The following is a 70,932-nucleotide window of genomic DNA, read 5'->3' on the forward strand; positions in this document are numbered from 1 at the left end:
TAGGACCTTTACCTCTGTCCCTTTAAACCCACACCAGCCATTTAAAATGCCCAGGAATTATTTCTAGATATTATACGAACACTTTGAGAACAGTTTTGTATAATACTATATTTTGACTCCTGGGAACTCCACCAGGTGTCGCATACCCCCTCAATGGAGAGAATGGGAATTAAGTGATTTTCCGGATGTTTTATATAATAAAACATTGTAAATACGGTCTGTTTCAGTGTAGCAGCCACTTTATATATTATCGGATTATGTGTTAATTATTTTATGTTCTTCTCTCAGCCGGTCGTGCTCCAACCGTCACGGCCTCATCCGGAAGTATGGCCTCATGATGTGCCGACAGTGCTTCAGGGAGTACTCTGCTGACATTGGCTTCAAGAAGGTGTGTTTCAGTGTTTGAATTATTTTGTGTACCTTTTCGTAGCCTCTTAAATTCAGTACCATAATGTTGGATATGTTGCATTTATATTTATAATTGCTGGAAAATTTTGAAATATTTTGATCATCTGTTTCATAAAAATTTTATGCATGCAAGTTGCCTCTCATTCTTTTTTCCCAATATTCGTGTTATGCACCTACTCTGGTGCCTTGCGCATTATTGAACAGAATCGTAAAAAAATGTCTGTGTGCTGCAGTTGATGCTTTGAGTATATTACAACCTTGAATCCTTTCCCTTACAGCTGGATTAAGGATGACAAAGGCATCTTGCCAGAGAAGTGATCGGGATCCCTGAGCATCAGACCAGTCCACCAAGGTTGCTGTCTCAATGGGAATAAATTTGTGATCTTTACCACATGTTTTAGTTACCCTAATTTTGAGTGAATATGAAGAATTTCATCCTGCGAATAAGATAACTGTGTTGAGAATAACTTATTCAAATATGGAATTTCTCTCTGCCTTTATATATCTGATCTGACTTGCTGTAGTAAGTGGAAAAGAAAGCCTTGATGGTTGCTGCCTTAACCTGATCCAACATTGAAGTGAGATATCAATGATTCTAGAGTAGGTTTAACCCCTTGTTTACAATGGCTTCATGAATTATGAGGTAGTGTTTCAGTCACCTGAGCCAGGGTAAAGTAATAGTGCCTGGTTAAGGGGCTTGATATTATTTCATAGCTCTTAATAACTGCTTCTCTAGGACTTATTTGTGTCACTGAATACATGCATAACCTATGGGTGGGTAACCTTCAGGGCTCAAGGTGCAAGATTTTATTGCCTCTGGTGGTAACCTTTATTGGATGACCATGTCTCTGTAGGAAGTTACTTTTAAGTATGGGAAACCATGGAGTCATAGTTTAAACTCTGTGTTCATCTGTGTAATTCATCAAATTCTATTGTTTGTAATTGGCAAATTAATGGTGTATGGAGATAATGAGTTTGACTAGCTTTGTAGTGCTTTACTGAAAGGCATTTGAGCAGTTTTAGTACTGGTTTGTTCATTCCTAAAGGGTTGGATACTGTTCAAGAAAGCAGGCAGATTGCTTATAATCATAATCGACTGTTGAGCACAGAGCCTTGAGATACACACACACACACACACAAAGATAAAAATGCTCATTTTCTTCCAGTTTGATGTCCAGCCATCTCCAACCACCATCCTTCTCTTGCCTATAAGGAAAGATGTAATCCACGAAATGTGATTGTAATGATGTTGTAGCTTGCTATGAAGGCCTTTCAGATGCCTTTTAGAGTCACAATATGCCACATTAATTATAAATAGGTATTTTCATGTTGAAAGTTACCGGGGTGGGCAAGAATCGCTAATTTTGGACTCGACAAAATCGACTCTGAGCGGGCAGACTCGATTCCGAAAACGATTCTCTTCCCACCAGTGTTCATTCATCACCACTAGTGTGTTTGTTAGTCAGTGGCTCGCTAGGCTGGGTGAAGTCGATCTTCTCTGAGTGCGGCCTGTCGTCATTCCAGACGTGGGGTGCGGCTGCCCTTAGAAGGCTCGTCCGCCCGCTGTTGCCTACCCAGCGGGTTTTCATTTTTCAGCAATTTTTATGGAGAATATAACCTAAATTTTAGTTTCCATGCAATTTAGGCTCAATACACGTATACAGTACACCTTCAAACCCCTTTAATAAATCTTGAAATATATAGATCGAACCACGTACCCACTCACCCCATTATATCACTAAAATGGCATCACTATATATACGCCCATCCTTCAGGCGTTTTAATATATACTGCTCTGAGTCTGAGCATGAGCGAGCCCGGGCTGACCCAAGGCCATGGCTGACCCCAGCCCGACTGCACGTGACCTCATGAGTCATGATCCCTGAGGCCTCGGAAGTCGAGCGGCTGGCGACCGCACCCACCTCGGTCAGTCCCAGCAGTCACCCGAGGCAGAGTCGATTTTCTCTGGATGGGAGTCGAATCCGGGATCGCCAAGATAGACTCGACAAAATCGATTTTGGAATCGTTTACTGCCCACCCCTAATTAGAAAGTTGCAGTAAACTCATGAGTAATCTGTCATGCGCAAAATCTAACCGTCGACAGCTTTAGTTATATAGGCAATAATGTGTTATGTAACCTGAGTTTTGGCAGCTGTATTTGACACATCAACCTTCAACTCCCAAGACTTGACAGCAATCGTCGCGTTGCATAAACAAAAGGTAGTAAGTAATATTGCTATTCTAAAACGAATTTCTCAGTACAGTTGTTTAATTACATGCACAAGAGTTTTTTATGTGCTTATGGGTGGAGTCTCCTTGTTTTGTCTGTTGGGTGGCTTAATGCAGTGGCGGTGTTGTGAGAAATACCTCCTCGCAGAAATAAGTCGCTCTGCTGTCCACCACGTATGCCAACTGGGGAATACACAGCAGAAAACATTAATTTGCCTGGTTTTGTTCTAGTTTCTCCACTTGTAATCTTTGTGATGGCCGATATTGCCAGCAAGACAACAATTCTGGCAGACCAACACCAAACAAACAAGAACAGAGTGAACATCAACGTGGGGTAAATCTATTTAAAATCTGCCCTATTCGTTTGTTATAAAAGCCTTCTCTTGATTAAAAGTGTTGCTCTGATGTTTGTGCCATGTATTGGAGCCGAAACGGGACAAATAGAAGATAGAAATGAGGTAATTACAGAAACAGTTAGCAAGTTGGACCCACGGTTACCAGACTATCGCACTCAGCCTCCCATGTTTGTCAATTTCCGACCCCAAAAACTGCCTCTTCGACTCGAATAACCGCCTTCATATATAGTTATCGTTAAAATGGTTAATTATTTGGACCTCTCAGTGAGCTATTTTGCCCCTGCGAGCTTACAACAGCGGCCCCGTTGGAAGGACGAACAGCTGTTACACAAGGTAAACAAACGTTGCCTGACCCTGCCGAGCCGCCCACCCACACACCCCTGGCGCCGCTGGGGGCCTCGAGAGACAGGTATGGGAGGCGTACAGCTCTGCTCAGGAGACACTAATATTAAGAGTGGCGGAATATTAAGTAAAAATCCGGAATAGCGTTGTTGGTGGTGCAGTGTTGCGTCACCTTCTCGTGCTCCGTGAAAGCCATAGCGGAGGTGAGTGACGTGACGGGCAGGGCGCCGCCGCTACTTCCCCGGGGCCTACTTAACACTCGGGCCACCGGGCGTGTGGAGGGGAGCGGCACGCTTGCTGGATCTAAAGTTTGATGTGCAGCACAGACTTATGCGTTTAATTTTTGGAAAACTAAACGAGCGTATGTATAATATGCCTTTTCACTACCTTTACCACTTTTTCTTTACTTTTAAGTTTTTCCGCCTTCATATCATGGTTAAGAGACGTGTATTTTGTCCCTTAAGTATAATATGGAGGCGTAATATCGTATTTTGGTGGTGCGTAGTGAATCTCCACAATTACCAATAATTGTATGGTAATTATTGTGATGTTCCACTGAAATGACTTTCCAGGATTACAAATTTTACAGGTTTTCAACAGGGAGATAGTCCATAATTAGGGTAAAATGTACTTTCCAGGATTGCAAATTTGACAGGTTTTCAACAAGGAGATAGTCCATAATTAGGGTAAAATGTTATGGGAGAGTGCAGCCACTTTTCCTGAATTCCAAGGGAAAATGGTCTACTTGGGATGAATAAGCTTATCTTAACTATGTCTCATATTTGAACGTGTGCCCTTGAGATGGGGTGGACTTTCTTGCATCGAGTTGAAAAGGTACCTCACAGACAGCAAGTTAAATATATAATTTATAAGTGTAATTTATGACCTGAATCTAGCTTTCATTCCCTACAGGTAACTGATGAGGCTTGTACAGCACATACACAGCTGACAGAAGGATGGAAAGGGTGAGCGCCTCAGCAGCAAGGGCGGTGTGGAGCCGCGCGCGTGTGCTATGCTCCCTCATGCACAGGTGTACACTGCACAGGCCACAGACACACTCACAGGTGAGGAGGAGCTAGGCCAATATTATTTTGAATGGACTTGTTATTTTTTACAAATTTTATATGGGAAAACTTATGTACTTGCTATTTGTACTTATTCTTGTACAATTATGATTGTTTCTAAACTTCGCTTTCTTTTTTCGTTTCTACCTATGGCACCGGTAGGCTTTCTTGGTGGGGTCTGATGGTCTGTTCCAGCCTGTTATGGTGCAGGTAAATGTTTATAGAAGTGCCATCGTGCTTGGCTCATGCTGCTACCCAGAGCTCATTTTTTATCCTCTCTTTAGAGAGAGAATCTAGAGTCCAGTTTGATAGATGGTTTTCAGGTCAGCATGTGGGTAGCCACTTGGCGGTGACTGAAAAATCCCAGCTTGTGGCGGTGGGCAGGATGCAAACCTGCATCCTCCTGGACGCGGCTCCTGCATGCTAACCACTCAGCCACCTCTTCCCCAATTATTATGATAAAGCTTAAAAATCTGTCTTTCATCCTCAGAGAAACATTGCCATTCACTCACCAGTGAGGAAGACTTTCATCCAGCGGTACAGACAGGCGCTGACCTCACCAGCATGGACCAAGATCAACCGGGAGTTTGTTGCTGTCACCAAACTCCTCGAAAGGTATACCAGTTTTTTTTAAAAGGATGCTGATGGAGCTGGTTCAACAAGATCTGTATTGTCCTATAGCAATTTCATAAAGCACCCTGAAAGAAGAGCACACACCCAAGATTAATTATACAAAGAGGAGTAATGCTTCTCAGTTACAATAGTAGGAGTATGATTCAAGAGTATTCAGTATAATGATAAAAGTGTTGGAACTAATGTACTTTTGCCCTCCATAATGCAGGTCTGGAGTATCAGCATCCCAGCAAGGAGAACTGTTGTGGCGCAGTTTCCACACCAGCCCACCTCAGTCCAACCAGCCGGGGCAGGGAGGAATGCCGGGCCCAGGGGGTGGCCAGCCTCAGGGGAGCTCTGGTGGCAATGGAAACAAGGACAATGATGATGAGAAGAAGGGCATGTTGGCCAAGGCTGCACTGTGGATGTTGACGGCCTATATGTTTATTGCCATCATTTCTCTCCTCTTCCCTGGCAGCAACCAACCTGAAGTGAGTTACCACGCCACTTGTAAAGGCTAAGAATGGAGTCTGGTGAGGCCACACATTTTTTTTACAGTAAGGGAGGCAACTCCGGGACAAAAAACAAAAACTAACAAAAAAGGGTGATTGACACCGCTACAACAAAAGAAAAAAGAACAAGAGGCCAGAAGAGAGGTCAATTTTGGGTGGAGAATTGTCTTGATACATGATGCTTACATGTTTTCATTACACTGATTGACAGAGGGATCACATGCGCATGGAAAAGAAAAAAATCTGCATTCTATACTTTGCCAGGTGGCGCGTTATGTATCGTGGAATGAGTTTGTGCACCAGATGTTGGCTCGTGGAGAGGTGGAGGAGCTCATCGTGCGGCCGGACCTGGACATTGTGACCATCATCCTGCAAGAGGGAGCTGTCGTCAAGGGCAAGAAGGTGCTGTTTGCAGACATTGATTTCATGCCGATTCATGTTGACCGTTAAATTTTAGTAATGGGGCTTCTTATTATTGAAATGTGTATGGTTAAATTAACCCGGTAGCAGTGACAAGCCAAATTTGTGGCTTTACCGTGTAGCAGCGAGGGGCCAAATTTGTGCCATGATATAAACCCCCCAAAATAGATGATACATAATCTGATCACAAATGCTTTGATATATATTATGAAATGGTTTGTGTGAGTGATGATTTTTTCTCATTTTTCTCGCTTAGAGGGACCATTAGAAAACGTGATCCCTGCTGCTACCGGGTTAAAGATGCTTTTTCTTGCATGTATACTTAGGCACATCAGCTCTTATATACATTTATGTTCCCTTGGTTAGTTGGCAAAGTAACTGTCAAACATGTTAGTCAAAGAGAGCACAAAATTTAGTTTCCTAATATTTACCTTCACCAAATATGATTTCCTCCACCCACAGATAGACCAGAGGACATTCCACATGAACATAGTGGACCTGCAGCATTTTGAGGAGAGACTAAGGGAGGCAGAGAGTAAGCTGGGGATCAGGACGGACCAGGGCATCCCGGTGGTGTACGAGCGGAGCGGCGACACGGCCAGCCGCCTCTTGGCCTCCATTATCGTGGTGGCCATCATTGTCTCTCTCTTGTCTCGCAACATGAACATCCGAGGTCCACTTGGCATGGAGGGAATGGTGGGTGGCTGAGACCCCCCCCCTCCCCCAAACACATGCACACATACTAGACAAATATGTGATAGGACCCTAAGATATTATGGACATATGTACCACTGTAATATATGTTTTGTTCCTTCCTGAGTGGAGTAAGGATGTGCCATGATTACTTTCAGAGCCAAATGACCCGCGCCAAGTTCACCATCATTGACCCGCTACTGCCGGGCTCGGGGCGAGGAGTCAAGTTCGCTGACGTAGCCGGCGCCAAGGAGGCCAAGCAGGAGGTTATGGAGTTTGTTGACTTCCTCAAGAATCCTGACAAATATAGGACTCTTGGCGCTAAGGTAATGCTGAGCTGAGAAAACCCTTGACTATAGATCAAGCATTTTAGCTGTTATTTTTATAGGAGGTTAGAGGAGTTGTGTTCACTGTGTACTGGGCTGGTTGACTGCAACTTTACTTTGTGCTCTTGATTCAGGTTCCCAAGGGTGCACTTCTTCTGGGCCCCCCTGGCTGTGGCAAGACTTTGCTGGCCAAGGCTGTGGCCACTGAGGGCCACATTCCCTTCCTGGCCATGAATGGTTCAGAATTTACAGAAATGATTGGTGGCCTGGGAGCTGCAAGGGTCAGGTGAGAGAAACAGCATCTAAGTCTTGGTTTACTTATAGGCTGCATCCATTTACCTATACATTGTATCACCTGGGAATGGAATTATTGGAAACCTCCACACACAACTTGACATTTGAAGATTGTATCACAAAAACTGATCAATGGATGGGTAGTTGTGGGTCTTAATAATCTCTGTGAATTTTCTGTGGCTCAGGGACCTGTTCAAAGAGGCAAAGAAGCGAGCGCCGTGTATTGTGTACATCGACGAGCTTGATGCCATTGGCCGTCAGCGTGCCAGTGGACAGTCTGGCTATGACGGAGGGTCAGGAGAGTCTGAACAGACTCTCAACCAACTGCTTGTGGAGATGGATGGCATTGGCTCCAAGGAGGGAGTGGTTCTGCTTGCCTCCACCAATAGGCTTGACATTCTGGACAAGGTTTGTCTGCCCATGGTTGTTGCTTTAAGTAACTGTAGTTGACTGAAATAAGAATGGTGCTTTGTGCCAAGGATTTAGAAAGTGGTGAGGACCATACAGTCAGAATTTACTAAACAAATTGACATGTGAAGCAGGTTTGTAATAGATACTTCATAATTTTGGGGAACAGTGACAAATAATCTGATGGCTCCAATAACCTGGCTTACCATTTTCTCCAGGCACTCTTGAGGCCTGGGAGGTTTGACCGCCACATCATGATGGACCTCCCCAACCAGGAGGAGAGGCGGGAGATCTTTGAACACCACCTTAAGAGCATCGTTTTAGAGAAGCCAGCCAGTTACTACTCTCGGAGGATGTCTTCCCTCACCCTTGGATTCAGTGGTAAGGCTGATAACGTTTCTTTTTTTTTTTTTGTTATGTACATCAGTGGATAACTTGAAAATTTTGAATTATAAAATCAGATGAACCACTCAACAGTGAAGCAGAGGCCTTTTCTACCATAGTTTAATTCCTTATAGTCATTCACTAACTTCTTGACTCACTTCATACCACAAGTTCATAATTAAAAAGTATAATCTGTGTACTTTTTATAGGTATTAGATGCATTTATAATTTGTGAGTCAGTACCTTCCTGCTTTAGTACTGATCACTGGTCTTGTGGGTGCAGGCGCTGACATAGCCAACGTGGTGAATGAGGCGGCCTTGCATGCAGCCCGGTATGGCAAAAAGGTGGTGACAGCCCTTGACCTGGAGTATGCCGTGGAGCGTGTGGTTGGCGGCACAGAAAAGAGATCACAGGTGAGGAATTTTCGTGTGGTGATTCAAAACATTGCAGAGAATATGGAAATGGTGATACTGAATACAAGTCAACATCCTTCCCAAAAGTTAAAAGGCAAAGAACTTTACCATACCGAGAGTTAATTGATGATATAAGGCGGTTACATCCTCTGCCATAGAAGCTTTTCATTGTAAGCATGTTTCCCTACCCACTATATCTTTATATAGCAGACCAAGGCAGACACTGATCAGATATGTTATGACAGGCTCTGTCACCCGAGGAGAGGCGGGTTGTTGCCTACCATGAGTCTGGTCATGCCTTGTTGGGGTGGCTGCTGGAGCACACAGATGCCCTTCTCAAGGTCACCATTGTCCCAAGAACCAACCAGGCTCTTGGCTTTGCCCAGTATGTGCCCAAGGATCAAAAGCTCTTCACCCAACAGGAGGTAAGAAAGACCTCATGTAATGACTTTCAGCTTTTCAACATTCATATTTCCTTATCCAGTGAAAGTCAAGACAGACTTGGTGAAACTTGAGTTTTAGCCTTTCCTACATGAAATTTTCTTCCTGAGGAGGGTAAACATGGGTGAAGGTGATGCAGCTAAATGAGGCATTTACATTTGGGCTCAATCCTGTTGTACCTGGTGCTGAACCCTTCTTGCAATTCACATCTTTCACACACTAACTTATTTTGTCTTTACTGTGGTGTTGTGCTGCATCACAAACATTATTTAGTTTAACTTATTTATATGACTTTACATTGTGACTGACTTTGAAGAGGTGTTAGCTCCTTTAATTTTATGATCAACTTATATTTAGTCATTGTAGTAATAGCAGCACTCTCATCTAATTCACATAGACCTCCCGAGGACAAACTTTGCTTGAAGGCACCACGCAGTAATTGGTGTTAATAGATGAATTAAATACAATTTCCAGACCTATAAAGAAATTTCTTTTCAGCTCTTTGAAAAGATGTGTATGGCCCTGGGGGGCCGTGTTGCCGAATCTCTGGTGTTCAACAGGGTGACCACTGGGGCTCAGAATGACCTGGAGAAAGTCACCAAGATGGCCTATGCAATGGTAACACTATATCCCTAACTTTTGGAAGTAAACAGTTTTGCACAATACTTGATTAAATGGTTCAGCCAATATTCATTTTAATGTTCACTATGAATGACATCTCTTCTGTGTAAGGAGAATAGTCACTGCATTCTTGTCTGTGTTTCAGGTTCGTACTTTTGGGTTCAGTGATGTGGTGGGGTTGGTGTCGTACCCTGACGAGGAGAACAGAGAGTATGGGGTGAGGCCATACTCTGAAAACTTAGATGCTATCATTGACAAGGAGGTCTCTAGTCTCATATTTTCATCTTATAAGAAGACTGAAGAGGTTTTAAAAGCAAATATGGACAAGTTGAAATTGGTAAGTATACACAATAACTATACTTTTCGTTCATTTAGTAAGTTGCAAGAGGGAAGGCCCTTGGCCCTGGCCCTGCCTTTGTTTTGGGGCTGGCTGGGGTGGTGTAGATATGGCACTTGCCTGTAGAACCTTTGGAAGGCTGTGTGGAGGCACTTGGGATTGGCTCGCCTCATGGTATAATGAACTTGCTCAGGTTTAACCCGCCGTCTGCCAGCGCCGTATATATACGGTCTAACCCTATGCCGCGGACAATGCCAGCGCCGTATATATACGGTCTGATATTAAAAAAATCATTATAAATCGAAGTTGAAAGATAAAGCAAAGATATCCCGTAGGCATCACGTTTGAACTTTGGCGGGGCTGCTACCCATGTGAGTCACCCAGCCCCACCTGTGCTTCACTGAGTGACGACTTTTTTTTATACAAAATTCTTATATATATTCTGATCTCATTTATGTGTAAATATGTTATTATGTGGTAGTAGACATGACAGCAACTAAAAAATATATAGTGAAAACACTACAAAAACGTATATCAAGATATATGCTTCTTATTTCAAGGTGTCCTATGGCGCCCCATCACTGTGCCCATGAACAACGCCCACAGGTTCAGTGATCATGGTGGTAAAACTCAGAACAATTGGTTTAGTGTGTGCGGTAACAAATAGTCCAACGAAAACATTCGTTAGTGTTCTGTGTAAAAATAAAGTCAACGGATCCTGCGATACTTTTTTTCACGGCCACGACACAGAGACATAACGCAGAAAATTCATCCGTTCCAGGCTTCGTGAGTACTTATATTGATGTTTTCCATGTTTTTTTTGCATTCTCTGGAACTATAGGTAATTTTTTTGAAAAAAAAAAAATAGCCGGCACTGGGGTTGGCTACAGGTCTTCAAATAGCCGGCAGACGGCGGGTTAACATATAGAGTTGTTGATGCTTGTGCATAAGAACAAAGATTTAGATCATCAAGACTTTGTCACCTTTGCTTTCTGTGAGACAGGGACACCAAAGAGAGGCTTGAAGACTTAAATTGTTGTGGTTATAAGTATTTTCACAGAATCATGAGGTATCACGTTGCTGGAGTGGCTTTATGTCCTATTGGCAACTACTTTGTGAAACTGAACTACCTGCATGTGTAGTCCATGAATGTGAACTCTGGCTATGCGGACATGTGGCACACCATCCAGAAGTCAACCTGCTATTGAGGTTGTTTATGTAAGAGACAATCCTGAGTGGAGGCCAAGGGGGTGCCCACAAAGCTTGTGGCTAGAACAAGTTGATGGATCCTGCTGGGAGGTTCTTAGTATGGGAAAGGTGCTTGCATGGAGACTTGCTTGGAGGAACCACCGTTGTAGGCTTGGTAAGGCAATGTGCCCCCTGGCATATGTCCCCATTGACTGATTGATTTAATGTTTTTACAATACCTTTGTAATGGTTTTGAAATCTGACATTTTTATCATTCCATAGCTGGCTGAGGCACTGCTGCAGAAGGAGACTCTGAACTATGATGACGTAAAGGCCGTGCTGGGACCGATGCCGCACCAGAACAAGGTGGTTGTGGAGCCACTTCAGTTTGAAGGCGAGATCAACACGTGGCGGGAAGCAGGCAAGCAGGGCTGAGCCCCAGCAACATGTACATAGTTGTGTATACTCCTGACAGGATCCTGTATTTAATGCAGATTTGTATAGTTCCTTCCTCAGTTGGTTGGCAGGAAAGTGCCTCAACAACTGGCAACATTCTCTTCTGAAAAAAATAATAAAATAGGTTTTGTATTTACAAAAGGCTGTGATTTTTCAAATGTCTTGCTGGCATGTGCTAGAACTCACTCTGCAACCATAAGCAAGGAAGCAGGATAAGGTAAGATCAGAGTTAATGGTTAAAATATATTTCCATTAAAATGTTTGTAACACTCAGACATAGGAGTGTATTCCACGACTGGTGTGGGTGTCAAGAATTGCCAGTCTCAAGCAGCTCCAGTCTGAGGGCTCTCAGTTGGCTGGTTAGTTGAGGAAGTTGTACATCCTCTCCAAATACAACCTGCAAGAAGGAACGAGGAATTAAAATTGCTACATAATTGGCAATCCTACTATACCTACCTAAACAATAAGTGTTTTCATGGATGAGTTTGCTGAAACAATTGGTGCAATAATTTCATGTATGTAGTACATAAAAACATCTATGCACCAGGCTTTATGCAAGACTTGCATTCTTGAAGTGGCTGCATAAAGTGGATTTCATATATTTGAAACATGTTTTCATGTGATATATGGCAATGTAGGGCTTATAATTCATGGACATGAAAATATGTGCTATTGACTTAATTTCAAGTTTGATTAATCCAATGTTGCATTTAGTTGAAGAATACTGGCCAGTGCACCACATAGTTCAATGTTACAATTGAAATTTTGAAGTAATTAGCACTGCAATTTTGTGATAGTCCTCGATAAGGCTTGGGTAGGTGGACTGCGCTGCACTGTGATCTGTCAAAGGTTTGTCTGCAAGCTCTTCTGCCGTGATCACCAGAGGAATCAGACAAATTCATAGAAGGCCACCATCGTTTTAGTGCTTAGCTGACTGAGTGTTCAATTGGACTGCTTAGTGAGAGGAAAGTGGGCACCCCCTGGTGGCTGCTCTGTGAAGGACCCTCTGCATGAAAATTTTGTTTAGGGGGCCCTGACTTAATCTTACCCTTTAGCTTGTTTGTGCTGATGCTATGAATACACACAGTAAAAAAATAGTGGATTTTTAGGTTTAGGTTGTAATTTTGACTTCTTGAAAATGCGAGGTACTTGTTTATTTCCCTTAGTTCAAGACATAGTGATACAGTGTATTATGATTTTAAAGGTACAACTAAGTTAGCCTTGTCATCTAACACCTCAGCTCTACATAACCAAGTATGAGACCTCTGACAACCAGAAAGGGTAATCAATCGGTGAAACGTCAGATTGAAATATTTTCTGCTTCTCTCTTATAAAGTTCCTAACAGCTGAGCGAGTGAGACCCTTGACTGAGTGGCGGTTTGCTGCCTTTTGATTGGCTGGTACACTTTGGGTAGGCAACTGATTGGCTAGAGAGTCTAATGCTGTCATGAAAACGTCACAAAGGATTTGATCACTCTGCTTGTTTAAAGTGGTTTGTGTGCTGCTGTGTGACATTTTTACCCCCTACAACCAGTGGTGTTTGGGTTGGGGTGCCCTGCTCACTCACTTGCTTATTTGCTAGCCTTGAAACAATCATAACACAAAATACCTATTAACTTTTAAGGTCAGTTATATATAATTCACGTCAATTTAATAATGGTGCTCATTATTTCAACTGAGACAAAATAGTGATAGGAGGGCTTCAAATGGGAGAAACAGGTGAAAGTCCTAGGGTGGCAGCATCAAAAAACTCTATACATAATGACCGTCTTGACCACTAATGAAAAGTCTGATGATTCAACGTCAGGTCAACAAGAAACATCAGCCTCTAACCTCCTTCCGCGAGGTGTCCGGCACTCTGGGGTCCTCGTCATCTGAATCTCCATCCTCCCTCAGCCTCTGCAACAGCCCATCCCCTTCCAGTGTGGGTTTCAGCCAGCTGTAAGGAACAAAGCATCCATGATTCATCTGAAATGGCATGGGAGCCACATGCTGATACTTTCAAATAATTACTTCACATATATGCAGTAACAGAGAAACAAGCAAGTAATTTCTTTCAACACATCGAATAAAAAAATGAAAACTTTAGGAAACACATCAGCAGAAAGGATGGCAAAAAATAAATGAAAAATAATATAAAATACTAATAAAATGTTGTAAATAAGATTTATTCTCACAATCTACTGAACATGCCTTTTCTTATCCACCATTACCAAGAAGCCTCCAAGGATGACAATTACCCCAAGGCATCAGCTTTCACTTGGTAACAAACTACTAATCGCAGTTTCTTAATGGCACCAGAACAAGCTTGTCAATTTGTAAGCATCAGTGCAATCAGTAATCCCACCAGGAAAGGAACAGAAAACTGAGATCAGGCTTAAAAATTATCTTCTTAAAATATATATAGTTTTGCAAATCGAGTTTTGACAAATTAATTTATATATTTAGGCAATATTTACAAAGGCTTTTCCTGATGTGAGTGCTAATTGGAGTACAGGGTATAAATTAGTGAACGTTAGGGTTACTTCTACTACTACTACAACTTTCGACACTACTACTACTACTACCATTGTCAACACCACTACTATTACCATCACCAGTGTCAATAATACCACCACCACTACCACAAACACTGTCGACACTACCCTGTTGGACCCACCTCTGGTCTTGGTACAGGTGACTCTGGGGAAGGGCAGTGTGGCTGGCCAACACCCGGTGCTCCTCCATGGCCCCTCTGTCCCTCAACACCCGGCTACACACATGACACTCACTCTGCGCCGCCTGCCAGGGTGAGCAACAGAGAGGAAGGTGTGAAGGCTGCCAAAGATGGTGAACTAAAGGGGCATGTAGGGAAGGAGGAACAGAGGAGGTTTGAAGGTTGCCACAGAGGTGAACTTATAGGGACATGTGGAGGAGGAAGAACAGGGAGGAAGGTGTGAAAGCTGCCATAAACAAGAGGAGAACTAAAATGGTCATGTGAGGGAGGAGGAACAGAGAGGAAAGCTTGAAGACTGCCACAGAGGTAAACTAACAGGGTCTAGTGGGGAAGGAAGGCTTGAAGGCTGCCACAAATAAGTCCACTAAAAAGGGTTACTTGCCAGTCCAATCTTTGCTTTTGGGGTCTAGCTCAATAAAATATAGATATTACAGAGCATATCCCAGCCATCGTAAGAGCATTTTCCAGGTCAAGAAATAAGCTTGTGATAGTATTTACCTTTCTTCTCATGTAGTTGACGAGCTTCACCTGTGTGTAGAAGGAAAGGCCGCTCACTACCTCGGGAAAGTCAAAGCAGTGCAAGGTACGCATGTGGGAGTACACCTGCAGGTGGGCGCGTTCCCCCGGCACAGTGTAGCAGCAGAACAGACACTTTACCACCAGGTCGTCCTCCTTGTCCTCAGTCCTGGTGATCTCCTCCCGCAGAGAGGAGTCCTGCAGGATGGAGTCATCGTGTGGCTGCAGGTCCTCTGGGTAGATCACCTGCTGAGGAATAGGTACATTGAGTTTTCCAGTGTATACAAACAACCAAAGCATTCTGAACTCTCTCCCTGCACAGCTGAGTGCCAGTGGCTGGGCTCATGATCTGGTAATATTAAATAAAGTGCAGATTGTTACCCTATTATGGATTTGTCAAATTATTTAAATTGCCTACAAAGTGAGGTGTTGGATATTTTTAAGAGGTCAGCAGTTAGAGCAAATGAGGAAGTAGTTACATATAAGGTGCGGCAAGAGGAAAAAGACAGAATGCATGGTGAACATATGTGATTGAAGAGACACATGAGAAAAGAAGTTAGAAAGGTAAAGTTGAAGGCAAGATCTTAACGATGTAACAGGACTTCTTTCTGATTCTGATGAGTAATGGGCAGGGGATAAAGGCTGGTGCATAACACAAATATAAGTGATGAGTGGCTTGGCATTCAAAGTTCACAGAATATACATGCTTCAGTGTCTGTTATAATTAACATACATAGAAAAAAAAGTGAACATGATGCATTTTCTATGGCAGCAATATGAGTCTTAAAATGAAGCACACAGAGAGATACCATCACAGCACAGAAACCTTGCCTGCTCTGCCTCGCTGGCTGGGGTGCCGGGGTCAGCCTCCTGCTCATCCATCTCGTCGTCCTCCATGTGCAGCAGCAGACCGTCATTGTCGAAGACTGGGAAGTGGTACCTGTGGGAGGGGCAGCAAATAAACACCATGCAATTCTTGACAGATGACACAAGCAAGTGGCTGGTGATGCTGACTAAATAAACAGAATACCAGTAGTGATTTAACCTGGTAGCAGCGACGGGCCAAATTTGTGGCTTTACCGTGCAGCAGCGACAGGCCAAATTTGTGCCATGATTTAACCCCCCCAAAACAGATGATACATAATCTGATCACAAATGCTTTGATATATATTATGAAATGGTTTGTGTGAGTGATGATTTTTTTCTCATTTTTCTTGCTTAGAGGGACCATTAAGAAACATGATCCCCGCTGCTACCGGGTTAAACAGAAAACAATCTCTGACTCACTGAGGGAGGTCCCAAATTAGTGACTGAGGAAGCCTGAAGTGTCCAGTCTGAGCCATGTGGTCCTGTAGAGCCTCACTGTCAGCAAACACAACTTGGCACTGTAGACACCGCTGCTCCTTCATCTGGTGGAATAGACCCTCCGTGTCTACCTTGTGCTCCATGACTTACTATTACAATTGTGGTGCTCTCTGCTGAAGTGAGGCAAACGACACGCACAAGAAACTGATTCCCTCTGTTGTTTCTGCACTTTTCCTTGGCATTTGGATGAAAATAAGTCGACCATAATGCCACAACTTCTTTAAATGTTAGTCTGAATAGTTGCCTCAGAACGCCTCCTGAATACTTGGTCGATGCAAGGCAAGTGATATCTCAAGATCGGCCCCCATGTCGTTTACCTTACTTCAGCAGCGAGCGCCACAATTATCACGTCATGAGACGCTATTATTAAAAGAAACATTAACCCAATTCTTAACATGTTACCCTGATTTCTTAAATATCAGTAATCTATATGAACATTTCCAGGTGACTCATAGATATACTTACACAAGTTCGTATGAAATTAACAGCTTTGACTTTTTGGTAGAAGCTGAAGTTACGAGTGATGCTCTCAAAGTCAAAGTTGTGGTGAACCTGCATGTGGCTGAACAAGCCTCTGGGAACCTGGGGAAAAAGAATAAATAAATAAATAAAAAATAAATAAATAAATAAGTAAAATAAATGCTGGTACCCCTCACCAAAGACCTGCCCACTAGTAATGTCTAGGCAAGAGGAGCAGACAATTTGTATGAAAGTGTTAAATCTCAACAGTCAAACCCAAGGAAAATAAGCATGTTAACCCGGTAGCAGCGAGGGACATGTTTCAAAATGGTCCCTCTAAGCGAGAAAAATGAGAAAATATCATCACTCACACAAACCATTTCATAATATATATCAAAACATTTGTGATCAGTTTCTGCATCATCTATTTTAGGGGGTTTATATCATGGCACAAATTTGGCTCGTCGCTGCTACACAGTAAAGCCACAAATTTGGTCCGTCACTGCTACACGGTAAAGCCACAAATTTGGTCCATCACTGCTACACGGTAAAGCCACAAATTTGGTCCGTCACTGCTACACGGTAAAGCCACAAATTTGGTCCGTCGCTGCTACTGGGTTAAAATGAGTTGTGTGAAAAGTTGAGAATAATACAAATAACAATATTTATTCTTTATCCATCTATTCATATCTATTTTTGGTGGTATTAAAATTATAGAGGCAGGAATGATAGGGTCCCCAAAATTTGCCAATCAGACCTGTTCCATGAATGCCTTACTATATCTACACTCATCAAACTTATCTGATTTATTTCTGTTACCTCTGAGTGCAAGAAGCAATGTGTGAGGATGCTTAGTGTTACCCCTTACTGTGGGTTATCTTTCTTTCTTTTGTTTGCTTGTTTGTTTCCTGGGGCTTAAATTTCCCAAGGATATGTGGAAAGTATACTGTTTCAAGCAACATTTACCTGATTTAAAACTGTAACATGAAACTGGCTACTTTGGACAGTGGCTAGAATGACCTTTGTGGTGGTGAAGGGGCAGAAGAGGCAGGTGGTGGGGTGAGTGTTGACCTCCTGCCAGTCAGTCCAGGCCGGTTCCTCCTGTACCTTCACGGCCTGCCCACAAGCCTCATTCACACTCTCTGTGTCACTCTCTTCATCCAGGTCCCGCTTTGTCTCCTCCCAAGGTGTTCCAGGCTGAAGGGATATGAACATGGTCCCATTTCTTTTGACTACACACAGTGATAAGCATTCTTGTTCATGAGCAAAGTATATGGTTTGGCTGTAATAAAACTATCAACAGTACCCGTAAGTAGTTCCGGAGGTAAAATTTGTCATATATCTTGTTTTTGGGGTTGAGGCAACGGTGCTGCTGCTTCCTCATGTGTTCCCGCAGCATCTTGTGAGTCTTGAAGATCTTCTCACAGAATAGGCACTGCAACCTGAGGCATTAAAAGCATTAGCTCGTTGCCTGACAGGTCAGCCTACTTGACTATAAACTTATTTGTCCACTAGCTAAAGCAGGTAAGTCATGTGGTGTGATAAGAGAACCATCCCAAAGCCTTCACACTAAAAACAAACAGGCACTGACAGATGGAGAAAAGGTATAAAAATATATATAAAAAAACTACAAATGTATATGAATAACATTTACATTCAGTGTCATCTTTCAATGTTAAGCAAGTCATGCGACATACTTCCTCAGTTTTTCATGTAGGATATCCAATAGCTCAGCCCCATACACTATGTTGTCTGGGTTGCCAAGGGAGAAGCTGTGCTGGTGGGTGAGGTGTTGGAAGCAGCTAGTCACGCCACCCCCCAGCACCTCGCTGCAGTAGATGCATTGGCGCGAGAAGCTGACGTCTTGGCACTCCCTTTCCTTCTGTGCCACCACGTGCTTCTGCAATGATAAGAACTTTGTGAGGCTCCACATCTTCAACAGAACTCAGTGTAAAAGTTCTGGTTAACATTAAAACTAACATCTCATACAGTAGACAACCCAAAATGTATTATTTCTTAACAAAGAATGCTGCTGAATGACGTTCATGAATATGTTAAAAGTGAACTGGCACATTACCAGTTTCATCTGCATGAGGGAGCGCCTCAGCTTGTAGTCCTCAGGCAGCTTGTCACAGAGGAGGTAGTATGTGTTGGCAGGGGAAGGGTCGCTTGTAGCGCCAGGCTGGCTGGTTGCACAGAACACCACACAGTAATCCTGCAGCTCCAGGTGACGCAGCTTTCCCCAGTACAGGACATATCTGCCATACCAAAGGTTTTGCTGCCTTAGGCCTGCACCTTTTACTCACTTACAGAATGAAAATAACCTTGAGGGTGAAATACAAAAGGCTGTTTGCCTGCCTTTACTTACTAGGGTTGAAAACTACTTACTAAGGTTGAAAAATATCCAGTGAAGCAAGAAAATAAACACAGTTTTCTATATCTTGTGAAATTGCATGTGTGCGTGTGTTTGGAATTTCCAGTAATCTGGCATGAAGCTACTCCTCTGCAAACCAGACCAAAGGCCCCTGTACACTCTCAATCATGAATGCTCAATCATAAGATTGTGCATTCATGTGAGTTATTTCCATCATGTGTGGGCACCAGTGAAAAATTGCAGAAAATTGAACACACTCTGTAAGTGTTTAATTTTTCAGTGTCAACCATGATGTGTGGTAAGGATTGTGCACTAATCTTCAGTCACTCGTTAGTAGGTATGGCAAGTGTACAGGAGAGGTATGAGTTCTGTCAACTGTACAGAAGTTTGCCATGTGAAATGTGAAAAAAAAAAAAAAAATACTTGAAGGGGAACAGTAGTAAACTATTCCAAGAAAAATTTAAAGAAAATGTCTAAATTGTTTAGAAAATTTTTCTGGGTTCATAAATTTGTTTTCCTATCAATACCTTCATCTATAACTTTTTCTTCCTTTTCGTTTGTTCACAGCCCTCGAGCACAAGGATGATGGCAATGCAAGCAGCTCTCTTGTTTATGCTGACTTAATGTTTCTGATGACAACTGAGGATTGTACAATCTCAGTACTGGTGAGTGGCTTAGACCAATGACTGATAGTGTAAGGAGGCCTTAACAGACTTTTCCTGTCTATGTATGAAGAAAGCTTCTAGTAATGAAACAAAATCAGGAGTAAAGCTTACTGCCTGAGGTCAGCCACCTGTTCCACCTCTCCAATGATGAAGTGGTGGGCCTCCAGCAGGTGCTGCTGGAGGGGCTGGCTGTCCTGGGCCACTGTGAAGCTCTCGGAGCAGAGGAGGCATCCCACTGGGGCATCAGAGCCAAAGTTGAAGTCAAGTGCAGCAAGATCTGAGCCCCAGGTGCCCATGGCTGCCTCTAGCTACTGAAACAACATAAACAATGTATACTTTTAGATTAAAGTAGTCTTTTTTTTTTTTAAGGTAATTGTGGAGTCACTCCACGCCTCCAAAATACGATATTATGCCTCCATATTATAGTTAAGGGACGAAATACATTTCCCTCAACAATAATATGAAGGCACAAGTACTTAAAAGTAATGAAAAAGGCCAAATCCCTCTCCCCTAACGATCTTGGGGGAGCCATGGGAAATAGTTTTTTTTGGGTGGGGGAGCATATTCAAACTACCCCAACCCAACTTTACATAACCTAACCTCTAACGGGGGGCTTCGCCCCCTTCGACCCCCCCCCAATTACGTCTTCTGGTTTATGAACGTAAACAGATACAATCACTTACTGGCATCCATCAAAATGGCGCTGCCCCACAGCGCCGCCATCGGGGGATTATTTAGAAAATATATTTTATTGCCGTAAGTGGAGCACAGAAACGCTTCATTTCAGGTAGACAGCATTATTGTAATATCTGCTTTTACCTCACAATTTCCCTGGTCTTCATAGTCCTACCCACTACCAGGTGTTTTAAGTTTGTTGAAGTGGAGTAATATCGCAGTAAATGTATGATCTGCCGGTAAAACTAGAGAAGTACAACTGTGTGAGACCTTGGAAAGGTTATTATTCTGATGGGGGCAATATTGGAGGCGCGTAGTGACTCTCCATAATTACCTTTTTTAAATCTATGCCTGCATTTCTGTACTCTAGAAAAGTCACCTCTACCCTGGACAGATGTGGAAGACGTTTGTTTCTGCCATTTATAAATTTGCCTAACCACCTCCCAAATATCATCCCGGCCTGTTCATCGTCAGCCCCACCAGCAGGAGCACTGCTGGGCCGGCAAAACTGGACTGAGAGGTCTGGGCTTAGACAGCTCACTGAGGCCTGTGCTTGCAAGAGGTGAACAGCCTCACAGCCTCCAGACGATCAGGCACTGCTGTCCAAAGCCTGGCCCATGGCCGCCACACCCTGAGGCAGCAGCTACACCCGCCCTGCACACGAGTTGATGCGTACTATCTAGCCTAATCAGCTTTACATTGTCCAGCCTCTACTCCCTGCAGCACACCACACCTGTCCTCACCACACACCAGTGCCTCACAGGCCCGGCGCGGCTCAGGGAGGCGTGGAGGACTGGAGGGCCTCAAAACGTTTCCGCCTGTGTGGTGCTGGAGCGGGCAGGCGCCCCTAACCAGGGCGTGTGTGTTCCCCCAGCGGCCAGCCCGCCAGTTACACCCTGCACACCTCCGGGAACCACGCGGCTCACCTGTTCGGGGCAGATCACAGGTGATACTCGCCGCCCACACACACGCACACACACACACACACAAACACGCGCGCGCGCGCCACTGTTGCCAGACGGGCCGCGACGTTCATTGTTTCCGCTTCCCCAACAGGGCCTTACACATTTCTTGACGCAGTGTACCCGCCTGATGTGGAAAGCCTACCTAACTCACTCAGCTAGAGGGGTATCTGTTTGGCAGGCTGGGTAGGGGAGTGGCTTCCCGTCTCGCCGGTCGCGGGTTCGATCCTGGCGCCGGTTGAACCACGGTCTGTGTGGGCCGTGGGTGGAACCCTTGGGCTAAGTCTATATACACCAAGTCAAGTCACACGCAGGTTTGTGGGAGGAGACACGGCAGAGGCGTGGTTTATGCGTGACACTGCTTGGAGCCAAACTAGAGAATGTAGAAACAGGGATTTAGAGAAAACGAGGAAAGGCGGACTAATTTAAATAAATCACTTCATCATGCCCTCCCTCACACCCCACACCGCCATTTGTAGGCAATAGAATTACAGTCACGCAGTAGCACAATAAAAAGACATATTTTTTCGTAAGTGGCTTGCCTGAACGCGCTGTGAAAGAAGGCGAGAATGCACATCCAGAGTGTACATACGGCTCCAACTTCAGTCACCCCTGAACTGGCGGGTATTTTTTTTTTGGCTCCAAGTGACGTCAATCCGCTGCTCCGCCCCAAAAACCGCCTCCTGCGCGTACCGGTCGCAGTTTTGAAGCAGAGTGACTTGACTTGGTATATATAGATTTAGCCCTCGGGTTTAGCTTAATTTATCGTGTTTCGTGACACGCAGAAGTCGTGTGGATGTATACGTGGAATGTGGAATTCTGGGCAATACAGTGGAACTTGTAACTTCAACTTCTAATATTGTTTGTTGAATCTTCGTAGCCTATGTTTTTTTTTTTTTTTGTGTGTGTGTAGGGGGGGTGGGGGACCAGCTGAAAAACCTGCCCCTGCACCGCCCATCGCCTCTTCTTCAGCAATATGTAGTACTTTAACAAACTCCTTATCATTACCAAATCCTAAATCCTAAGTAGACGGGGTAGCTGAATAATAATGAATTCCTTCTCTACAAACCATCTTTTTCCGTCTTCGTTTTTCTATTCTTTTACGTAAGTCTTCAATAACTTCACTCTTAGCTTCCTATCGCTCCTATATCATCTACTTTTATCACTCTCCTCTTTTCCCCTCATGATATCCACAGTAAGTAAGCACTAATGCACCTCTTATAAACCTTTCCCTGTAATGTCCCTTCGTTATTCATCAAAATCATAATATATCCTTCCCTACTAACGAGCCTTCTATCTGACAGAGTGATCAAGGCTTTTTTTCGTCGAGTTTTCGTTTTCGGCGCCCAAGCCCACATGACAAGGCTTTCGTCGGCAGTTTGGGGCATTTCCAGGGGTAGTTTTATGACCCTGGTGGTAGTTTGACCCTTCTTCTGCACCATGAACCTACAATACACTAATAAGAACCCGATTGACCTTCTTTTCTGGCCTTTGGAAATACTTGATGTGAGAGGCGAAAGCTGTATATGTGTGTGAAGACAAAAACAACGGATGGGAAAATATTACATGGTCTATATTTTATTTTACAACAGGTATATAATTAAAAAAATACACATATAGTACCTAACATGTTGACTTATTCTCCTCAGGGCACCGTCTTTGGTATATAATTAATCATATGCTTGTCTTGCGCACACACACACACACACACACACACACACACACACACACACACACACACACACGAGAAATTCAAACCAGAGTCACATGAGGTAAATAAAAGATAAAAACAGAATGTGCAAAAATAAGAAAGAGTAAAAATAAAAACAAATAAGATAAGTAATAATAAAATAACTGTTCCTCATGTGACAAGGGTTTGGTAATAATACGTTTCTTCCCTCTTAATTAATAAAAGGGAAATTCGGGGTAAGACAGACTTATGCTCACCCTTACCCATCAATAACAACAACTACTATACTACAACGCAAAGACATATTACATCAAATCAACACAAGGCACAACAGAAAGCTAATGCATTCAACAATAATGGTAAGGAAGGAAAGTTAATGCAATAAACAACAGAAATAGAATACTACCTTATACTGAGGAGAGAAAGTGATATCAAACACAGACAAACACAAAAACAAACAGTGGCATTCGGTGATGATATTAATAAGTAAAAAACAAACAAACTACAGAGATTGTGATAAGCAACAAAACAAAATCGAAAACCTTTAAAAAAAAATGACGAAAAAAAATGAAACAAACAAACATATAAATAGATAAATAAACAAAGAAACAAACAATTAGAGTATCACTTTAAGGAGACAAAAAAAATATGGATAGACAGATAGATAGGTAAACAGACAGATAGACTGGAAGAAAAAGTAAAATTCATCAACTAAGAAGAATAGATAAAAAAGACGGAATACTAAGTTAACACACACACACACACACACACACACACACACACACACACACACACACACACACACACACACACACACACACACACACACACGTACAGTTGATCAAATAGGACGGGTCACTAAAATCAACACGGCAGGATTTCTCGGGAAGCATTGCCCTCCCAAGCTCCTGCCACGCCCACCTCACCTCGCCGCGCCAACACACCAAACAGACGGTCACTCAACCCACGATTAAAACGATTATTAAGAAGCTTGATATAGTAATGTGGTGAGCTGACCAACAAAGTAATCAGCCAACTGCCCAGCTAACGACTACAACCTCGTCTTATAAGAAGCTGGATATATTAACGTGATAAGCTGACCAACAAACTAAACATACAACTGCACAGCTAAGATGGATTCCTATTAGAAGCTTGCAGATACCGGGCGCCATGGACCTAACTCGTGAACTACTCAGAGATAAGAAGAAACAGGAACTACACTGCGAAGGGAATAGTTTACAGTTTGTCCTAATAAATAACGGGGAACCTGAGGGTTGTCTGGGTCCATTTGGGTCCAGTTCGGTTCTCCAGTCAATAGTCGTTCTCAGAGTTGAGGCTGTTGGCCTCGATGGAGGGAGTAGCGTCCGTGGCAGGCTCCGGCTCACGGCACACCCTATTGACACACTCGAGGCCAGAGCGGCAGGGGCACATGCCGAAGTAAGCCTCCTCGAGCACCACCTGGGAAAGAACAGGATGGACTCTTAGTAGAAACACAGATATATAGATTGATAGAGGGATAGGTAGATGATAAATGGATGTATAGAGAGATAGACAGGTAAATAAATGGATAGGATAGAAAAAAAAAAGATACATAGAAAGATATAAACAGCTAAATAGACAAAGAGATATGAAGACAGAAGGACAAATAGATCGATGGGTACATACATAAGAACATAAGAACATAAGAACGTAGGAGTCTGCAAGAGGCCGGTAGGCCTGTACGAGGCAGCTCCTTTGACACTAAGCTCCCGTGTATCTAACCCCACCTAATATCGCTGTCCATGAATTAATCTAATCTATTTTTGAATGTGACAATTGTATTGGCACTCACCACGTGACTGCTAAGCCTATTCCACTCATCCACCACCCTATTTGTAAACCAATTTTTGCCTATGTCCCTGTTGAATCTGAATTTATCCAGTTTAAACCCATTACTTCGTGTCTACCCGGTTCTCTTACCAACAAAACCTTATGAATGTCTCCCTTATTAAAGCCCTTCATCCATTTATAAACCTCGATCATGTCTCCACGCACCCTTCGCCTTTCTAGAGAATGCAAGTTTAACTGTTTGAGTCTTTCCTCGTATGGCAAGTTTCTCAACCCCTGAATCATCTTAGTCATCCTCCTCTGCACCGATTCTAACATTTTGATATCCATTCTATAGTAGGGTGACCAGAACTGAACCGCATAGTCAAGATGAGGTCTAACTAATGCTAAATATAGTTTGAGGAAGACTTCGGTGCTTCTGTTGCTTACGCTCCTTGAAATAAATCCCAGTACCCTATTTGCTCGATTTCTAGCTTGAATGCATTGTGCCCTTGGACGGAGATCAGAGCTCACTAAGACCCCTAAATCCCTCTCGCACCCAGACCTGCTTATGAGAGTGTCATTTAAGCAATAGTTATGTAAGGGGTTGTTCCTACCTACACTCAGAATACTGCACTTCCCTACATTGAACTCCATCTGCCATTCATCCGCCTAGTCATACAATCTGTTGAGTTCACCTTGGAGAATACAAGCGTCTTGATCCAACTCAATTACCCTACCGATCTTGGTATCATCTGCAAATTTACTAACATCACTACTAATTTCTGTATCTAAGTCATTGATATAAATAATAAACAAAAGTGGACCTAATACATGCACAGATTATATATAACGATAGATAGATCAGTAGATAGGTAGACACACAGACAGATAACAATAAATAGATAGAGAGATAAGAAAAACACATATAAATATTTACAGGCAAAACCTCTCGTCATAAATATACGGGAGTTAAACTTAATTATCTTTATGGAATGAAAAAAACAAACTCGACCTATCTCGCCAGAAAACAGAAAACCTTATTCCCGATACCCGATAACTGATAATGGAAAACCTTATCGGTGATAACCAATATTCGTTAACTTGAGACACAAATATAGGCGATAACCGATACCCGATATAAATTCACAATTCCGATACTAGCTAGCGATAAGTCCGATAGGCGAAAACGATACTATATTGATATTTCAAATAAAAAAAAACCATAGATGAATTCAAATTTTCATTATCTATATTTTTGAAAACTTACAAAACCTGAAAACCACACGTTGACACGTACATATGGACGGTAATACCAGAAACGCCAGAACCAGTGTTGTATTGTTTGCCGCTCCCACCGTCAAAAGCTGGAGCTTTTGTTTACAAACACTGGTCTCTTGTGAACTGGGCCATCACTACTTATTCAGGTATTCTTACTGATCACCATTAACACTTCAACAGTCACTTCAGTAAAGAAGCACTGAAGCACTGGGAACCGGAACACTGGCATTCACTCCGTCACTCAGACGCAGCTGAGAGGCCACGCGCCACATGCTAAGACAAGCCGCTGGTCTCTGTTTGCGCTCTTTACAACGGGATCACAAATTTCAGGCAGTGAATAATCATTTTTGGGGCAAAGTTAAATTATTTTTCTCTTTGATATAGTGGTTTGTGAGTCTAACAAAAAAAATAACCTAGTGTTTTAATGTTGTGATCTAAGTATGAAATCTCTTCACCGAACATATTTCATACCCCGAAGTTTTTTCATACAACACCGGGCGCCCGGGCCACGCATGCGCAGTAGGGAGGAGACAACGTTTTTTTTTCTGAGGCGGAAAAAAGTAGCGATTATCGCTGGTTTTGTTACAAAAGTAACGAAGATACCGATATTTATATAAAAAAGTAGTAGATGGCCAATAACCCGATTTTGTTATCAGCGATAAAGTAACGCGATAACTTATCGCGATAACGCCCAGCTATGCCGTTTTCCGATCCGAGCGATAGTTCTATCCGACTTAAGCATCTTGCACGGGAAAAATCACCCACTCATGAATACCTGGTTAACTTCTCTGTGGCATTGGAAGAGGCGTAGTGGGAGGGAGCCCGGTACGTTTAATTAAGAATATGGACCCATGAATACCCGGTTGATCTCTGTAGCCTTGAAAGACAGTCGTAGTGGGTGCCCGAGACGTTTAACAATATGGACCTAGGAGTGAATGATATGTAGAACTCATGCGGATGTCGTTGGGAGAGAGATACGTTTAAGAATATGGACCAAGGAGTAAATATAATGCATCACTCACCTGGATGTCGTTGGGGTAGTGCAGGGTGCGGGAGGAGGGCTCGGCGGGGTTGCAGAACGACCCGACATCCCCGAGCGCCAAGCAGGTCGGGATGCTGTACCTCATGAAACCTGCAACACACACACGCACGCACAGGTAGACAGGTAAGTAGATAAACAGATAAATATTAATAACCACATCCTGCAACACACACACACACACACACACACACACATAGATAAACAGACATATTAAATAGGCAGATCATTATACTTCTCCTCCTCCTCCTCCTCCTCCTCCTCCTACTACTACTACTACTACTACTACTACTACTACTACTACAACTGCTACTACTACTACTGCTGCTGCTACTAAAACATGCACACACACCTAACTCCTGTTTTTTCCTACTACTACTACTGCTACAACTACTACTACTACTGTTACTCACCCACGAGGCAGCAGGATTCGGGGCCGCAATGGAGGTTGTGGGTACAGTCCCCTAGACGTGTTCCCCCCCTCACCCCGGCCACCAGCACCAGCACCACCACGGCCATTGCCACCGCTGACCTGCCCGACATGTCTGCTGGGAGGAAGGGGGTATGAGAGAGACAAATACGTAGATGGATAGAGAAGTTGATAAATAGGTAGCTAGATAGGTAGATATACAGACATTTATATAGATAGAGATTGTGAGATAAGAGATACTAAACAGATGGATTAAAAGGTTGATAGGTATGTAGAGTTAAACAGATATGCAGATAGATTAGTACGTATAGATAGATAGATAAAGATTGTGAGATAAGAGGTAAATAGATGAATAGAAAGAAATATAGGTAGGTTGATAAGTAAGTAGGTAGATAGATCGGTAGATAAATAGAGATGTAGAGAGACAGATAGATTAATAAAGGAAAAAATATTGCTGGATAGAAAAATGATGGGTAGGAACAGGTAGATAAATAGATATACATAGATAGACAGGTAGGCAGATAGAACATGTAAATAGTTAAGGAAACATTTAGAAATCAAAACATAAACCATTGCAAGACCGCGAACACAAACAACAGGAAATGCTACATTGTAACCTCTTAAACATTAGATTTCTTAAACGGTGAAGGGAAATGAAGAATATAACCTCCCTTTCTTTCCTCTAATCAACCCTCACGCCAACATCCCTTCCACCCTCCGTCCACTCTTCTTTGGGCTTTGACACTTACGAAGACAGAACTCACTCTCCCTTACGCCCAAATCCCTTCCACCTATCCTCCACATCCCTTCCACCCATCTTCCACCCTTTGGATTTTGACACTTACGCAGACAAAACTCACTCACCCTTACGCCTAAATCCCTTCCACCCATCCTCCACCCTTTGGCCTTTGACACCTACGAAAGACAGAATCCACTCACCCTAAACCACCCCTTATACCTACCCACACATCCTTCCCTACGGACCTTTTCCTTAAACCACCAAAGAACTCACTCTTAGCTCTGCACACCCTTCTATCCTTAACTAACCTCATATACCCACCCACACATCCTCCTCCCTATATGGACCTTTCTATTTTACCCCCAAATACTCACTCATTCCTCTGCACATCTCCCTATCCTTAACGTACCTCATACACCTACCCACACATTCACCCCCTTACGCTCCTTTCCTTTACCCCCCAAAGCACTCACCTTCCGCTCTGCACACCCTTCTATTCTTAATTTACTCACCCCATCTCTATACGGTACCCATCTACAGGTCCTCCCCACTAATGCATCTTTCTTTAAACCCCACTCACTCACTTCTATGTAACTACGTGTATATATTTTTTACTGCATCATTTTTTTTATTAGTATTATTTTTTTTATCTTTCTCCTCTCTCTCTCTTCCATTCTTTTCTTCTTTACTCTTCCTTCATTTTCTCTTTCTTCCTCTCTTCATTCAAGCTTCTTTTCTTTCCTTCATTTTCTCGTACATTCAACTCTCCCTTCCTCACCCCTTACACCCACCCACACATCCCCCTATACGAACCTTTCCTTAAACTCCCAAACACTCACTTCTCACACTATACTTTGCACATCCTCTTATTCTTAACTCACCCCATACATCCACCCACACATCACACACTGTAAAACGTTTCCATCACTCACATCAACTAATTCCAAAGTCTCATAAAGGAGGTCAGTCGAGTTCTTATGAGTGTTTCCTCAGGTTCACGGAGCAGAGGAAGGATCAGACTACCAGAAGGGTCATAAAGCTACCCCTGGAAATGCCCCAAACTCCAATGAAAGGCTTGTCTACCAGAAGGGTCATAAAGCTACCCCTGGAAATGCCCCAAACTCCGATGAAAGCCTTGTCTACCAGAAGGGTCATAAAGCTACCCCTGGAAATGCCCCAAACTCCAATGAAAGGCTTGTCTACCAGAAGGGTCATAAAGCTACCCCTGGAAATGCCCCAAACTCCAATGAAAGGCTTGTCTACCAGAAGGGTCATAAAGCTACCCCTGGAAATGCCCCAAACTCCAATGAAAGGCTTGACTACCAGAAGGGTCATAAAGCTACCCCTGAAAATGCCCCAAACTCCGACGAAAGCCTTGTCAACCAGAAGGGTCATAAAGCTACCCCTGGAAATGCCCCAAACTCCAGTGAAAGGCTTGTCTACCAGAAGGGTCATAAAGCTACCCCTGGAAATGCCCCAAACTCCGATGAAAGCCTCGTCAACCAGAAGGGTCATAAAGCTACCCCTGAAAATGCCCCAAACTCCAATGAAAGCCTTGTCAACCAGAAGGGTCATAAAGCTACCCCTGGAAATGCCCCAAACTCTAATGAAAGCCTTGTCAATCAGAAGGGTCATAAAGCTACCCCTGGAAATGCCCCAAACTCCGATGAAAGCCTTGTCAGCTATGTGCGCTTAAGTGACGATATGTTTGACCCTTTAACAGCTAAGTACTCACTCACTCCTCTGTACATCCTTTACATCCACGCCCACGCCAACAGTGACTCCTACGCCTGCACCACACCGCACTGACGCCATCCTCAAGCCACATACCTTACGCCACGCACCCATACCATCACTCATGCCACACCTGATGTCACCAGCACCTACGCCCACTCTCCTCCTCCTCCTCCTCCTCTATCTCCTCCTCCTCCTACGTGTGAAGGGTGAGAGTTACGTCCTTCCAGTAAAGTTGAACAAGGACGGGTTTTCCAAGACACTCTCTCTGAATCTCTCTTGAGTGGGATAGGACAGAGGAAGTGAGCAGTTGGTGGGATGAGGGTCGTGGTGGTGGTGTGCGGGGTGAGTGGAGGGGAGGGGGAGGTGGTGGTGGTGGTTCAGGTGGGGTGGGGGGGGTGGAGGTAGGGTGACGTGTGTGTGTGTGTGTGTGTGTGTGTGTTTTGACGCGTATTAAGTCACTCAGCGTTGTATTTCGGAGGACGACTGACAACAACAGCAACAACAACAACAACAACAACAACAACAACAAAAGCACGTTCCCTTTCCTCAAGACCAAGGGAGCGTGTCAAGGTATATTTATTTTTACGAGGAGGAAATGCCTCTCCGAACAACATCAACAACAACAACATCAACAACAATAACAACAGCAACAACTAGAAACATAAGTGAGGCATTTGTCTATCGCTGTCCGTTCGTTTTAAACACTTCAACAAGCTGCGGCGTAAAAAAAAAAAAAAAAAAAAAAAAAAAAAAAATCTAAAAAACAAACCTTACTTGTACTTTTTCTGTTGTCAAAGTTTATTATAATTTTTTTTTATCTACCTGAGTACGCTTCACGAGCCTCACTATTACTTTTTTCTGTTTGCCAAGTTGCATTATTTTTTTTTATCTAACTTAATACGCTTTACACCTGTCTCATTGCGTATGGTTGGCGAAGCGTTGCGTTAAAAGGAAGGGAGGGAGGGAGTAGGGTAAGGTGCGGAAAAAATAGGAATGGCAGACAAAGGGAAGGGAAGGGATGAGGAAGGGAAAGGAATGATAGAAAAGGTAAGGTCTAGAAGGGAAGGAAGGAGGAAGGGAAGGAATGGTAGAAAAGGTAAGGTCGAGAAGGGAAGGAAGGAGGAAGGGAAGGAAGGGTAGAAAAAGGTAAGGTCTAGAAGGGAAGGGAGGAGGAAGGGAAGGAAGGGTAGAAAAAGGTAAGGTCTAGAAGGGAAGGGAGGAGGAAGGGAAGGAAGGGTAAAAAAAGGTAAGGTCTAGAAGGGAAGGGAGGAGGAAGGGAAGGAAGGGTAAAAAAAGCTAAGGTCTGGAAGGGAAGGGAGGAGGAAGGGAAAGAAGGGCAGAAAAGATAAGGTCTAGAAGGGAAGGGAGGAGGAAGGGAAAGGAAGGATAAAAAAAGGTAAGATCTAAAAAGGAAGGAAAAGGAAAGGATGCCAAGGATAGAGTGGAACTGAAGGAAAGGAAAAGGATAGGAAGAGTAAAGTAAGACAAGGGAAGGCTAGGAGGGGAAATGACATGATACGCAATCCTATTAATTATCTTTCCGTGGTGTTACTAACTGAACCTCTTTTTGTCTTCTTTTGTGTTTTCTTTCTCCTCCATCTCGCTCTTGACATGGTTTGCGTAACGCCGGTCAAGGATAGGAAGGAAAATAACACGGTATACGCAATCCTATACTTTTCTGCGGGGGTTGAAATCTGTTTATATTTTTTTTCCTTACTTCTTGTGTGTTTTCTTTCCACTCTATCTGATTCTTGTCATGGTTTGCGTAACGCCGGGTCAAGGATAGGAAGGAAAATAACACGGTATACGCAATTCTATACTTTTCTGTGGGGGTTGATATCTGTTTATATTTTTTTTCCTTACTTCTGTTGTGTTTTCTTTCCGCTCCATCTGGTTCTTTTCATGGTTTGCGTAACGCCGGGTCAAGGATAGGAAGGAAAATAACACGGTATACGCATATCTAACATTTTCTGTGGGGGTTGATATCTATTTCTATTTTTTTTCCTTACTTCTGTTGTGTTTTCTTTCCGCTCCATCTCGCTTTTGTTATGGTTTGGCTACTGGGAAGGATCTAATAATTATAATGATCGGTATTAGACGCTTCCGCCTCTCAAATCAACTCTTTCCAAAGGCCAAAAATCAGAAAGTTGGAAAGTTTCATTTAGTCGGCGCAACATCTGAGGCCATATGCCGGAGAGAGACAGAAGGGGAAGGAATTATAGGAGACCAAAAAACGGAGAGTGATCCTGTTCTCAAGTGTGCTTTTCACGTTCATGGTACATAAACTTCGTCAGACTACCACCAGGGGCACACAACTACACATGGAAAGACCCACAACTCCTACGAAAGCCTTGTCAACTGTGTGTACCAAAAAAGGAGATTAATCGGGTCTCATGAGTGCTTTTCACGTTCACGGTACAGAAGCTTCGTCAGACTACCACCAGGGGCACACAACTACACATGGAAAGAACCACGACTCCTACGAAAGCCTTGTCAAATAATGTGTGTGCTGGGGCGTCGAAGCGGTTAAAGATATGACCCTCAGCAAGTCGAGAAGGAAGGATGCTCTCACCATTCACAGGGCGGCACACACCAAGACCTTCACGGCTGACTCATCTTCACCACCATGGTCATTGGTATTCCCTCGCCGTTCCCTCGAGCCTTAACCGCGATCAGTGCATTTACGCATCAGACAGACAAAGGCAGGAGCGATAGACGATGTGATAAATGAAGTATAATAAGAAGTATCAAGATTTCTGGCCGAGTGAAGCAACAATTAATAGAGATTTTCAAAACGGGGGAAGTGCGGTTCGGTGAGGTTGCGGTTGGGTTGACGTTGGATTGAGGTTGATGTTGGTTGAGGTTAGGTTGAGGTTGGTTGAGGTTGGGTTGAGGGTGGCTGAGGTTGGGTTGAGGTTACGGTTGGGTTGGGGTTAAGTTTGGGTTGAGGATGCGTTTGGGTTGAGGTTGGGTTGAAGATGAGGTTGGGTTGAGGTTGGGTTGAAGTTGGGGTTGTGTTGAGGTTGAGGGTGAGGTTGGGTTGAGATTGAGGTTGGTTTGAGGTTGAGATTGAGGTTGGGTTGAGGATGCGGTTGGGTTGAGGTTGAGGTTGAGGTTGGGTTAAGTTTAGGTTGAAGATGCGGTTGGGGTGAGGTTGCGATTGGGTAGAGGTTGCGATTGGGATGAGGTTGCGATTGAGTTGAAGTCGCGGTTTGGTTGTTGCGGTGGGCATCAGCGGGACCAGGTTGAGGGTAACATCCGGGTCACCGCTGCACACCTTCCCATTTTAGGACCAGCCGGCGGGGGAGGATGAGCACCGGGGTGGGCGTGTCGGGGCGTGCTGCGTCTGCCCTGCCCCGACCCACCCCGACCAGTGCCCAGATCGACCCGGATTCCGAGGGGATGACGCCACGGGTACTCGTCTGGGCGCAACAACCCCAGCAACGAGGTACCGACGATGACGAAGAAACAGTTGTTGGGGTACAATGATATATAAACAGGACACTAGTAAAGGAAAATAATGATAGACAGGATGATGAAAAATAAAGAAGTGTGGGTACGATAATAAGCAAACAGGACACCAGTCAACGAAAATACTGATAGACAGGATGATGAAAAATAAAGAAGTGTGGGTACGATAATAACCAAACAGGACTCTAGTAAACGAAAATAAACAATGACAGACAGGACGGTGATAAACAGACAGGTGTGGAGGTAGAATAATTAACAAACAGGACACGAGTAAAGATAATGAACAGTGATAAACAGGACAATGATGAACAAACAGGTGTGGAGGCATGATGATGAACAAGCATTACACCAACAAGAACAAGTACGTGTAAGCTGTCTATCAGTATGACTCGTCTCTAATTCGCTTTCTGGAGGAGACATATGAGGCGGCTAAATAATAAAAAAAGGTATAATATGTGATTCCAACCAACCCACCCCCCCACACACACACACACACACACACACACACACACAAACAAACTCCTTCAGTGACGCAAATGACTTATAAGATCAAAAGCAACAGGTAGCATAAGAGATTCAACCTACCTTCGTTTCGTCCACTAGAAGATACGAGTGTGGCAAACCCAGAGATCACCACCACACACACACACACACAGACACACAAGGAGACTACGGTTGGTATTGTCAGATGCTCCCACCCCTTACACCAACTATTTCCAAAGCCCAAAAAGGAGGTTAATCGAATTCTAATGAGTGTTTTTTTAAGTTCACGGTACAGAAGAAGGCTCAGACGACCACTAGGGTCATAAAAGTACCCCTGGAAATGCCCTAAACTCCCACGGAAGACTAGTAAATTACGTGTTCTTGGCCCCAGAAATGTTTAAAAATATGGTCCTACAAGTGCGTAAGGGGCAGATAAAACATAAAAACAAACAAACAGGTAGTAAGAGATTCCAACCCACCTCTTCGTAGGACACAGATGATACGAAGTCAGGAAACACCACCACACACACGGACCCACACAAACACACAGGGAGAGCAAGTGCGGCCTTCGAGTGGTGTCTGGATGGCTGCTCTTTATCCTGACGCCTCGCTGAGCACTGAGTGAGGGAGGACACGCGGGACCCTCACTTATGTATGCACTGCCAGCTGACCGGCCCCAACGACACCACCCCCTCGCTTCACCCTCACCCCGGCATCACCCCTTACATCAACCTGCCCACGTCCCCACCACTCACCCCAGTCACCCCAGCCTACCCGTGTGCCTCCCGTCCCTGCCTCGTCACCCCGCCACCTCCAGAAGGAAACACACGGGTCCGGCATGCAAATCTAGAGCGTCGAGGAGCCGTGGAAGGAACAAAGGTCGGTATTCTCAGACGCTTCCCCCTCTCATGTCATCTATTTCCAAAGGCTAAAATGGAGTTTAATCCAGTTTCCATGGGTGTTTTTCACGTTTAAGGTACAGAAGAGGGGTCAAACTATCCCCAGGGTCATAAATGTACCTCTGGAAATGCCCAATGCCCCTTCAAAAACCCTGTCAAATGTGAGGGTGTAAGTGGCGAAGGGTTTGAGAATATGGTCCAAAAGGAATTGAAGTGTAGCCATGCAGAGAAAATATGCGACGTGGGTGAATGGGGTCAGACCAAGATGGGGTTTTCCTGGCTTTTCCCACGTGGATTCTTGAGAACTATTGGCCTGTTTCTTGTCTTCGTTTGAATTTTATGCTTCTCTATCTTGTGTTTTTATCATTTCCTTTTCTTCTTTTGCTTTATTTTCTTCTTCCTCCTCATTTTCTTTTTTCTTAGTTCCTTATGCTCCTTCTTCCCTCTTTATCATCATTGTCTTCTCTATCTTTATCTTGTGTTTTTATCATTTCCTTTTCTTCTTTTGCTTTATTTTATTCTTCCTTCCCATTTTCTTTTTTCTTAGTTTCTTATGCTCCTTCTCCCCTCTTTCTTCTGCCGTTTCTTTGTTTTCTTGATCTTCTTTTTTTTCATCTTTTGCTTTATCTTCTTCTTTCTTCTTTTTTTCAATTATCATCATCATCACCATCATTTACCTCCCCCTCCTCCTCCTCCTCCTCCTCCTCTTCCTCCTCCTCCTCCTCCGCGCACTTCCGTCTTCCTCATTTGGGGAAACACGAAGATGAGACGTAAAAAAGAAAAAAAAATATCGGTGGGGAATTCAACCATTTCAGACAAGCGTAAGGTGGGATATTGGAACTTACTTACCCCCACCCCCCTCTCTCTCTCTCTCTCTCTCTCTCTCTGCGGATGTAAGAGAAAGTAGGACATGGTGGAGAGTTTTCTTTGGAGAGAGAGAGAGAGAGAGAGAGAGAGAGAGAGAGAGAGAGAGAGAGAGAGAGAGAGAGAGAGAGAGAGAGAGAGAGAGAGAGAGAGAGAGAGAGAGAGAGAGAGAATGGGTCACCGGAAACAACAAACGAGGAAAACGATATCACACACACACACACACACACACACACACACACACACACAGAGCACAAACAAACAACAACAGACAAACATAAACCAGTAAGTGATCGTGTCAGGAACAGGGAAAATAAATCTAAAAAAAGCAGAAAAAAAAATGTGGGAAAAAGATGTTAACAAATAAAGAGGAAGTGAAGTAATATTATACGAGGAAAATGCGTCTTCTCCTTCTTTTTTTTTTTCTTCTTCTTTATTTTTCATCTCATTGTCTACTTATTTCTTCTTCATTCAAATTACATAAGGAGTCTGAACGAGGTCTTTCTTTTTTGTTTCTCCTCCTCCTCCTCCTCCACCTCCTCCTCCTCCTCCCCGTCGACACGTGTGGAGTCGACACCAGGTGGAAAAAAAAAAGATAACACTAGTAACCGCCTGTACCGGATATATATATGTGTGTGTGTGTGTGTGTGTGTGTGTGAGAGAGAGAGAGAGAGAGAGAGAGAGAGAGAGAGAGAGAGAGAGAGAGAGAGAGAGAGAGAGAGAGAGAGAGAGAGAGAGAGAGAGAGAGAGAGAGAGAGAGAGAGAGAGAGAGAGAGAATGATAATAATAATAATAATAATAATAATAATAATAATAATAATAATAATAATAATAATAATAATAATAATAATAATAATAATAATAATAAAAATAAAGCTAACAAAGAAGAAAAAGAAGAAGAAGAAGAAGAAAAGAAGAAGAAGAAGAAAGAATGTTGTAAGTGTAAGCATCCTGGAAGTCAAGATCAAGGACAAACAGGAGGAGGAGGAGGAGGAGGAGGAGGAGTAGTGAGTAACGAGTAATGCTGAGAAGTAAGACGTAAGGGAGCAGGTTTGTGAAAGAAAGAAAAAAATATATAAAAAAATAAAAATGAGGAAAGACTGAAATTTTATGACAAAACAAAAAACAAAAAACAAAACAAAAAACAAAAAGAACGAAGGAACGCAACTAAATTAAACAGTGAGGAAGATGAAGAATGAAAGGCGAAATGAGTAAAAAAAGGTGAGTGGATGGATGAATGAAATACCTGGTGAGAGAGGAAGTGAGTGAATGAATATTGATAATCTAAGAACAGGAAGAAAACATTACGGGAATAGGAACAGGGGAAGAGGAGAAGGAAGAAGAAGAAGGAGAAGGAGAAGAAGAAGGAAGAAGAAGAAGGAGAAGGAGAAGAAGAAGGAAGAAGAAGACAGTAGGCGAATAGGAACAGGGGAAGAGGAGAAGGAAGAAGAAGGAGAAGGAGAAGAAGAAGGAAGAAGAAGACAGTAGGCGAATAGGAACAGGGGAAGAGGAGAAGGAAGAAGAAGAAGGAGAAGGAGAAGAAGAAGAAGAAGAAGACAGTAGGCGAATAGGAACAGGGGAAGAGGAGAAGGAAGAAGAAGAAGGAGAAGGAGAAGAAGAAGAAGAAGAAGACATTAGGGGAGAAGGAAGAAGAAGAAGGAGGAGAAGAAGAAGAAGAACAGGGGAAGAGGAGAAGGAAGAAGAAGAAAAAGGAGAAGAAGAAGGAGAAGAAAGCGTTAGGCGTATAGGAACTGAGGAAGAGGAGAAGGAAGAAGAAGAAAAAGAAGAAGAAGAAGAAGGAAGAAGAAGACGTTAGGCGTGCAGGAAGTGAGGAAGAGGAGAAGGAAGAAGAAAAAGGAGGAGAAGAAGAAGAAGGAGAAAGCGTTAGGCGTATAGGAACTGAGGAAGAGGAGAAGGAAGAAGAAGAAGAAAAAGGAGAAGAAGAAGAAGGAGAAAAAGAAGAAGAAGAAGAAAGGAAGAGGAAGAAAAAAGAATAAGATTAATAAGAAGGAGAAGAAGAAGAAGAAGACGATGAAGAAGATGAATACGAAGAAGAAGAAGAAGAAGAAGAAGGAGAAAAAGAAGAAGAAGAAGAAGAAAAAGAAAGGAAGAGGAAGAAAAAAGAATAAGATTAATAAGGAGAAGCAGAAGAAGACGATGAAGAAGATGAATACGAAGAAGAAGAAGAAGAAGAAGAAGGTCAAGAAGGTCAACAAGAACAGCAGCAACAACAACAACAACAACAACAACAACAATACAAGAAGGAAGAAAAAGGCGAGTAGAAGAAAAAAAGAATTAAAAACAAACGAAGAAAATAAAGAAAAATAGGAGAGCGGATAAAGAGGTAAGCAAAATATAGGTAATCACAAAGAAGACAACCATAAAAAAATAAGAAGAAAAAACAAGAAAAAACAAGAAAAATCCCAAAAACAAAAACAAAACGAAGACAAAGAAGGAAGAAAGAGAGGTGACAAAACACGGATAAAGGGGTAAGTAGGAGAGATTAAGCAAGGTAAGTCCCCCGTCAATTAACTCACCTGGAAAAGAGAAGGAGACAAAACAAAAACAAAACAAATAAAATAAAACAAAACACTAAAGCTTACTCATCGAATTCCCCAAAAGAGTGACGAAGGAGAATAAAAATAATAAAATAGGAGAAGAAAAGGATAAGAGAAGAAGGACAACAACAACAACGACTACTACAACAATAACAACAACAACAGCAATACAAAAAAATATGACAAAAAGAAGAAAAAAGAAGAAAAAAGGAGAAGGAAAAGAAGAAAAGAAGAAGAAAGAGAAGAAAGACAAAAACGAAGAAAAGAAGAAGAGAAGAAAAAAAGGAGAAGAAAAAAAAAGAAAAGAAGAAAGAAGGACAACAACAATAACGACTATAACAACAACAATAACAACAATACAAAAATAACAACAACAATAACAATACAAAAAAACAAGACAAAAAGAAGAAAAAAGAAGAAAAGAGAAGAAAAATAAGAAAAGAAGAAAAAAGGAGAAGGAAAAGAAGAAAAGAAGAAGAAAGAGAAGAAAACAAGAAGAAAAGGAGAAGATAAAGAAGAAGAAAAGAAGAAAGAGGACAACAACAACAATCACTACAACAACAACAACAACAACAATACAAAAAATAAGACAAAGAGAAGAAAAGGAGAAGAAAAAGAGGAAGAAAAGAAGAAAGAGAAGGACAACAACAACAACAACAACAACCACTACAACAATAGCAACAACAACACCAATACAAAAAATAAGACAGAAAAGAAGAAAAAAGAGGAAAAATAAGGGAAAAAAAAGAAGAGCGGGGGCTTCCTCTGGCTCACTAACCCCCCCCCCCCAACCCCCAAGGACCAACGTGACGGAGAGGAGTACTGAGGCCACGCGCACCTCAACCACACTCCCCCCTCCCCCCGACCCCCCCCGCAACCTCACCTTTACTTTTTCTAACCTGTGTGACGCGCGAGTGAGAGTCCAACAACAACAACAACAACAACAACAACAACCACAACAACAACAACAACAACAACAATGATGGCGATAAGGTAATGACAATGCGGGAAAAGGGAAAAGGGAAAGGGCTCGTGTTGCATTTAAATTCCCTTTGTTTTTTTTTCGTCACAATGGAACGTTAATCAAATGAGCTTTCTATCCTGTGTTACGCGGTTATGAGGTAGTGAATAGGGGGGGGAGGGGGAGGGAGGGAGGGAGGGGGGGACATAGGGATGGAAGGAGAATGAGAGGGAGAATGAGAGAGAGAGAGAGAGAGAGAGAGAGAGAGAGAGAGAGAGAGAGAGAGAGAGAGATTACTGAACTAGTATTCTAAGTTGTCATATTAAATTTTGTTCTACTCTAATCATCATATTCAATTCACTATTATTATTATTATTATTATTATTATTATTATTATTATTATTATTATCATTATTATTATTACCATTACTACTACTACTACTACTACTACTAATACTAATACTACTACTGCTACCAAACAAATATATAAGTTCAAAATGAAAAATAAATAAAGGAAAAGGAACACAAGAGCAAATGAAGGAGGAGCACAAATGAATAATGGAGAGCTTAAGAGAGGAAGCAATGAATAAAATGACATACAAAAAGGAGGAAAAATTATTGAAAGAAGGAAGAAAGAAAGAGGAGAGAAGAAGAGGAGGCACAGAGAAGCGTAGCCGGGGACGTCCTCTGCTTGCCTTCCTCCTCCTCCTCCTCCTCCTCCTCCTTCTTCTCCTCCTCCTGTCCCTCTTCACATCTGCCACGCGCCGATACACGTCTTCTCTTCCTCCTTATTCTCTTCCTACTTTTTTTTCTCTACATTCTTCCCTTCCTTTTTCTCCTCCTTTCATTCCCCTTTCCTATTTCCCTCTTCTTTTTTCTCCTCCTCCTTCGGTTCATTTTACCTCTCCTTCCATCCCCATTTTTCTTCTTTTTCTTCTTCTTCTCTATATCCCTCCCCTTATTTTTACTCCTCTTCTTTCTTCACTCATTTTACTCCTCTTTCCATCCCTTATTCTTATCTTCTCCTTCATCTCTCTCTTCACTTCCTCCCATCCCCCATTTCGTTATCTCCTCCTCCTCCTCTTCCTCCTCCTTCTGCAACATCTATTAGCTTTTATTCTACTCCCGCACTGATCCAGGACGTCCGGGATGAGGAGGAGGAGGAGGAAGAGGAGGAGGAGGAGGGGGAGGAGGAGGTATCATCGGTTCGGGGAAGGTGTGTGGATCTCCCCGTCTCGCCTCACGCCCCAGCGGTCACCAGGAGTGTTCTACAGCCTTGGGTCTCTGTGTTTGTGTCCTTAGTGAGCGCCGAGCCATCAAGGGACCCAGGGCCACATCCTAAGCACACATATTTGGCAAGGCTTTCGTAGTGTTTTGGCCATTTCCAGGGGTAGCTTAATGACCCTGGTGGTAGTTTGACAATATTTGGCAAGGCTTTCATAGCGTTTTGGGCATTTCCAGGGGTAGCTTAATGACCCTGGTGGTAGTTCGACAATATCTGGCAAGGCTTTCGAAGCGTTTGGGGCATTTCCAGGGGTAGTTTAATGACCCTGGTGGAGTTTGACCCTTCTGTACCATGAACCTAAAAAAACGCTAATTAGAACCCGATTGATCTCCTATTTTTGGCCTTTGAAAATAGGTGATGTAGGAGGCGAAAGCGTCCCATATTATTGACCCCATGGCCGCTGATGATGACGAAGACGACGATGACGAGGACGACTACAATCATCAATGCCAAAGAGAGAGAACAGATGAACAAATGAATGATGAGAACGATATGAATGACGACGATGACCAAGGAGCTGACGGAGGTTAAAAAGAGATCATAATATTAGTAAAGAATGGTAGTAGTAGTAGTAGTAGTAGTAGTAGTAGTAGTCGTAGTAGTGATAGTCGTTGTTGATACTTAGATTAGTAGAACGATCTTATAATAGGGTCATTTGTGATTAGCGATGACGGTAAAAGAGGTTGGTTAAAAGGTGATTGATGGCCAAAATTGATGATTATAGGAGTTGTTTGAAGGTTGTAGTGAAGATAAACTAATATAAAACCCATTACTCTTGCCAATAGGTCCTTAGATGGCAATGAAGGAAGGAAGGAATGAAGGAAGGGAAGAAGGAAGTGGAGTAGAGAAGGAGAGAAAGAAGAGGAAGATTGAAGGAAGGAAGGAAGGGAAGAAGGAAGATTGAAGGAGACAGGGAAGAAGGAAGAGGAAGATTGAAGGAGACAGGGAAGAAGGAAGAGGAAGATTGAAGGAGACAGAGAAGATGAAAGAGGAAGATTGAAGGAGACAAGGAAGAAGGAAGAGGAAGATTGAAGGAGACAGGGAAGAAGGAAGAGGAAGATTGAAGGAGACAGGGAAGAAGGAAGAGGAAGATTGAAGGAGACAGGGAAGAAGGAAGAGGAAGATTGAAGGAGACAGGGAAGAAGGAAGAGGAAGATTGAAGGAGACAGAGAAGATGAAAGAGGAAGATTAAAGGAGACAGGGAAGAAGGAAGAGGAAGATTGAAGGAGACAGGGAAGAAGGAAGAGGAAGATTGAAGGAGACAGGGAAGAAGGAAGAGGAAGATTGAAGGAGACAGGGAAGAAGGAAAAGAGAAGAGAAGAAAAAGGAGTAGGAAAACGATATAAACAAACAAAAAAACAAAAACAAAATAAAAACTCAGTGAAGTCTCCATATTAGTCATCCATAATACCACCTAAAACCGAATCAAAGAAAACCATGAAGTGAAGGTAGACTAATAAAAACCCATTACTCTTGCCAGCAGGTCAGGGATGGCGAGGAGGCAAGGAGGGAAACACCACAAAGGGAATATTCTGCACCATAACGGACGGCGATGATTGGCGGAGGCGAGTGTGACGTCAGAGCCCATCCACCAATCAGGTCTGCTTAGCTACAGTGTTACCAAGATAGTTGTTGTCACTGTGAAAAGATAAAGATAGGAAGCGATAAATAGATATATAGATGAATAGAGATAGGGAGATAGATAAATAGATAGGTAAATATAGATAGATAGATAGATAGAGGACTAATTAGATAGATTTACAGAGAGAGAGAGAGAGAGAGAGAGAGAGAGAGAGAGAGAGAGAGAGAGAGAGAGAGAGAGAGAGAGAGAGAGAGAGAGAGAGAGGCAAGTATTCCCCAGATAACATTTTTTTTCTTCATTGACCTTATTCAAATCATCTTCTTGGGTCAGGGTCACGTAATTCCCCGAGTTCAACCCCCCCCCCGCTCACTCTCTCTCTCTCTCTCTCTCTAAGGATGAGATTAGGGTTTGTAAGGCTTCTCTTCTACAACCTAATGATTAAGTTACGTCAGTGGATCAAGGAGGGGTGGGGGTGGGGGCAAGGTGGGAGGGGAGGGGGGGGTAAGGAGTCCACGTGATTGGAAGGTCAAGTGGAAGGTGGGTGGATGGAGGGAAAAAAGGGAAGGGAAGGAAGGAGGAAGGGGACGGGAAGGAAAGAAGTGGAGGGGAGAATGAAGGAAGGAAGGGAAGGAAAGAGGGAAGAGGTTGGAAGATCAAAGGAGGCAGGGGAGAAGGAAGAGAGGAGAGAGGAACGAGGAAGAAGGAAGATAAAAATTTGGAAGAAAGAGGGAAGAAGGGAAGAGGAGGGAAGGAGATAAGGAGGAGGGGAAGGGAGAAGGAGAAGAAAAAAAGAAGAAGGAAGGAAGAAGGAAGTGGAGGAAAGAAGGTTACAAGGAGGAGGAGGAGGAGGAGGAGGAGGAGGAGGAGGAAGAACAAAGGGAAGGAGGTGTGTGGAGAGATTGAGACAAAAAAAAAAAAAAAAAGCACCAAGTTCAAGTCCAAGGTCTCTCTCTCTCTCTCTCTCTCTCTCTCTCTCTCTCTGTCCATTCCAATTCAGAGATCAAGTTATATGGAAGAAAAAGGATATGGGAGGAGGAGGAGGAGGAGAAGGAGGAAGAGGAGGAGAAGGAAGAGGAGGAGGAGAAGGAGGAGGAAGTACTCATTCTAATTCAGATAAATGAACATAAGGTTGAGAAGGGAGAGTTGTGGGAGGAGGAGGAGGGGGAGGAGGAGGAAGAAGAGGAGGAGGAGGAGGAGGAGGCAGAGGAGGAGGAGGAGGAGAAAGAGGATCTACGTATATGATATTGCGAAGTGGTTTCCCAGGAGATATTTCAATAATAATAATAATGATAAATATAATAATAATAATAATAATAATAATAATAATAATAATAATAATAATAATAATAATAATAATAGGAAACAAACAAGAACAACAACAACATCAACAACAACTACTACTACTACTACTACTACTACTACTACTACTACTACCACTACTACTACTATTACTATTACTACTACTACTACCACTACTACTACTACTACTACTACTACTACAACTACAGAAAATTTCATCATCTCTCATCAATCTCCATTTAGAACCTTCTTCCTCTGATATATAACATAGCTAGGTTCCCCCCTAACCAGATTCAGCTAGCAACCTTATATTTCCTCGTGGGCACCATCCGCCTCACCATCTTTCATCATCCGTCACCATCAATACCACCACCAGCTGCGTCTTCCCTCTCTTTCTCTCTGCCTCACTATCATCGTCACCTTCAGCATCTTTCATCACTTTCATCCTTTATCATCTTCCATTTCACCATCAAGATCACTCTACTAACCGTCACTTCCTCTCTCTCTCTCTCTCTCTCTCTCTCTCTGCGTCACCACACCACACCATTATTCATATCATCCGTCACCACCGCCAGCCACCACTTCCTCCGTCCTGTCTCTGCATCATCACCATCATCACCATCCACTTCCTATCATTCTCTCTGCATCATCATCACCATTCTGTGCCACTGCCATCCGCGTCACCATCCAGGTCACACACACGGAACAGAAGACAGTCGAGAGTAACACACAGACAGACACAGACAGACACAGAAACAGTCACCCATACAAAGGTCACAGACAGAATCACAGACAGCAAAACATGTGTAAACAAACAAAACAAAGGTATAAACAAACAACAAACAAACAAACCAAAGAGCTGTAAACAAACTAACGAAACAAACAGCTGACAAGGAGGGGAAAATAAACGCCTGTAAACACAAAAATTATAGACAGACATATCAACAGACCCACAGACAAAGGCAACACAGACACAGACATATTAAAGACCACAGACAAAGATAAAGATAGACGGTTACAGACAGACAGACCTACGTACGGAGCCATAGACAGTTGAGGGTTATACAGACAGACACACAGACAGCCGAAGGTCACACAGACAGAGACAGACAGTAAAAGTTCTCGAGTGTCGATAATGAAGGTATAATTATGTCAAGGAAAGGCGGGAAGAATTGGTAACCTTAGACTCCCTCTGTCTCTCCCTCTCTCTCTCGGAAGCACAATAGGATGCACAAACTCACTATTATTATTATTATTATTATTATTATTATTATTATTATGATGATGATGATGATGATGATGATGATGACTCCGTTCACCTCCGTTACCTTATTTAGCGAAAGTTACTTAATATTCATGGCTTAAGAATGTTTGTCGGGGGAAATACCTTGAGAGAGAGAGAGAGAGAGAGAGAGAGAGAGAGAGAGAGAGAGAGAGAGAGAGAGTAATGATGCAATGATGGTTTGAGGTTATATTTTTATCTATCTTTTTATTATTAACTTTTTATATAATTCGCTGTCTATCGAATCTTGCTTTATTCCTGCTTCTGGCTCTGTTAAAATAATGTCTTTTTTTTCTTTCGTTGATGCGCAATAGACCAACACTGCCTTTTATATTTTCCTTCTTCCTTTAATTATTTTTTATTTTAGTTTCTTTTCTTCATTCTTTTACTTGTGTTGGATTATTTCTGTTCATGTTTTTCTGAATTTTCTTTTTTTTTTCTCTTTCTGACGCTTCTTTTTTTGTTGTTGTATTTTGTTTTGTTTTCTTCATTTTTTTTTGTCATTTAGTTTTTGCTGTTTTATCATTTTATTTTTCTTCGTTTTCCTTTTTTCTCTTTCTGATGCATTTTAATTTTTGTTGTATTAATTTTTTCCTTCATTATCTTGTTTTATTTTTCTGTTGTATTATTTTCATTTTTTCTTCATTAACATTTTTTTGTCGCCCATATTGCAGTACTATTTTCATTTTTTTCTTTATTATCCTTTTTTCTGTGACTTCTTTTTTTGTTTTTGTTGGGTTGGTAATGGGACTGGTGGATAGGGGAAGGGTTAGTAATGGGACTGGTGGATAGGAAAAGGATTGGTAATGGGACTGGTGGATAGGGGAAGGGTTGTTAATGGGACTGGTAGATAGGGGAAGGGTTGGTAATGGGACTGGTGGATAGGGGAAGGGTTGGTAATGGGACTGGTGGAGAGGGGAAGGGTTGGTAATGGGACTGGTGGATAGGGGAAGGATTGGTAATGGGACTGGTGGATAGGGAAAGGATTGGTAATGGGACTGGTGGATAGGGGAAGGGTTGGTAATGGGACTGGTGGATAGGGGAAGGATTGGTAATAGGACTGGTGGATAGGGGAAGGGTTGGTAACGGGACTGGTGGATTGGGGAAGGGATAGGGAATGGAATGGTGGAAAGCGGAATGGACTGAATATGGACTGGTGGATAGTGGAAGGGTTGGTGATATACCCGGCGACTATAAACCCAGGCTCATAAAATATACTGCCAGACGTAATGCCATGTGAATTTGAGAGGCCATTCCGAATTTTGTTGACGTCGTGCAGTGGGTGTGAATAGAGTAAGTTTAGAGATGACTGTCTCGGTGTCATGCGAAGCTGGCGTGGGATGATGTTTTAATCTATACAAAGAAAACAACCGACCTGCGTGTGTGGGTGTAAGTATGTGTGGGATTCGGTGTGCTCGTGTGTGTGGGGGTGAAAGACATAGAGACAGACAAAGACAGAGAAACAGCGACAGAATGACAAACTGAGAGGCGGACAGCGATGTAAGGAATCATCAAAGCGCGAGATTGAGAGGTTGACAAGCAAGCAAGCAGAAAGATGTTGGCTCTCCTTACTACTGGTGACGGGTACAAACTATCCTAAGGGCGCGAATGTAAAACAAGGACAAACTCTGCCTGCAAACAATAACCAAGAAAGATGTGGGGTGGCTGAAAGATAAGCTGCCAGAAGGTGCGCGGTTGACGGGAAAATGTGCATACGAGGCAGTAAGGATGTGTTGGTAGAACTGAGATGTTACAAGCAGGTGATGATGTTTGGATGACCCGTTAAACAAGTTATGATGATGAGAGAGAGAGAGAGAGAGAGAGAGAGAGAGAGAGAGAGAGAGAGAGAGAGAGAGAGAGAGAGAGAGAGAGAGAGAGAGAGAGAGAGAGAGAGAGAGTGTGTGTGTGTGTGTGTGTGTGTGTGTGTGTGTGTGTGTGGTGAAAATACGCCTCATTCCTCCACTTCCAACATCAACTGAAGCCTAACGTAAACTAAAAACAAACCCTCTATTAATATTTCAGCTTCTTAACAATCCCTCGACCATATTAGTCTATCATACGCGGCGTGAAAACCAGCTGATCACAAGTGCGTCAAGATCTATCGAGGTTATCCCCTGCTCAACGCGCGCTGCAAAGTCATCCCCGTATTACCCAATCACCTTTACGTTGCTATTTGCGTTGACAGGGGCTTCGCGGGGGCAGCATGGGTCCCATTCCCCCGCCTGACCTCGTGAATAATGTGGCGTTTCGGTACACAGCAGCAGCAGCAGAAGAGGAGGTTCGTTCAACATTCGGGGACGCCTGTCAGAGCTTCTCGGCGTATATATTAATGAACGGGGACAGAGTGGCGAGACGCGCCTACTCGTGGCTTACATTTGAAGTGGATTATTGAACTGTAGTAGACCAAGGTTATGCATGTATAGGTCTTCCTTTATAGCTTGGCGCACGTGAACGGAAGCTGGATTTATACAAGGAGACAAAAATGCCTTACGTGTAGATTTATATTACCTAAAAATTGTGACTCTTTGGAACTGGAGGCGACGTTAACTGGGGGTGGAACAACACGATGCCCGTTTATATACTTGTTTTACATTTGTGGCGGTTTACTGAACTGAGGCAGACCGACGTTATGTATGCAGGTCTTCCTTTAAAACCTGGCTCTCCTAAACGTAATACAGGTGCAGAAAGTAACTGAGTGTGGTTTAGTACATGGAGACAGACTGGAATTACCTATATGTTATCTTTGAAAATATGGCTCTTTGAAATTGGATGCGGCGTTAGCTGGGTCCGGATTAATACATGGAAATAGACTGTCATTATTGTATTAGAAAATGGCTATTTGACACTGGAAGCGACGTTACCAGGGTCTGGATTAATACATGGAAATAGACAGACTGGCATCATGTATATCTCATCTTAAAAAATGGCTCATTAACAGTTGATGTGGCACTAACCAGGCGTGAACAAAGCGTGCATGGAGACAGGCTGAAATTTTATACATGTTGCCTTAAATAACGGCTCCTTGAATCTGGGTGCTGCGGTAACTATATAGGTAAGAGGGTCAACGCAATAGCTGCGCTTGGCCTCAGTGCTCACTGGGGAAACCTGCGGAAGGTAAACTGTGGTAAACTGTTAACTAAGGACGGCACTAAATGCTGTAATACTCAGGGCCGGAGACAAACCGGCATTGTGTGTGTACACTCTTAAAAGAAACACAACTCTCTCGAAGCTAAACACAATCACCGTGTTCATAAGTGACATATTTGAATGGTTCACGGCCTCCTGACTTGTCAATATTTATTTTCATTTTGATTTTTTTCAAAGAAATTGATAAGAGAAACAGTAACACACTATCACTACTCTGTTGTCATTTCCTTCAATACAACACGAGCAATTCTTTCAATTAATTCTTCTGTTACCACCGTAAGGGTCAACAACGAGTCACACCTACAAGCTTTCCTTCTCCTAATCTTTTTAACAACCTTCGGTGGCGTCACAAAAGTTTCCCGTGAAGGTAGTTTTTCTTCCTTCTCTGTTACTACGACTTCATTCGTTTCATTGCCGGGCAGAATCTCCTTTGTCTTCTCTGTTCGTTCTACTACCAGAGGTCCATCGCCATTTTCTGAAACATTCCTACTCTCCAGAGATGTTTCCTTGATGGTTTCATGTGAAGGTAGTTTTTCTTCCTTCTCTGTAACAACGACTTCATTCGTTTCATTGCCGGGCAGAATCTCCTTTGTCTTCTCTGTTCGTTCTACTACCAGAGGTCCATCGCCATTTGCTGTAACATTCCTACTCTCCAGAGATGTTTCCTTGATGGTTTCATGTGAAGGTAGTTTTTCTTCCTTCTCTGTAACAACGACTTCATTCGTTTCATTGCCGGGCAGAATCTCCTTTGTCTTCTCTGTTCGTTCTACTACCAGAGGTCCATCGCCATTTTCTGAAACATTCCTACTCTCCAGAGATGTTTCCTTGATGGTTTCATGTGAAGGTAGTTTTTCTTCTTTCTCTGTTACAACAACTTCATTCGTTTTATTGCCGGGCAGAATCTCCTTTGTCTTCTCTGTTCGTTCTACTACCAGAGGTCCATCGCCATTTGCTGTAACATTCCTACTCTCCAGAGATGTTTCCTTGATGGTTTCATGTGAAGGTAGTCTTTCTTCTTTCTCTGTTACTACAACTTCATTCGTTTTATTGCCGGGCAGAATCTCCGTTGTCTTCTCTGTTCGTTCTACTACCAGAGGTCCATCGCCATTTGCTGTAACGTTTTTACTTTCCTCTTTTGTCTCCTTAATGGTTTCTCGTGAAGGAAGTTTTTCTTCTTTCTCTGTTACTGAAATTTCATTCGTTTCATTGCCGGGCAGAATCTCCTTTGTCTTCTCTGTTCGTTCTACTACCAGAGGTCCATCTCCATTTTCTGAAACATTCCTAGTCTCCACAGATGTTTCCTTGATGGTTTCATGTGAAGGTAGTCTTTCTTCTTTCTCTGTTACAACAACTTCATTCGTTTCATTGCCGGGCAGAATCTCCTTTGTCTTCTCTGTTCGTTCTACTACCAGAGGTCCATCGCCATTTTCTGTAACATTTTTACTCTCCTCTTTTGTCTCCTTAATGGTTTCCCCTGAAGGTAGTTTTTCTTCCTTCTCTGTTACGACAACTTCATTCGTTTCATTGCCGGGCAGAATCTCCTTTGTCATCTCTGTTCGGTCTATTATCAGAGGTCCATCTCCATTTTCTGTAACATTCCTACTCTCCACAGATGTTTCCTTGATGGTTTCATGTGAAGGTAGTTTTTCTTCTTTCTCTGTTACTACGACTTCATTCGTTTCATTGCCGGGCAGAATCTCCTTTGTCTTCTCTGTTCGTTCTACTACCAGAGGTCCATCGCCATTTCCTGAAGCATTTCTACTTTCCTCCACAGATGTCATCGAAATGCTTTCCTGTGAAGGTAGTCTTTCTTCTGTCTCTGTTACAACAATTTCGTTCGTTTTATTGCCGGGCAGAATCTCCTTTGTCTTCTCTGTTCGTTCTACTACCAGAGGTCCATCGCCATTTTCTGAAGCATTTCTACTCTCCTCCACAGATGTCATCGAAATGCTTTCCTGTGAAGGTAGTCTTTCTTCTTTCTCTGTTACAATACTTTCATTCGTTTCATTGGCTGGCAGAATCTCCTTTGTTTTCTCTGTCCGTTCTACTATCAGGGGACCATCGCCATTTTCTGAAGCATTTCTACTTTCCTCCACAGATGTCATCGAAATGCTTTCCTGTGAAGGTAGTCTTTCTTCTTTCTCTGTTACAATACTTTCATTCGTTTCATTGGCTGGCAGAATCTCCTTTGTTTTCTCTGTCCGTTCTACTATCAGGGGACCATCGTCATTTTCTGTTACATTCTTAGTCTCCACAGATGTCTCCTTAATGGTTTCCTGTGAAGGAAGTTTTTCTTCTTTTTCCGTTACTAACATTTCATTCGTTTTATTGCCGGGAAGAATCTCAATGGTTTTCACGTCCACCGTCTGTGTTAGGGACCCGTTGTGTGGAGTGGTTTGCGTCAGAGTTTTGCTCTCTGTGACAGATTTTTCGGCACTTTCTTTACCTTCCTCATCAATAACAACTTGTGTTTCTGTAGTCTTTGATACATTTCCGTTGGGCTTTACGTCAGTGTCTGTAGTCTTTTCAACGACTGTCTTGTTGCCGGTTATATGCCCCGTTTCATCTCTATTATCAAAGACTTTCCTTTCCATGGTCTTGATAGTGTCATTCCTCGTCCTCTGAAGATCAGACAATTTGGGGAAATCTTTGAGTTCCCCCTCGTCATCTTTCTTCCGTGGGTCCTCACCGGCCTTCTCCAGGCTGGCGGAGGGCACCTCGTCCTTCAGGACTCCCGTGGAGCCCGCCCCGCCGGCCAGCTGCTGGCTGCTGGCAGCCAGAGTCCCGAGGATGATGACGATCGTCGAAAGAAGGAAGAGCTTCATTGTTGTTTCTTGTGAGATGATATTAAAAATAATTACGGTTTTGTGGCAGAAAACCGCTTTCGTCAGTTCAGGGATTGAAAACAGAATGGCCTCCGGAACGCCGACCGGCAGGAAGAAAAAATCCTCTCGGGTCTTCCTCCGCCGTAGGGTCCGTTTTTGTAGAACAGGGAGAGTCGAACGAAAGAAAGCACACACACACACACACACACATACACACACACACGACGGCAAGGAATTGTGATATCAAGTTTGGTGTGTGTGTGTGTGTGTGTGTGTGTGTGTGTGTGTGTGTGTGTGTGTGTGTTTTAAGGAGGATGCGAGGCTCAGGGGTCCGGTACAAGGATGCTTAACGTCACTTCACTTGGAACTTTCCCCTTCCCGCTTTATCATTGCATCTCTCTCTCTCTCTCTCTCTCTCTCTCTGTTTTTTCTCCTTCCTTTCGCTCATTTCCTTGCATTTCTTTGCCTCGTTCCTTCTCCTAGCTGTGTTTTTATTCATCTTTCACCCTCATCTTACTCATCACACTTACTATATTCTTTTCTCTCTCCTCCCGTCCTACCAATGAAGAGTTATAAAGACTACGTGTAGGAACAGACGACATAATTGCTCTTTCGCATAGTACACTGGTGGAGGTTCTGTTCGTCCCACTCTACTTTTTTAGCTGGAGTGTTTCAAAGTCCGTTTCATAATTTGTGTTCTTCCAATTGCTGCGGTTTGCTCTTTGTTAGGAAGCTTTGTGATATGGTCGGAAGGGTAAGAGGAAAATTATCTGTATCTATCTATCTATCTATAATGGGGGCATACGCTGTAGCTGCTCGCTGAAGTTAGGGTTGCTTGAAGGTCTGGGGTCGCTTCCCGCATCAGGAAACATGGAAACATGGAAACATGGAAATGCAAACAACAGAAAGCCTATTGGCTCATTACGAGGTCGCCCGCTTGGGTGATTTAATCTGCTCGACCGCCACTTGGGGCTTGGTGAGCAGATGAAAGCACCTCGATATCGAGGAGCAGATGGAAGCCCCTCGTTATTCAGTTTACTCCCGACGCAGCGAAATGACGGTCGATTCTATATTTGAAGGAGTTGATGGTATTCGCATTCACTACTTCTGAGGGAAGATTGTTCCAGTGGCGGATGACTCGGTTTGAAAAGAAACTCCTTCCAATGTCTGTGTTACATCGACTCGACTGAATGTTTAAACCGTTATTTCTAGTTCTTGAGTTGGTTACATTGTGCCACGGGGCCAGGATCTAACCTTCCTCACTCCCTCCTTCCCTCTACCCTCCCCAAGTCTTCCTCACTCTCTCCCTTTCTCAAGTCTTCCTCACTCTCCCTCCTTCCCTCTCTCAGCTTCCCAACCCTTCCTCACTCTCTCTCCTTCCCTCTCTCCCTTCCCCTAACCTTCCTCGTCCTCTCCCTCCTCCCCTCCCCTAACCTGCCTCACTCTCTCCTCCCCTCTCCCCCCTCACCTTTACTTTCCTCCACCTCGCCTTAATCACCGCCGCTTCCTTCCTTTGCCTCCGCCTTACTTTCCTCCAGTCTCTAACTAAAATAAATTCTCTCTCTCTCTCTCTCTCTCTCTCTCTCTCTCTCTCTCTCTCTCTCTCTCTCTCTCTCTCTCTCTCTCTATTGATGAACCAATTCTTGCCTATGTCTTTGTTGAATCTAAATTTGTCTAACTGATAACCATTGCCACGCGTCCTACTTGGATCTTTTACTATCAAAATCTTATTGACACTCCCTTTATTAAAGCCCTTCATCCATTTATAGACTTCGATCAAGTCTCCTCGTAACCTTCGCCTTTCTAGAGAGTGTAGATTTAAATGCTTCAGCCTGTCTTCATAAGGCAAGTTTCTCACAGCCTGAATCATCTTTGTCATCCTCCTCAGTACAGATTCTAATATCTTGATATCCATTCTATAGTAGGGGACCAGAACTGAACTGCATAATCGAGATGAGGTCTAACTAGTGCTAAGTAAAGTTTGAGGATGACTTCAAGGCTCCTATTGCTTACGCTCCTTGAGATGAAACCAAGTACTCTGTTGGCCCGATTTTTAGCCTGAATGCATTGAGCCCTAGGACGGAGGTCAGCGCTCACTAGGACTTCTAAGTCTCTCTCACGCCCAGACCTGCTTAGAGGAGTGTCATTTAAGGAGTAATTGTGTGAGGGGTTATTCCTGCCTACACTCAAAATGCTACACTGGGTCGTTCTGGGGTGCTAAGGCGTGTAGGGGGGAGCGGCAGAGGGCAAGGCGAAGGTGGCAGGGAGGTCAGCTGGTGAGCGCGCGGGTAGGTAGGTGATCCTGATCAAATCGTATCTTACCGTAACCTATTGGATTGAAATCTGAGGATAATCGTAGCAAATCGTAGCGTTTCGTAGTGCTTCGTAGTGCTTGACCCATGGAATCCTCATTTCTTACTCTCTCCCTCTCTCTTTACTCCACTCTCTATTTCTCTCTCCTTTCCCGCACAAAAGACTAAGCTGTCTGTACGTACCACGGTCAACACACACGCGTGCCCGAACTGCGCCGCCTCGTCTCCTTATTTGATTAATGGTGAACACGCGCGACTCTGGCTGAAAAATGAATTGGGACTGAAAGAGTAACGCAACGCCGAGAAAGAGAACTGCAGCTTACCTTCGCTCCGTTGAGGTGGTGGTGGTGGTGGTGCGTGGAGGTGGTAGGTGGGAGGTCACATTAAGGGCTCAGTGGGGGTTCAGCCCATCGCTCCCTGCCCTGAGTTGAAGGCTTGGGTTCGACGGCGTACTTGCGGCAGTCCCCATGTGGCCCCCGACCCACTGCCGCCCGCCCGCTGAACACCCTCGTCGGGACTTGGAACAAGAAAGAAATGTAACTGAAATTAGGATAGAATAATATAACTGATAGCAAATGAATTACACCATCATCAAGTATATTAATAGATGGATAAATGAATTAATAAAACAATCGCTCTCTCTCTCTCTCTCTCTCTCTCTCTCTCTCTCTCTCGTTCAGTTGTTACGTCGCATCAGGTTCACTGCTTTACTCTGATCTCCTAAGCTTCGACGCTTTGAACCTCACGACCTTGAAAAAAAAAAAAAAATTACAGATTAATGTTTCGACGAATGTGTGTGTGTGTGTGTGTGTGTGTGTGTGTGTGTAGCAGACGACACCTGACCACTTTGCTCAATACCTGCAGGACATCACCAGGCACGAAGTTCAGCGTCACACCTTTCATTAAACTCGTGCAATTGCCGCTTCACCCTAGCTAAAATTAATGGGCACAGAAACTTCGGCAAGAAAAAGATACTAAAACAACCTAACTTCTGGCGTCACGTCCAGGGCATGAATGTGATTGTCTCGCCCCGGTGTAGACGTTTCAGGATACTCCCCCGAGACATGACTCCCGGAGTCTCTTGAACCTAGTTTTAAAGCACTCCCCAGTCAATTGAAACTAGTTAGATAGCACTCCCCAGTCAACTGAAACTGGTTTCATATGACTCCCCATCAGGTTGAAGTGACTCACATTATTGGATGAAAAAGATTTATTGATGTTGACTCCCATCCAAAAGCTATTCACTAATCATGTGCACATTGCACACGAATAACTACATGAAATGGTTGCCTGCTTTATTGTCGAGGTACACAGACTCTTTTACTACTTCTCTGCATTTCGGCCATGGGTCAAGACCTATAGTGACTGTTTTGGTTTTGATAGGTTATGTTAGGTTACGTTTAGGGTATCTTCAAACACATGATAGCCAGCCCCTTATGGTGTAAATCAACAACGAATAACCTCACTTTGTTGTATAGAAAGTCTCATTAGCAAGGAAGCATATATGTTTTTTTTTTGGGTCAAGACGTATTGTGACTGTTTTGGTTTTGATATGTTAGGTTAGGTTAAGTTTAGGGTATCTTCAAACACATGATAGCCAGCCCCTTATGGTGTAAATCAACAACGAATGACCTCACTTTGTTGTATAGAAAGTCTCATTAGCAAGGAAGCATATATGAATTTTTTGGGTCAAGACCTATAGTGACTGTTTTGGTTTTGATAGGTTATGTTAGGTTAAGTTTAGGGTATCTTCAAACACATGATAGCCAGCCCCTTATGGTGTAAATCAACAACGAATGACCTCACTTTGTTGTATAGAAAGTCTCATTAACAAGGAAGCATATATGAATTTTTATGGGTCAAGGCCTACTGGAACTGTTTTGGTTTTGATAGGTTATGTTAGGTTAAGTTTAGGGTATCTTCAAACACATGATAGCCAGCCCCTTATGGTGTAAATCAACAAAGAATGACCTCACTTCGTTGTATAGAAAGTCTCATTAGCAAGGAAGCATATATGATTTTTTTTTGGTCAAGACCTATAGTGACTGTTTTGGTTTTGATATGTTATGTTAGGTTAAGTTTAGGGTATCTTCAAACACATGATAGCCAGCCCCTTATGGTGGAAATCAACAAAGAATGACCTCACTTTGTCGTATAGAAAGTCTCATTAGCAAGGAAGCATATATGAATTTTTTGGGTCAAGACCTATAGTGACTATTTTGGTTTTGATAGGTTATGTTAGGTTAAGTTTAGGGTATCTTCAAACACATGATAGCCAGCCCCTTATGGTGTAAGTCAACAAAGAATGACCTCACTTTGTTGTATACAAAGTCTCATTAGCAAGGAAGCATATATGAATTTTTTGGGTCAAGACCTATGGTGACTGTTTTGGTTTTGATAGGTTATGTTAGGTTAAGTTTAGGGTATCTTCAAACACATGATAGCCAGCCCCTTATGGTGTAAATCAACAAAGAATGACCTCACTTTGTTGTATAGAATGTCTCATTAGCAAGGAAGCATATATGAATTTATGGGTCAAGACCTATAGTGACTGTTTTGGTTTTGATAGGTTATGTTAGGTTAAGTTTAGGGTATCTTCAAACACATGATAGCCACCCCTTTATGGTGTAAATCAACAAAGAATGACCTCACTTTGTTGTATAGAAAGTCTCATTAGCAAGGAAGCATATATGAATTTTTTGGGTCAAAACCTGTAGTGATTGTTTTGGTTTTGATACGTTATGTTGGATTAAGTTTAGGGTATCTTCAAACACATGATAGCCTGCGCCTTATGGTGTAAATCAACAAAAAATGACCTCACTGTGTTGCATAGAAAGTCTCATTAGCAAGGAAGCATATATTAATTTTTGGGGTCAAGACCTGTAGTGACTGTTTTGGTTTTGATATGTTAAGTTACGTTAAGTTTAGAGTATCTTGAAAAACATGATAGCCAGCCCCTTATGGTGTAAATCAACAAAGAATGACCACACTTTGTTGTATAGTAAGTCTCATTAGCAAGGAAGCATATATGAATTTTTTGGGTCAAGGCCTATTGGAACTGTTTTGGTTTTGAAAGGTTATGTTAGGTTAAGTTTAGGGTATCTTCAAACACATGATAGCCAGTCCCTTATGGTGTAAATTAACAAAGAATGACCACACTTTGTTGTCTAGAAAGTCTCAATAGCAAGGAAGAATATATGATTTTTTTGGGTCAAGACCTATAGTGACTGTTTTGGTTTTGATAGGTTATGTTATATTAAGTTTAGGGTATCTTCAAATACATGATAGCCAGCCCCTTATGGTGTAAATCAACAAAGAATGACCTCACTTTGTTATATAGAAAGTCTCATTAGCAAGGAAGCATATATGAATTTTTTGGGTCAAGACCTATAGTGACTGTTTTGGTTTTGATAGGTTATGTTAGGTTAAGTTTAGGGTATCTTCAAACACATGATAGCCAGCCCCTTATGGTGTAGATCAACAAAGAATGACCTCACTGTGTTGTCTAGAAAGTCTCATTAGCAAGGAAGCATATGTGATTTTTGGGGTCAAGACCTATAGTGACTGTTTTGGTTTTGATAGATTATGTTAGGTTAAGTTTTGGGTATCTTCAAACACATGATAGCCAGCCCCTTATGGTGTAAATCAACAAAGAATGACCTCACTTTGTTGTATAGAATGTCTCATTAGCAAGGAAGCATATATGAATTTTTTGGGTCAAGGCCTATAGTGACTGTTTTGGTCTTGATACGTTGTGTTAGGTTAAGTTTAGGGTATCTTCAGACACATGATAGACAGCCTCTTATGGTGTAAATCAACAAAGAATGACCTCATTTTTTTATATAGAAAGTCTCATTAGCAAGGAAGCATATATGAATTTTTTGGGTCAAGACCTATAGTGACTTTTGATTTTGATAGGTTATGTTAGGTTAAGTTTAGGGTATCTTCAAACACATGATAGCCAGCCCCTTATGGTGTAAATCAACAAAGAATGACCTCACTGTGTTGTATAGAAAGTCTCATTAGCAAGGAAGCATATGTGACTTTTATGGGTCAAGACCTATAGTGTCTGTTTTGGTTTTGATAGGTTATGTTAGGTTAAGTTTAGGGTATCTTCAAACACATGATAGCCAGCCCCTTATGGTGTAAGTAAAAAAAGAATGACCTCACTTTGTTGTATAGAAAGTCTCTTTAGCAAGGAAGCATATATGAATTTTTTGGGTTAAACCTATAGTGACTGTTTTGGTTTTGATAGGTTATGTTAGGTTAAGTTTAGGGTATCTTCAAACACATGTTAGCCAGCTCCTTATGGTGTAAATCAACAAAGAATGACCTCACTTTGTTGTATAGAAAGTCTCATTAGCAAGGAAGCATTTATGAATTTTTTTGGGTCAAGACCTATAGTGACTGTTTTGGTTTTGATAAGTTATGTTAGATTAAGTTTAGGGTATCTTCAAACACATGATAGCCAGCCCCTTATCGTGTAAATCAACAAAGAATGACCTCACTTTGTTGTATAAAAAGTCTCATTAGCAAGGAAGCATTTATGAATTTTTTGGGTCAAGACCTAGAGTGACTGTTTTGGTTTTGATATTTTATGTTAGGTTAAGTTTAGGGTATCTTCAAACACATGATAGCCAGCCCCTTATCGTGTAAATCAACAAAGAATGACCTCACTTTGTTGTATAAAAAGTCTCATTAGCAAGGAAGCATATATGAATTTTTTGGGTCAAGACCTATTGTGTCTGTTTTGGTTTTGATATTTTATGTTAGGTTAAGTTTAGGGTATCTTCAAACACATGATAGCCAGACTCTTATGGTGTATATCAATAAAGAATGACCTCACTGTGTTGTATAGAGAGTCTCATTAGCAAGGAAGCATTTATGAATTTTTTGGGTCAAGACCTATAGTGACTGTTTTGGTTTTGATGTATTATGTTAGGTTAAGTTTAGGGTATCTTCACGCACATGATAGCCAGCCCCTTATGGTGTAAATCAACACAGAATGACCTCACTTTGTTGTATAGAAAGTCTCATTAACAAGGAAGCATATATGAATTTTTTGGTCAAGGCCTATTGGAACTGTTTTGGTTTTGATAGGTTATGTTAGGTTAAGTTTATTGTATCTTCAAACACATGATAGCCAGTCCCTTATGGTGTAAATCAACAAAGAATGACCACACTTTGTTGTATAGAAAGTCTCATTAACAAGGAAGCATATATGAATTCTTTGGGTCAAAACGTAGAATGACTGTTTTGGTTTTGATAGGTTATGTTAGGTTAAGTTTAGGGTATCTTCAAACACATGATAGCCAGCCCCTTATGGTGTAAATCAACAAAGAATGACCTCACTTTGTTGTATAGAAAGTCTCATTAACAAGGAAGCATATATGAATTTTTTGGTCAAGGCCTATTGTGACTGTTTTGGTTTTGATAGGTTATGTTAGGTTAAGTTTAGGGTATCTTCAAACACATGATAGCCAGCCCCTTATGGTGTAAATTAACAAAGAATGACCACACTTTGTTGTCTAGAAAGTCTCATTAGCAAGGAAGAATATATGATTTTTTTGGGTGACCTATAGTGACTGTTTTGGTTTTGATAGGTTATGTTAGGTTAAGTTTAGGGTATCTTCAAACACATGATAGCCAGCCCCTTATGGTGTAAATCAACAAAGAATGACCTCACTTTGTTGTATAGAAAGTTTCATTAGCAAGGAAGCATACATGAATTTTTTGGGTCAAGACCTATAGTGACTATTTTTGTTTTGATAGGTTATGTTAGGTTAAGTTTAGGGTATCTTCAAACAAATGATAGCCAGTCCCTTATGGTGTAAATCAACAAAGAATGACCTCACTTTGTTGTATATAAAGTCTCATTAACAAGGAAGCATATATTAATTTTTAGGGTCAAGGCCTATTGGAACTGTTTTGGTTTTGATAGGTTATGTTAGGTTAAGTTTAAGGTAACTTCAAACACATGATAGCCAGCCCCTTATGGTGTAAATCAACAAAGAATGACCTCACTTTGTTGTATAGAAAGTCTCATTAGCAAGGAAGCATATATGAATTTTTTGGGTCAAGACCTATAGTGACTGTTTTGGTTTTGATATGTTATGTTAGGTTAAGTTTAGGGTATCTTCAAACACATGATAGCTTGCCCCTTATTGTGTAAATCAACAAAGAATGACCTCACTTTGTTGTACAGAAAGTCTCATTAGCAAGGAAGCATATAAGAATTTTTGGGGTCAAGACCTATAATGAAAATTTTGGTTTTGATAGGTTATGTTAGGTTAAGTTTAGGGTATCTTCAAACACATGATAGCCAGCCTCTTATGGTGTAAATCAACAAAGAATGACCTCACTTTGTTGTCTAGAAAGTCTCATTAGCAAGGAAGCATATATGAGTTTTTTGGGTCAAGACCTATAGTGACTGTTTTGGTTTTGATAGGTTAAGTTTAGGGTATCTTCAAACACATGATAGCCAGCCCCTTATGGTGTAAATCAACAAAGAATGACCTCACTTTGTTGTATAGAAAGTTTCATTAGCAAGGAAGCATATATGAATTTTTTGGGTCAAGACCCAGTCACCTTTACTGTGCTATTTGCGTCGATAGGGGCTTCGCGGGGGCAGCATGGGTCCCATTCCCCCGCCTGACCTCGTGAATAATGTGGCGTTTCGGTACACAGCAGCAGCAGCAGAAGAGGAGGTTCGTTCAACATTCGGGGACGCCTGTCAGAGCTTCTCGGCGTATATATCAATGAACGGGGACGGAGTGGCGAGACGCGCTTACTCGTGGCTTACATTTGAGGTGGATTATTGAACTGTAGTAGACCAAGGTTATGCATGTAGGTATTGGACTTCCTTTATAGCTTGGCGCACGTGAACGGAAGCTGGACGGGGGTATTGACTGGGCGTGAATTTATACAAGGAGACAAAATTGCCTTACGTGTAGATTTATATTACCTAAAAATTGTGACTCTTAGGCACTGGAGGCGACGTTAACTGGGCGTGGAACAACACGATGCCCGTTTATATACTTGTTTTACATTTGTGGCGGTTTACTGAACTGAGGCAGACCGACGTTATGTATGCAGGTCTTCCTTTAAAACCTGGCTCTCCTAAACGTAATACAGGTGCAGAAAGTAACTGAGTGTGGTTTAGTACATGGAGACAGACTGGAATTACCTATATATTATCTTTGAAAATATGGCTCTTTGAAATTGGATGCGGCGTTAGCTGGGTCCGGATTAATACATGGAAATAGACTGTCATTATTGTATTAGAAAATGGCTATTTGACACTGGAAGCGACGTTACCAGGGTCTGGATTAATACATGGAAATAGACAGACTGGCATCATGTATATCTCATCTTAAAAAATGGCTCATTAACAGTTGATGTGGCACTAACCAGGCGTGAACAAAGCGTGCATGGAGACAGGCTCAAATTTTATACATGTTGCCTTAAATAACGGCTCCTTGAATCTGGGTGCTGCGGTAACTATATAGGTAAGAGGGTCAACGCAATAGCTGCGCGTGGCCTCAGGGCTCACTGGGGAAACCTGCGGAAGGTAAACTGTGGTAAACTGTTAACTAAGGACGGCACTAAATGCTGTAATACTCAGGGCCGGAGACAAACCGGCATTGTGTGTGTACACTCTTAAAAGAAACACAACTCTCTCGAAGCTAAACACAATCACCGTGTTCATAAGTGACATATTTGAATGGTTCACGGCCTCCTGACTTGTCAATATTTATTTTCATTTTGATTTTTTTCAAAGAAATTGATAAGAGAAACAGTAACACACTATCACTACTCTGTTGTCCTTTCCTTCAATACAACACGAGCAATTCTTTCAATTAATTCTTCTGTTACCACCGTAAGGGTCAACAACGAGTCACACCTACAAGCTTTCCTTCTCCTAATCTTTTTAACAACCTTCGGTGGCGTCACAAAAGTTTCCCGTGAAGGTAGTTTTTCTTCCTTCTCTGTTACTACGACTTCATTCGTTTCATTGCCGGGCAGAATCTCCTTTGTCTTCTCTGTTCGTTCTACTACTAGAGGTCTATCGCCATTTCCTGAAGCATTTCTACTTTCCTCCACAGATGTCATCGAAATGGTTTCCTGTGAAGGTAGTCTTTCTTCTTTCTCTGTTACAATACTTTCATTCGTTTCATTGGCTGGCAGAATCTCCTTTGTTTTCTCTGTCCGTTCTACTATCAGGGGACCATCGCCATTTTCTGTTACATTCTTAGTCTCCACAGATGTCTCCTTAATGGTTTCCTGTGAAGGAAGTTTTTCTTCTTTTTCCGTTACTAACATTTCATTCGTTTTATTGCCGGGAAGAATCTCAATGGTTTTCACGTCCACCGTCTGTGTTAGGGACCCGTTGTGTGGAGTGGTTTGCGTCAGAGTTTTGCTCTCTGTGACAGATTTTTCGGCGCTTTCTTTACCTTCCTCATCAATAACAACTTGTGTTTCTGTAGTCTTTGATACATTTCCGTTGGGCTTTACGTCAGTGTCTGTAGTCTTTTCAACGACTGTCTTGTTGCCGGTTATATGCCCCGTTTCATCTCTATTATCAAAGACTTTCCTTTCCACGGTCTTGATAGTGTCATTCAAGCCATTTTCCAAACTTGTTGTCATCCGCTCAAGATCAGACAATTTGGGGAAATCTTTGAGTTCCCCCTCGTCATCATTCTTAACCCTAGAACGCTAACCATGGGTATGAGGTACCCGAAGCGAATGACGTCATTGCCATTGTGTATGGTTCCGGTGCTCTGAGGGTACCCACCTCCTCAGTAGCTTCATGTGCCCGCTTGACAGTGTAGGGGAAGGTCACGTTGTCTCGCTCTCTCTGCTCACCTTTGTTGTAGGCCTACATTCGGGTGCGGCATACCCATGGTTGGTGATACAGGGTGTTGTACATGTCCCTAGGATATTGTTTACGTACTTTTTTAGTGATCACCTGTGCAGTGGATCACAGGACCTGGGAGGCCATACAAGAAGTTTGGAAGCCATCGGATGATAATTTTTTTAATGAAATTTTTGAACATTTTTCCTATTTTTAGTAACATTTTTCAGTACCTGATTTTCATACCAAAACAATACGTTTTTCAGTTCTTCTTAATGTTAAGTCAAGATACAAAGTTTGAAGTCCCTTCATGTAACTTTATTCCATTAAAACTTTACATTTAATTTTATTTATTTTTTTTTCAAAATCGGGTATGATGTACCCATGGTTAGTAGTGGTGTGACTTTTTCTAAGGTTAGTGTTCTAGGGTTAAAAGGGTTCTCCCCGGCCTTCTCCAGGTTGGCGGAGGGCACCCCGTCCTTCGGGACCCCCGTGGAGTCCGCCCCGCCGGCCAGCTGCTGGCTTCTGGCAGCCAGAGTCCCTAGGATCATGACGAGCGTCCAAACAAGGAAGAGCTTCATAGTTGTTTCTTGTGAGATGATATTAAAAATAATTACGGTTTTGTGGCAGAAAACCGCTTTCGTCAGCTCAGGGATTGAAAACAGAATGGCCTCCGGAACGCCGACCGGCAGGAAGAAAAATCCTCTCGGGTCTTCCTCCGCCGTAGGGTCCGTTTTTGTAGAACAGGGAGAGTCGAACGAAAGAAAGCACACACACACACACACACACACACACGACTGCAAGGAATTGTGATATCATGTTTGGTGTGTGTGTGTGTGTGTGTGTGTTTTAAGGAGGATGCGAGGCTCAGGGGTCCGGTACAAGGATGCTTAACGTCACTTCACTTGGAACTTTCCCCTTTCCCCTTCCCGCTTTATCATTGCATCTCTCTCTCTCTCTCTCTCTCTCTCTCTCTCGTTCAGTTGTTACGTCGCATCAGGTTCACTGCTTTACTCTGATCTCCGAAGCTTCGACGGTTTGAACCTCACGACCTTGAAATAAAAACAAAACAAAACTGAGAGATTAATGTTTCGACGAATGTGTGTGTGTGTGTGTGTGTGTGTGTAGCAGACGACACCTGACCACTTTGCTCAATACCTGCAGGACATCACCAGGCACGAAGTTCAGCGTCACACCTCTCATTAAACTCGTGCAATTGCCGCTTCACCCGAGCTAAAGTTAATGGGCACAGAAACTTCGGCGCGAAAAAGATACTAAAACAACCTAACTTCTGGCGTCACGTCCAGGGCATGAATGTGATTGTCTCGCCCCGGTGTAGACGTTTCAGGATACTCCCCCGAGACATGACTCCCGGAGTCTCTTGAACCTAGTTTTAAAGCACTCCCCAGTCAATTGAAACTAGTTAGATAGCACTCCCCAGTCAACTGAAACTGGTTTCATATGACTCCCCATCAGGTTGAAGTGACTCACATTATTGGATGAAAAAGATTTATTGATGTTGACTCCCATCCAACAGCTATTCACTAATCATGTGCACATTGCACACGAATAACTACATTAAAATGGTTGCCTGCTTTATTGTCGAGGTACACAGACTCGTTTACTACTTCTCTGCATTTCGGCCATGGGTCAAGACCTATAGTGACTGTTTTGGTTTTGATAGGTTATGTTAGGTTACGTTTAGGGTATCTTCAAACACATGATAGCCAGCCCCTTATGGTGTAAATCAACAAAGAATGACCTCACTTTGTTGTATAGAAAGTCTCATTAGCAAGGAAGCATATATGAATTTTTTGGGTCAAGACCTATAGTGACTGTTTTGGTTTTGATAGATTGTTATGTTAAGTTTTGGGTATCTTTAAACACATGATAGCCAGCCCCTTATGGTGTACATCAACAAAGAATGACCTCACTTTGTTGTATAAAAAGTCTCATTAGCAAGGAATCATACATGAATTTTTTGGGTCAAGACCTATTGTGACTGTTTTGGTTTTGATAGGTTATGTTAGGTTAAGTTTAAGGTATCTTCAAACACATGATAGCCAGCCCCTTATGGTGTAAATCAACAAAGAATGACCTCACTTTGTTGTATAGAAAGTCTCATTAGCAAGGAAGCATATATGAATTTTTTGGGTCAAGACCTATAGTGACTGTTTTGGTTTTGATATATTATGTTATGTTAAGTTTAGGGTATCTTCAAACACATGATAGCCAGCCCCTTATGGTGTAAATCAACAAAGAATGACCTCACTTTGTTGTATAGAAAGTCTCATTAGCAAGGAAGCATATATGAATTTTTTGGGTCAAGACCTATAGTGACTGTTTTGGTTTTGATAGGTTATGTTAGGTTAAGTTTAGGGTATCTTCAAACACATGATAGCCAGCCCCTTATGGTGTAAATCAACAAAGAATGACCTCACTGTGTTGTATAGAAAGTCTCATTAGCAAGGAAGCATATATGAATTTTTTGGGTCAAGGCCTATAGTGACTGTTTTGGTTTTGATAGGTTATGTTAGGTTAAGTTTAGCGTATCTTCAAACACATGATAGCCAGCCCCTTATGGTGTAAATCAACATTGCATGGTCCTGCTGATCTTCAATTAAATTTCAGCATCTTGAGTCGAGGGAACCACTTGGGGCAGCATGAGCCAAGCAAGAGTCTTATATCACAGTAGTAACTTGAAATATAATTTGCTCACGCCACTAAGTGGCTGGGGCCATCAACCAGGCCCTAGAAGTAAACCTACATGCGCTATGGATTGCACTCTATCCAATCAATGGCCGGTGGTGCTTGTTCTTCCATGTTTTATTTGTTTGTCTATATAAGTACTTCATCTGAATCACACTTATTCATCCCCTTAACCAACTTAAAAATTTCAACATCACAAGGGTGCCCTCTATAACACTGACCCCCCCCCCCCCCTCATGGCACGTCCCTAATGCTGGCTTCCTCATGGCGTGTGCAGATGAGCGTGTGTCTGCACCTGCGGCCCCTCCACCTGACGCGCGCCATGCCCATCATCAGCTACAAGGTGAAGGACTCGTCGAGGGAGCTGTACCTAGGTGAGCAGAGGCGGGGCTGACTGTGCCGGGCGTGACCTAATACTGGATTGCGGCAGACTGTGACATGCCCGCCAGCCTGCACGCACCGTTCTGATAAGTACTCCTAGTAGGTGCAAATGAAACTTACTCCCCCGAAATTTGAGCTGACGAATAAAACTGAAATATTGCCATGAAAAAGTTGGATTATCAGGCTTTGTTATTCTGATCATTTTTCTTTTCTTTTTTATAACCCTGATGAGTTTTAATGGCAATAGTGGCTTTTGTTGTTGTATTTCAATCTATCTATCTATCTATCTTTACCCCTTACCCAGAATCCCTCAGCTTCCGTTGTGTACTCTGAATTCTAGTCCTTTCAGTGATCTGCTACTTCCCCTGTGGCCACTAGTATCCCAAGAGCACAAAAACTCTCCAGTACTCCTCTACCCTATACAGCCTCCTTGCGGCACCCCAGCGCTCCAAAATTCTTGTGCAGCCTCACCTCCCTTTTGATTAACACGCATTCCTCTCTCCCTCCAGCTGAAACTAATGCCCCCGTAGTGTTTGCTCTTTCTCAGACTACTCTTTTCTAACACACCCGCAATAGTAGTAGTAGTGGTAGGAGTAGTAGTAGTAGTAGTAGTAGTACCGTAGTAGTAGTAGAACTAATCATTATCATCATTAACATCCCTATCACTTTGCTCCCTCCTTCCCCCCTCAGGATGGACCAGGCCTCGAGTTTTCGGGGACGCGGCAGCTGCTCGGGTTATCATTCTTTTTTCTGTCGCTTCTTGTTGTTGTTGTTGTTTTATTTTGATACTTTTTCATAACTTTTTGTCTTCCCATCGACGGAACCCACATCAATGCTTAGGGGTTGGGGATGAGGGGGAGGGGGGGGGGGGGAAGGGGATCAATGGTGGCCCTGGGGAGAAAATCAAACAAGGGTCACTCCACATGATCCACCTCTGATCCATCTCCCCCCCACCCACTTATCCTCCTCCTCTCCCTCTCTTCCTACTCCTCCTCCTCCTTCTCCCTCTTTATTTTTTCCATATTTTTTCATTTTCTTCTATTACTTCTATTTTTTATTTTCATTTTTTTGAAGTCTTTAATTTTTTCATTTTTTTCCTTTTTATTTTATTTTCCTTCTACTCCTTTTTTTGTATTTATGTTTTTGTTTTTCATTTTCATTTCATTTTTTTTTGCAGCCTTTTCTTATTTTTTTTCATTTTCTTGTTCTCCTTTTGTTTTCATCTTTTCCTTCTACTCCTTATTTTTATTTTTTTCTCATTCTTATTTAATTTCTTTATTTTCATCTCTTTTTGTAGTCTTTTTTTTTTCTCATTTTCTTGTTCTGTTATCTTTGTTTTCTTCCTCCTCCTTCAGCTATTTTCTCCTTCTCCATTTTCTTGTTCAACTGTTACCTTCATCTTTTTCTTCCTTCTGGTTCTTCTTTTTCTTCCTTTATTTCCTACGGCAGGAGTAAAAAATAAAAAATAAAAATAAAAAATCGGTGTTAACAAAGCTCGTTTTACTCTAGACAAGTCTCTCACAAAACACTCGCTGCCACGTTCCGTTTTCCTCCATAATTGAACGTAAAACTGCAACATACTTCTCATCTTTTTTTCCATCATGTCTTCCTACACAGCGCTAATGAACGACGTCTCTTTCTTCTCTGCAATTCGTCTTTCTTGGGATTCATTTTTTGCAGGTTTTAATAACGCTCTCATTCATTCTTTCGTTATGTTTCTTATTTCTCCAGTTCTCCTTTATTCTCTAACATTCCTCTTCAGTCTTTTACTTCCTTTTAAATATTTCCTCCAGTCTTTCTTTTCCTTCTGTCACTCTTTAGTCTTTAATTTCTTTCTAATACTCTCCGGGCCCGTTTCTGTCGCACACTCTACTTCAATATTATATTTCTTTCTAACTCTTCCTCAGTCTTTCATTTTTCTTTAACACGTACTTCTTCACTCTTTCATTTCTCTTTAACACTCATTTCAGTCTTCAATGTCTTCCTAATAATCTTCTACACAGTCTTTCATTTCTTCCTAATACACCTTCTGGAGTTTTTCATATCCATCTAACACTAATTTACTCATTCGTCGTTTTTTTTCTATTACTCCTTCAGTCTTTTGTTTCTCCTCTTAACACTTCTCTTCAATCTTTCCCCTCAGGCTCCTTCTCATGCAAACTTCTTTTTCTGTCTCTCTGTTTTTGTGGACGATATGGGAACAGAAGAGCTTGTGGACGAGGCAATAAGCATAAGAGGAGGAGGAAAAGGAGAAGTACCTGTTTTGCGGGGGTAACTATGGTAACCTGCGGGAGATGTGAGAGAGAGAGAGAGAGAGAGAGAGAGAGAGAGAGAGAGAGAGAGAGAGAGAGGCGTACGTAATCGCCTCTATTCCTACTCTGCCGCATTGAAAACCTAAAAAAGTACCACCAATCGGATTTGAGACTAGCTGAGCCTGTACGTGACAAAGCCGACACACACACACACACACACACACACACACAGAGGCAGGGAATATTGTTGATTAGGGATTGGGTAGGGTGGCGGGGAGTTGGGGGAAGGCAAAGGGGAGAACGCGGTCTTAATATTGCAGCCTATATTCATTTGTTATTCCAGTACAATGTCAGGGAGCCGTTCCAAAATAATGTGACGTCGAAGGGGGAAAGGGATGGTGTGGTGATGTGTTGTGGGTGCGGCAGGGGGCGAGGAGGTTCAGTTCAGTTCACAGTCGGAGGTTTCAACTATCGGCACTGTTTCATGAGAAGCGTATCAGGACACCTCTCTTCCCGAAATTGTCCTCTCTTTCGGCCACTCCTCTTAACTCTTTTTATGGAAGCGGTGATTTGCGGGATTTTTTTCATTATTTTTTAAGCCCTTGAGCCGTTTCCTTTACTGTAAAAAAAAGAAAAAAAAAACTCCCTGATGTAGGGTCGTTTACTGTATGGGCGTCTTGTTTTCCTCCCTCTGTCCTTTTTCTCTTTTCATCCAAAATTTCTGTATTGTTCTTTTTGCTACTTCAACACATTTTTTTTTCAAACGAGTATTCTCCAATGCTGTCTTCTGTGTACGGTTGTTGCGCCTTACACTTCGTGATATTTCTTCTGTGTACGCCGGGCACCGTAGCAAGAAGTGGCGTCTCAGATGGTTATGGTCAGAGACACGCCAGTCTTCGTCGATAGACCGACTTGGTCGGCTAAATTTCGATCGCCGATAGAATCGGTCTGTCGGCACCCTGCTACGGGGCCGCCTTTGGCAAAGGCCCGTGATCCCCCGTGCAGGGAGGGAGCAATCTTTTCCCTCTTGTCTTCGGACAAGGGCCCGTTTCCACTAGTGATACTCGGGGATAAATCTTGAAAAAATAAAATGCTTATGGTGATGCGTTATGGGTGTGACACAGAGGGGGGGAGGCGGGAGGAGGGAGTGAGGGTGCATTTCCCCTTCTCTTCTTTCAATATATCTCTCCTTCCTCCTCGTCCCTTTCCATCTCTTACGCTCCATTCCTTTCATTTGTTGCTGCGTCGCGTGGGGTGAGGCGACGCGAAGCCCTACACACACACACACACACACACACACACACACACACACACACACACACACACACACACAGACTGGGGGCCGTGTTGACCAACTGACCTCGTCCTGGTGGTGATGGTAGTGGTGGTGTTGACGCTCATGAAAAAAGTATTGCAGACTTTAATCCCCATGTTTTCTTTTTTTTCTCTCTCTCTCTCTCTCTCTCTCTCTCTCTCTCTCTCTCTCTCTCTCTCTCTCTCTCTCGGATTAACACAGAAGGCACGTTTAATTAGTCTACTCACTCACTCACTCACTCACTCACTCACACTCACACACTCACACACACACACACACAAAGAACGAAAAATAAGTTAGTGAAAATATAAATCTATCAATTTATCAATCTATCTATCTTACGGGCTATCTCTATGCCGCCCCCCCATCCCCTCCTCGTGTGTGTGTGTGTGTGTGTGTGTGTGTGTGTGTGTGTGTGTGTGTGTGTGTGTGTGGTAAAAAAACTCCTTTCCCGGCGGCTTTTCCTGAAGAAGGGGAAGCAGGGGACCAGAGGCGTGATGGCGCACCCTTTCCGCTGCTCAGTGCCCCCCTTCCTGCTGGCCGTTACTGCTTATTCGGCTGCTTATACTCCTTACGCCTCTCCTCCTTCCTGTACTCCTTTATTCACTCCGCTTCCTCTGTTTTAACTGGTGGCTAAGTTGATTTTCCTTTCCTCTTGTTCCATATTCTTCTATTTCTTCAAACACTTATCTTTTCTTGTGTCCTTTTCCTTCCTTTCCTGCTGCCTGTTCCTGCTTCCTCCTGCTTTTCCTTCGTTCTTCTTACTGTTTTCCTTTCCTCTTGTTCTATATATTCTATTTTTTCTAACTTTTATCTTCTCTTGTGCCCTTCTCTTCCTCCCTTCCTGCTGCCTGTTCCTGCTTCCTCCTGCTTTTCATCCGCCCTCTTGGTTTCCCTTCGTTCTTCTTACTGTTTTCCTTTCCTCTTGTTCTATATATTCTTCTATTTTTTCTAACTTTTATCTTCTCTTGTGCCCTTCTCTTCCTCCCTTCCTGCTGCCTGTTCCTGCTTCCTCCTGCTTTTCATCCACCCTCTTGGTTTTCCTTCGTTCTTCTTACTGTTTTCCTTTCCTCTTGTTCTATATATTCTTCTATTTTTTCTAACTACTTTTATCTTCTCTTCTGCCCTTCTCTTCCTGCTGCCTGTTCCTGCTTCCTCCTGCTTTTTATCCGCCCTTTTGGTTTCCCTTCGTTCTTCTTACCGTTTTCCTTTCCTCTTGTTCTATATATTCTTCTATTTTTTCTAACTACTTTTATCTTCTCTTCTGCCTTTCTCTTCCTCCCTTCCTGCTGCCTGTTCCTGCTCCCTCCTGCTTTTTATCCGCCCTCTTGGTTTCCCTTCGTTCCTCTTACCGTTTTCCTTTCCTCTTGTAACTACTTTTATCTTCTCTTGTGTCCTCCTCCTTCCTTTCCTGCTGCCTGTTCCTGCTCCCTCCTGCTTTTTATCCGCCCTACTGCTTTCTTCCTCCTACTGTCACTCCTATCACCACGTTCCTCCTTCCTCTGCTTCCTTTCTCTCTTCTCTTTCCTCCTCTCTTTCCTTAATAGGCCAAACTTGTCTAACTACCCCTGTTCCCCTTCCTCCTCTTCCCTTGTTTTACTGCGTCCTTGATGGCTGTCCTCTCTCTCACACCCTCTTAGCAGCATTACGCAACACAAGACCACGAGGAGCCTGACAGACGCTGAGAGACCCATATACAGCAGACCCTGGAAGCCTAACGCCGTCTGGTCTATTGTTTTTTTTCTTCTTTTTCTTGAGCTGCTTCTGTTGCTGTAAAAAGAGCTTGTGGATTTATGATTTCTTGTTGTTCTATTCAGGTATTAGTCCTATTTTCTTTTTTTTTCGTTTTCTTCTCTTTAAAATTATAACATCACTAAGTAGAGAGCGTTCGAAGCTAACTCATTTTTACCCACTTCAGAGCATATCCAACCCTATCTAAAACAGTTTCACAACCCCTTCTAGCCTTTTTACCTTACTCGGATCCCTTTTAACCCCTTTCAGATCACATCCAACTCTCTTCAAACAGCATCAAAACCCCTTCTACCCTTGTAACCCCTTCAAAGCAGATCTAACCCCGTCTAAACCGTGTTACAATCCCCTCAAACAATAACATTCCCTTCAGAACAATTTTACCGCCCTCAGATCCCTTTTAGGTCAGATTCAACCCCATCTAAACAGCATCACATCCCCTTCAGAGCAATTCCTCGCTGCTTATTAACCTGTTATTTTTGTTGTTATGTATGTGTGTTAATATCTGTTGTTACCTATCTATGTTGTGTTATTCGTTGTAGTTATCTATTTGTTATTGTTCTATTGTGTATTATCTATCGTTATCTGTCTATAACGTGTTTTTTATGTGATTATCTATTTGTGTTACTATTTTATGATGATGAGTACGCTAATAACATCAGACGGAGAAGTTGAGAACGTTGGGAAAGGCCTTTGTCATCCAGTGGACAGCCTTAGAATGGGTAAAGATAAAGATGACGATGAT

The 70,932-nt window shown here is 42.6% G+C and overlaps 3 protein-coding genes across 10 annotated transcripts; 1 reads left to right on the forward strand and 2 right to left on the reverse strand.

Moving 5' to 3' along the window:
• Positions 1-3,269: 3,269 nt before the first annotated feature.
• LOC126983003 (paraplegin-like) lies at positions 3,270-11,646 on the forward strand. Of its 2 annotated transcripts, none has more exons than XM_050835403.1 (15): positions 3,270-3,402; positions 4,248-4,399; positions 4,890-5,014; positions 5,241-5,502; positions 5,788-5,925; positions 6,406-6,639; positions 6,795-6,962; positions 7,097-7,248; positions 7,442-7,664; positions 7,883-8,045; positions 8,332-8,462; positions 8,708-8,887; positions 9,402-9,521; positions 9,670-9,861; positions 11,332-11,646. In XM_050835403.1, the coding sequence occupies exons 2-15, from the start codon at positions 4,292-4,294 to the stop codon at positions 11,482-11,484; spliced, it is 2,349 nt and encodes a 782-aa protein (XP_050691360.1). In that variant the 5' UTR covers positions 3,270-3,402; positions 4,248-4,291; the 3' UTR covers positions 11,485-11,646. The 2 variants fall into 2 exon arrangements, with proteins under 2 accessions (XP_050691360.1, XP_050691361.1); XM_050835404.1 differs by lacking the exon at positions 3,270-3,402 and adding an exon at positions 3,531-3,696.
• Positions 11,647-11,734: 88 nt separating this feature from the next.
• Positions 11,735-21,329, reverse strand: LOC126983004 (zinc finger protein 277-like). 7 transcript variants are annotated; one of them, XM_050835405.1, is made up of 13 exons: positions 21,202-21,329; positions 19,712-19,911; positions 18,639-18,819; positions 18,259-18,461; positions 17,868-18,003; positions 17,582-17,758; positions 16,568-16,684; positions 16,025-16,146; positions 15,569-15,677; positions 14,720-14,983; positions 14,165-14,286; positions 13,339-13,444; positions 11,735-11,902 (listed from the first exon to the last, which is right to left on the reverse strand). In XM_050835405.1, exons 2-13 carry the CDS (start codon positions 19,894-19,896, stop codon positions 11,813-11,815), a joined length of 1,812 nt encoding a protein of 603 aa, XP_050691362.1. In that variant the 5' UTR covers positions 19,897-19,911; positions 21,202-21,329; the 3' UTR covers positions 11,735-11,812. The 7 variants fall into 7 exon arrangements, with proteins under 7 accessions (XP_050691362.1, XP_050691364.1, XP_050691368.1 ...); XM_050835407.1 differs by having other exon boundaries at positions 19,712-19,908; positions 21,202-21,317; XM_050835411.1 differs by lacking the exon at positions 21,202-21,329 and adding an exon at positions 21,026-21,195 and having other exon boundaries at positions 19,712-19,908.
• A 1,460-nt stretch (positions 21,330-22,789) lies between these two features.
• On the reverse strand, positions 22,790-35,081 carry LOC126983006 (astakine-like). Its single transcript, XM_050835413.1, has 4 exons — positions 34,393-35,081; positions 27,467-27,598; positions 27,037-27,146; positions 22,790-24,385 (listed from the first exon to the last, which is right to left on the reverse strand). The coding sequence occupies exons 2-4, from the start codon at positions 27,594-27,596 to the stop codon at positions 24,239-24,241; spliced, it is 387 nt and encodes a 128-aa protein (XP_050691370.1). The 5' UTR covers positions 27,597-27,598; positions 34,393-35,081; the 3' UTR covers positions 22,790-24,238.
• Between the last annotated feature and the right edge of the window lie 35,851 nt (positions 35,082-70,932).

This window comes from Eriocheir sinensis, chromosome 52 (assembly GCF_024679095.1).
Source record: "Eriocheir sinensis breed Jianghai 21 chromosome 52, ASM2467909v1, whole genome shotgun sequence".
NCBI lineage: Eukaryota > Metazoa > Arthropoda > Malacostraca > Decapoda > Varunidae > Eriocheir > Eriocheir sinensis.

What these genes read in the sequence shown, in the direction of transcription:
- LOC126983006 (XM_050835413.1), bottom strand. Translation starts at nt 27,596, where the DNA reads ATGTCGGGCAGGTCAGCGGTGGCAATGGCCGTGGTGGTGCTGGTGCTG. An exon ending in CGAATCCTGCTGCCTCGTGG is followed by an intron (nt 27,147 to 27,466) that starts GTGAGTAACAGT and finishes TGTGTGTTGCAG; the next exon opens with GTTTCATGAGGTACAGCATC. An exon ending in ACTACCCCAACGACATCCAG is followed by an intron (nt 24,386 to 27,036) that starts GTGAGTGATGCA and finishes GTTCTTTCCCAG; the next exon opens with GTGGTGCTCGAGGAGGCTTA.
- LOC126983003 (XM_050835403.1), top strand. Translation starts at nt 4,292, where the DNA reads ATGGAAAGGGTGAGCGCCTCAGCAGCAAGGGCGGTGTGGAGCCGCGCG. An exon ending in CTGGCAGCAACCAACCTGAA is followed by an intron (nt 5,503 to 5,787) that starts GTGAGTTACCAC and finishes ATACTTTGCCAG; the next exon opens with GTGGCGCGTTATGTATCGTG. An exon ending in CCAAGATGGCCTATGCAATG is followed by an intron (nt 9,522 to 9,669) that starts GTAACACTATAT and finishes TCTGTGTTTCAG; the next exon opens with GTTCGTACTTTTGGGTTCAG.
- LOC126983004 (XM_050835405.1), bottom strand. Translation starts at nt 19,896, where the DNA reads ATGGGCACCTGGGGCTCAGATCTTGCTGCACTTGACTTCAACTTTGGC. An exon ending in TTAATTTCATACGAACTTGT is followed by an intron (nt 16,147 to 16,567) that starts GTAAGTATATCT and finishes CTATTCCACCAG; the next exon opens with ATGAAGGAGCAGCGGTGTCT. An exon ending in CTAATTTGGGACCTCCCTCA is followed by an intron (nt 15,678 to 16,024) that starts GTGAGTCAGAGA and finishes CCCCTCCCACAG; the next exon opens with GTACCACTTCCCAGTCTTCG.